General features: G+C 37.0%; 3 protein-coding genes and 1 pseudogene across 26 annotated transcripts; 1 reads left to right on the forward strand and 3 right to left on the reverse strand.

Annotated features, from left to right (window-relative positions):
* Positions 1-81: 81 nt before the first annotated feature.
* Positions 82-1,114, reverse strand: LOC128126836 (E-beta-caryophyllene synthase-like). Its single transcript, XM_052764973.1, has 4 exons — positions 1,068-1,114; positions 839-977; positions 509-757; positions 82-375 (listed from the first exon to the last, which is right to left on the reverse strand). Exons 1-4 carry the CDS (start codon positions 1,112-1,114, stop codon positions 82-84), a joined length of 729 nt encoding a protein of 242 aa, XP_052620933.1.
* A 23,987-nt stretch (positions 1,115-25,101) lies between these two features.
* LOC128126623 (E-beta-caryophyllene synthase-like) lies at positions 25,102-35,794 on the reverse strand (annotated as a pseudogene).
* A 930-nt stretch (positions 35,795-36,724) lies between these two features.
* On the forward strand, positions 36,725-45,842 carry LOC111911441 (uncharacterized). 24 transcript variants are annotated; one of them, XR_008224802.1, is made up of 8 exons: positions 36,725-37,190; positions 39,442-39,719; positions 40,955-41,040; positions 41,746-43,094; positions 43,188-43,280; positions 43,371-43,661; positions 44,438-44,543; positions 44,637-45,842. XR_008224802.1 is itself a non-coding variant. In XM_023907219.3 (3 exons), exons 1-3 carry the CDS (start codon positions 37,058-37,060, stop codon positions 39,814-39,816), a joined length of 384 nt encoding a protein of 127 aa, XP_023762987.1. In that variant the 5' UTR covers positions 36,725-37,057; the 3' UTR covers positions 39,817-42,320. The 24 variants fall into 24 exon arrangements, 1 of the variants encoding a protein (XP_023762987.1); XR_006184343.2 differs by having other exon boundaries at positions 39,442-39,518; positions 39,632-39,719; positions 40,955-43,094; XR_006184346.2 differs by lacking the exon at positions 40,955-41,040 and having other exon boundaries at positions 39,442-39,518; positions 39,632-39,719.
* On the reverse strand, positions 43,213-46,904 carry LOC111911440 (beta-caryophyllene synthase). Its single transcript, XM_023907217.2, has 7 exons — positions 46,789-46,904; positions 46,432-46,705; positions 45,508-45,889; positions 45,203-45,421; positions 44,966-45,104; positions 44,640-44,888; positions 43,213-43,680 (listed from the first exon to the last, which is right to left on the reverse strand). The coding sequence occupies exons 1-7, from the start codon at positions 46,888-46,890 to the stop codon at positions 43,387-43,389; spliced, it is 1,659 nt and encodes a 552-aa protein (XP_023762985.1). The 5' UTR covers positions 46,891-46,904; the 3' UTR covers positions 43,213-43,386.
* Positions 46,905-72,089: the final 25,185 nt, after the last annotated feature.

Raw genomic sequence — 72,089 nt, forward strand, 5'->3', positions numbered from 1 at the left:
TACTATTTTACTCAACCATATTTGAAAATTGAAATAACGGATAAACAATTGTGGAGTGCATCTAGGTCGGAGAACCATAAGTTACATACTCATATCATGAACAAATAGAGATTTGATAATTTCTATCAGTTCTTCTCCCACATTTGTGAAATGGTATTTATTTTCGTATAATACATCTACCACCCGTGCTAAGTTGATTACACGCGTCAGTAGAGGCATTGGAACATCTTTACATATGAGGGCCTCAAGGGATATATCTTTCCATGCATCTTCGACTCGCTTATACAATAAGTCGTGGATATACTCTTCCGTGGCATCATATTGCTTCATGTAACTTTCAACAAGAGATGCGACATGTTTTCTTTCTTGCTCTTGCTGTATTTTTATTAACGAAATTAATTAGTCTGCTAAACTACACAAGTTTAAATAAAAACAACTGGGTATTTTCACTGTTGAATAAGGATGTTAATCTCGTGGTACAACAATGTGAATAAAAATAGAGATGTACCTTGTGAGAGGCAATGTCATTTTTTAGTCTAAAAATTACACATGCAGCTTTGACAATAGGAGGATCCGTGAGAACCCATTTGAACGACTCGTTAGAGACAATATCCCCTATGCCAACAAAAGATGTTGCGGTAAGCATGCTATAGCCACAACTTGTGAATCTATATGACATGTTCTCCTCCATGGTTGGTATGTAACCCTCGTTAACCCATTTTGCTTCTGTCATGTAGCTTTTAATAAACTCTTTCATCTGTAGGCATCAGTTACCTACATCTAACTAAGATTATCTTAACTAAAAAGATTATAAGAAATGACAGATGTTGAAACTTACAAACTCTTTGGAATAGTTGACACGATATACATTCCCCTCATTTGCCATGATTTCTTCCATTTCTTTGTAAACATCTATAAGTCCTTGGTATATTGGTTTCATGTAGTTTGGAAGCACATCTAAGCATCTAGTCGACCACCTATAGTTATTTTACAAATTTCTTGGTTAATTTGGTCAAGTTATTCGGCATAATTAAGCTTATATAAGTTCCTCTTTCGTGTACATATACCTTTGAACTGCTTCAGTAAATATTTCAAGCTCTTCAAAAAGTACCATAAGCATCATAAATATAATCGGAATGCGACTTTGCTTTGTACACTTCACCTCCCTGTCCATGATTTTGAATGGTTCTTCGACGAACAGGAGATTCTTGTTGATTTCTATTTCTTCAAGTGGAATGACGAGGGTTTCGTCGGATAAAACCTTTTTCAAATTGGAAACATGGAACACGGGGTGTACACTGCTGAGCTCGGCAGGTAGCTGTAGTCAGTAAGCCACTGGACCGATTCGGGCAAGGATTTCGAAGGGTCCAATGTATCGTGTGTTCAGCTTTCCCCGTTTTCCAAAACGAATAACCCCTTTCCAGGGAGAGACCTGTAACAACACTCGATCCCCGACTTGAAACTCCAAGGGCTTTCACGGTTTATTAGCGTAGCTCTTCTGTTGGTCTCGTGATGTTTGTAGTCGAGCTCTAATTTGAATTATCTTCTCCGTTGTTTTGTGTATGATTTCCGGTCCCGTTAATGCATCGCTTGATGTCTGTCCTCTTGCTAGCAGGGTGTCACCTACCTCAACCCAACACAACGGTGATCTACATTTACGTACATACAATGCCTCGAAGGGAGCAACTTTGATGCTCGTGTGATAACAGTTGTTGTACAAGAATTCGATTATGTGCAAGTGGGTATCCCACGACTTTCCAAAGTCCATCACAAATGCGCGAAGCATGTCTTCAAGTGTCTGAATGGTTCGTTTGCTTTGATCATCCGTTTGCGTATGATAAGCAGTGCTCATGTCGAGATGTGTTCCCAATGCTTTCTGAAGTGATTGCCAAAAACATGAAGTGAATCTACTATCTCTATCTGAGATGATAGATACTGGCACTCTGTGGAGTCTCACGATTTCCTTGATGTATATCCTCGTCAACCTCTCCATCTTGTAGGATTCTTTTATTGGCAGAAAATGTGCGGATTTCGTCAATCTGTCGACTATTACATATATGGTATCCAATCCATTTGTTGACTTGCATAATTTGGTCACAAAGTCCATAGTAATCCTTTCCCATTTCCACTCGAGAATTACTGGTTGCTGTAATAATCCCGAGGGCTTCTGATATTCCACCTTCACTTTAGCGCAAGTAAGGCACTTGCTAACATAGGTGGCAATCTCTGCCTTCATGTTGGGCTAACAATAATATTGTTTGATATCCAAGTACATTTTATCTGAACCCGGATGGATGGAGTATCGTGTCTTGCGGACTTTATCCATGACCACTTCTCTGAATCCCCCACATTTAGGGATCCAAATGCGGTTCATAAAATAATATGCTTCGTCCTCCTTCACTTCGAAATTCTTTTCCATCCCTCGTAACACTTCGCTTGCTTTGTTTTCCGTCTTCAGAGCATCGAACTGGGCCGCTCTGATTTGGGAGGTCAGGTGGGATTGAATGGTTATGGAGAGAGTCTTTACACGATGATTCGAGTATTCTTTCTGACTCAAGGCATCAGCTACCATGTTAGCCTTTTGTTGGGTGGTACTTGATTTCACACTCATAATCGTTTAGTAGTTCAACCCACCTTCGTTGCCTCATGTTCAACTCTTTTTGATTTAGGATGTGTTGGAGACTGTTGTGGTCCGTGAAAATGGTGCACTTTGTACCATAAAGGTAGTGTCTCCAAATTCTTAAGGCGAAGACCACAGCTCCCAATTCTAGATCATGGGTCGTATAGTTCACCTCATGTCTTTAGTTGTCGAGATGCATAAGCTATCACCTTCCCACGTTGTATGAGTACGCAACCTAAACCCTGATTCGACGAATCGCAGTAAACTATGAAGTCCTCTGTCCCTTCTAGTAGTGATAGCACCGGTGAACTATAGAGTGCTTGCTTTTGAGTTCGGAATGCATCCTCTTGCTTATCTGTCCATTGAAGGGTACACCCTTTTGTGTAAGCATGTTAAGTGGCTTGGCGGTCTTTAAGAAGTTATGGATGAACCTCCTGTAATAGCCTGCGAGACCTAAAAATTGACGAATTTCCGTAGGTGTCGTTGGGATCGCCCATCTTTCAATGGCTTTGACCTTAGAAGGATCCATGTGTATCCCTTCTTGACTAACAAAATGACCCACGAAGTTCAAACTGCGGAGCCAGAACTCACACTTAGAGAGTTTTGCATATAGCTTCCGGTTCGCAAGGTTTTCAGGATTTGTCGGAGATGTTGGCCGCGCTCCTCTTCGTTTCGATAGTAAACTAGAATGCCATCAATGAAAACGCTGACAATGTTGTCGAGGAATGGTCAGCAGATTCGATTCATTAGGTCCATGAATGCGGCAGGGGCATTTGTTAGACCGAAGGGCATTACGACAAATTCATAATGTACATAACGAGTTTGAAAAGTGGTTTTGGGGATATCATCTTCCCGGACCTTGAGTTGATGGTATCCAGATCATAGATCTATCTTGGATTAATAGCTTGCGCCTTGAAGTTGGTCAAATAGATCGTCGATTCGCGGAAGTGGATAGTGGTTTTTGACAGTGAGCTTATTTAGTTCACTATAGTCAATGAATATCCTAAAGGATCTGTCTTTCTTCTTAACAAAAAGAACCAGAGCTCCCCAGGGTGAGAAACTGGGTCGGATGAATCCTTGCATCTCTGCATGAGCCAGTCTGTAGGGCGATTTGGCGATGGGAGTAGCTTCTGGTACAAGATCAATTCGGAGCTCGACTTGTCTTTCTGGGAGTATCCCCAAAAGATCTTCAGGAAAGACATCCGGGAACTCGCAAGCTACTGGAATGTCTCGAATATTGACCTCTTCCTTGGATTTATCCACTATATGAGCCAGGAATGTCAAGTCTTTCTTTTGTAGATACTTCTGTGCCTTAATGCACGAGATAAGACAAAGGTTCATGCTGGGTTTGTCTCCGTATATAATTAGGGTTTCACGATTTGGAAGGTGAAGGCGAACCGCCTTCTCGTGACACATAATTTCCGCATGGTGGGGGCTTAACCAATCCATGCTAACAATCACATCAAAACTCCTAATGGAAACAGGCATTAAGTTTATTTGAAAGGCACGTTGGTCCAAGGTTAAGGTACTGTTGGATAAGGTGTCTAAGTCCATAACTATTTCGGGCTTGTACTTGACCCGACCCGGCATGGTCCATTTGGGTTGCATGGCACCATGAAATTGGATAGACTAAATGAAAGAAATAACACTTGGAGATTATTAATATATTATAAGTTCTAATATATTAATAATATTATTTGATTAGTTGATCAAAGAATTAATTTGGAATTAATTAAGTGATTAAAGGATAACTAATTAAATATATGGGTTGATTATGTAAATCATCTATATCTTATATAGTGGGCTAAGAGGCTCCATGGATAATCAAGTTGGGTTCTACCCATAGGATGCTCCATGGATGCTCCATGGGAGTTACAAACCCATGGGTCATGGAAATGAACATTAGGGTTTACATGGTGTAACCCTAGATGTGCCAACACTATATAAGAGTCCCATTCTCCACAAAATTGGCTACACAAGTGCAACACAAGTTGAACACTAAGAAACTAGAGGGCTTGGCCGATTTTGAGAAGTGTGTGTTATCTCAAGAGTCTTTCCAAAAGCATTTGGTGTTGTGTGAAGCATTTGAGGCATCACACTTGGGGTGCTAAGCTCACAAGGTTTCAAGGAACACAAGCAACAACAAGGTAAGTTATTCTATCTATGATTCAGGTTAAAATTGTTCCCCATGTATGCTAGATAGGAATATAACCTTGGAATTCAACTTTGCATGATAATTAGACAAACATAGATCCAAGGTTATTAGAGTTGCATGTACACTTAGGAAGTGTTAGAATGCTCAAAACCCCTCAGTGGTATCAGAGCCTAGGCTTGTTTGTTTGTTATTTGTGCTTAAAAGTTGAAGAAAGTCGAAAATCTTGCTGTCTGACTGACGGACTCGGCGAGTCTATGGGGAGGACTCGTCGAGTTCATGTGTATCTTCAACCTACTCGGCGAGTAGGTTTATGCACTCGGCGAGTAGGGTCGACAGAGTGCAGAATTTCGAATTAAGTTGCTGGAAATGGATTAGAATCATTACCCTAAAATGTTTTGGTACTTGAAAACTTATTTTAGAAGGTGTAATGTCTTTTCTAACTCATTTACAACAACTAGTTATCAAAATTACAAAGATTAAATGTGATTTTGATTCTTGAAAGTGTTCATATTCATATTCTTGTTCTTATGATGTTTAGATGATCATAGGAATTATTTGTAACCTATGTGGTAGATTAATTCATGATCATAATGTGTTTTAATGGAGTCCATAACTTGTCCTCAAGTTATGGAAAACCAAAAGTCTCTTGGATTAAAAAACCATTAAAAGAACACAAGAGTTAGGAAAAATGAAAAGTCCTCATTTTATTACTCTATTAAACTCATAAGTTACAAGAAATGAAAAGTTTTGAAAGTTTACAAAACTTGCCCTCAAGTTTTGGAACAAGTAAAGTTAAGTTAAAACTTTAATTCCAACCCCTAGAATTTTAAAAGTTAAAATTCAACCCTTATACTTATATTATTATGATTTAATAATTATATATATATATATATATATATATATATATATATGTATAAGAACAAAGTCGTCTTACCGCTAGTACGCCTCATTCACGAAGCCGGTCTATAAGGTGGGTATAAGGTTGTTGCCTATAAAATGGTGACTTAATGGGTGTCTACCCTCACCCACCGCTTGCTTGATCGGTGGAGGGTCGTTAGCCGAACGGGTAAGACAAGGACTTATTAATTCTCATTCAAAGTATGATGAATATTATAAAGTAACTAAATGTTTTATTAAATTCCCAATCTTAGTTACTTTAGGAAAAATGTGAATAAGGTGCTATTCCATGAAATTACACTTTACACTTTGATTAAGTCGTTGGTGGAGCGTGTGTGGTTAACCGGCACACTAACTTGGACTTAACAAGGTAGGTAAAGGGTGACTTAGGGTTTATTATAGTATCGATGGAGCGTGTGTGGTTAACCGGCACATCGATTGAGTGATAAACTTTAAGGGTACCAAGTGATTTGCATGGTTACTTCACACCTCGTTTTGTGATCCTCGGTATCCCAGTCACAAAACTTGGAGGGCACACTCGAGATTGAAACATGCCTTTGAAAAGTTCACTGAATCTCAAAGAATCTAGGAATTTCTAAGAACCATTCAAAAACCTAATACTAAAATATTGCGGTTTTCGTGGTGGAAATTGGTGAATCGTCATTCACCTACCTTTCAAATATGATATAGCTTAGATTACGGCATACCTCTTCTAAGTTATATTATATTGTGATTGGATCCTAGCCTTAATATTACATTTGGGTGTTTTATTAAGGACTCTCTTATATCTAAACTAATCTTGTCCTCTTCCTTCAGATGTCTGGCTCTAATCCTAATGGCTCCTTTACCCTTATGAACTTGTGTGGGAAAGTCACCTTTGATGGATCCAACTTCAATGAGTGGATCAGAAACATCAGGATGATTACCCGCTACGAGGACAAAGAATATGTCCTTGACAAGGAGCTTAAGGAGATTAATGAGTCCACTGCAACTCCTCAGGAGATCGCTGAATTTCGGGCACATGAAAGGGATGCTACGAAAGTGGCTTGCATCATGACGGCCACGATGACAGCGGAACTCCAAAAGTCTTATGAATATTTCTACCCTTATGACATGCACCAAGATTTGATGGAAAGATACCATCAAAGTGCAAGACAAGAGAGGTATGAGATCATCTGCTCCATGATAACAACCATGATGAAGGACGGGGAATCCGTCACGAGCCACATGCAGAAAATGCAAAGGTATGTGGATCGTTTGCTGAAGCTTAATGTGAACTTCCCGGAGGATCTTCCAATAGATATTATTTTGCATTCCTTACCATCGTGCTATGATCAATTCCGCATGACATATCACATGAACAAGGAAGAAGTCACCCTCAGCAAACTTCAGGGACTTCTCAAGACCGCAGAAACAGGTCTTAAGGGGAAGTCGGTTGCAATCACTCCTACTCAAAACCCTACTCCGGTTTTGGCAATCGGGAAGAATCGATGGAGGAAGAGAAAGAGATCTTCGAAGGGTACCAAGGCTCGGACCCTTGATGGCTCTTCTTCAAGTGGAACCAAGAAAGGTTTCATTACTCCTTCTTCTGACCCAAAAGAGGCTGAATGCTTCTATTGCCATGAAAAAGCTCATTGGAAGCGGAACTGCCCAAAATACCAGCAAGATGTAAAGGATGGGAAATTTAAACCCAACCATGCATGTATTTACACTATCATTTCTAATAACTCACCCCATTCTAATTCTTGGGTCCTTGATACCGGGTGTGGTATTCACATTTGTTGTGACTTGCAGGGACTAAGAAGAAGTGAGGATGTGGAGCAAGGAAGGATAAACTTGATCATGGGGAATAGGAAAGCTATACCTGTTACCAAGATTGGAGTTTATACTTTATCGCTAAGTAGTGGGTTTAGTTTAGATCTGAATAAGTGTTGTTATTCGCCAGGAATGGCAAGAAATATTATTTCCTTCCATGCTTTGTACAAACAAGGGTTTATCTTTTCATTTAATAATGAAGTTGGTTCTATTGATGCTTTCTTTAATAATATTCTTTATTTTAAAGCATTACCTTGTGATGGTGTGTATGAAGCTGTATCTGTTGTTGATAACTTAGGAAATAATGTTTTGTGTATTGATTCTACTAATAATAACTTGGATAAAGCATCATTATGGCATTGTCGTCTTGGACATATAAGCAAGAAGCGCATAGGCCAACTCCAAAAGGATGGAGTCTTGGAGTTGTTTGACCTAAAGTCAGATGATAGTTGCGAATCATGCTTACTTGGAAAAATGACAAAGTCACCCTTCACAGGTTCGTGTGAGAGGGGTGAAGGTTTGTTGGACCTTATACACACGGATGTGTGTGGACCATTCAAACATGCCACAAGGGATGCTAATCGTTATTATTTGACTTTTACTGATGATTATAGTAGATATGGATATGTCTACTTGATCAAGCATAAGTCAGAGACTTTCGAGAGGTTTAAGGAATTTAAACAGGAAGTCGAGAATCAATTGGGCAGGAACATTAAGATGCTTCGATCCGATCGTGGTGGTGAGTATCTTAGTTCAGAGTTCCTCGACTATCTAAGGGAATGTGGGATAGTCTCACAATTGACACCTCCCAGGACACCACAGTTGAATGGTGTGGCTGAGAGGCGTAATCGAACCTTGCTAGATATGGTTCGTTCCATGATGAGTCGAGCTACGCTACCAATCTCATTCTGGGGGTATGCCTTAGAGACTGCCGCCCATATTCTTAATCTAGTCCCTACAAAGAAAGTTGCCAAAACTCCTCACGAGATGTGGACTAGTAAAGTACCTAAACTAGACCACATCAAGATTTGGGGTTGCGAGGCTTTCGTGAGACGCGAGACTCATGATAAGCTCGAACCTCGAAGCGAGAGGTGTATTTTCATCGGTTACCCACAGCGATCCTTCGGTTACCTCTTCTACAGACCTAGTGACAATGTGGTCTTTGTAGCAAGAAGAGGTGTCTTTCGAGAAAGAGAATTTATAAGCCAAGGAGACAGTGGGAGGCAAATTGATCTTGAAGAAATTCAAGAATCAAGCGGTGAAGGAACTTCAAACTCTAGCCCTCAACTTGAGGAGGAAACTCCTGTTGAGCCAATTGACAAATCTGTACCTCTGAGACGTTCCACGAGAGTTAGGAGTGCACCTGAGCATTACTATGGATTCCATATTACTGCAGAAGGTGAGACACTTATTAGTGATGAAACACTAGTAAGTCAAGATGACCCTAACAGCTACGAGGAAGCCATGGCAGGCCCCGAGTCTGCTAAATGGAAGGAGGCTATGGATAGCGAGATACAATCCATGTATGACAATCAAGTTTGGAACTTGGTTGAAAATGTACCAGGTCGTAAGACAGTAGGGTGCAAATGGGTCTTCAAGAAGAAGACCGACATGGATGGTAAAGTACACACTTATAAGGCTAGACTGGTTGCAAAGGGCTTCTCTCAAATTCCTGGAGTGGATTATGATGAGACCTTTTCTCCGGTAGCCAAGATTAAGTCTATTCGGGTTCTGTTAGCCATAGCTGCATTTCATGACTATGAAATATGGCAGATGGATGTCAAAACCGCTTTCCTTAATGGAAAGTTGGCTGAAGATGTTTACATGAGTCAGCCAGAGGGTTTTGTCAGCAACGAGTACCCTAATAGAGTGTGTAAGCTTGAGAAATCCATTTATGGATTGAAGCAAGCACCTCGCAGATGGAATCTTCGCTTTGATGAAAAGGTCAAGGAATTTGGCTTTTCTAGGAGTGAAGATGAATCTTGTGTGTATGTCAAGGCTAGTGGGAGTATAGTTAGCTTTTTGGTATTGTATGTGGATGACATACTACTCATAGGAAACGACATTCCAACCCTGCAGGAAGTAAAGTCCTGGCTTGGGAAGTGTTTCGCTATGAAGGACCTTGGTGAAGCTGCCTATATTCTAGGGATAAGAATCTTGAGAGATCGGAGTAAAAGACTAATTGGACTTAGTCAGAGTACCTACTTGGATAAGGTGCTGAAGAGATTCAGCATGCAGGATTCCAAGAAAGGAGAGTTACCCATCCAGAGTAACACCAGATTGAGTAAGACACAAAGCCCTAGCACTGAGGCTGAGATAGCAGAAATGAGTCGAACACCTTATGCTTCGGCCGTAGGATCGATCATGTATGCTATGACGTGTACTCGACCCGATGTAGCTTTTGCCTTGAGCATGGTTAGCAGGTATCAGGCGAACCCTGGAAAGGCACACTGGACTGCGGTAAAGAATATCCTCAAGTACCTACGGAGGACTAAGGACTGGGTTCTTACCCTCGGTGGGAGTGATGACTTGAGAGTTGTAGGGTATAGTGATGCTAGCTTCCAGACTGATAGGGATAATTTCCGCTCTCAGTCGGGCTGGGTCTTTACCCTAAACGGAGGAGCAATTTCTTGGAAGAGTTCCAAGCAAGAGACAGTGGCAGATTCTACTTGTGAATCAGAGTATATTGCAGCTAGTGAAGCAGCAAAGGAGGCGATATGGCTGAAGAACTTCATTGGAGACCTTGGAGTTGTACCAGCTATTAAAGAGCCAATGGAAATTTTCTGTGATAGTGAAAGTGCTGTTGCCTTAGCCAAGGAACCAAGGGATCACGGAAGATCCAGACACATCGACAGAAAATACCATTTCATCAGACATCGGATCGAAGAAGGACTCCTCGTGGCAAAGAGGGTATCATCAGATGAGAATCCGGCAGATCCCCTCACAAAGGGATTGACTCGGGTTAAGCATCTGCAGCATGCTCGGAGCATAGGGCTGAAGGATGATATAAGTTTTAGTAGTTAGATAACCCGGAAATTTGTAAAGTGTAATTGACATTTGATGATGAATAAAAGGTGTTTTATTTATGAGTAAAGTGTTGCTATCTCTTGTCAATCGTTTACTATATTTCTTTTGCATGTTTTGACTTCCAGAATAATTTTGTTTGGTATAACATATTATTCAAATCTCCACAGTCGGTCATATGTTGGAAGTAGGTATGAATCAAGACTGTCATGTTTGGTTGTAGAGGTCTTGGACAAGGCTACAACAATCATGAGTGCTCATAAGTTCTGAGCATTGGACACAACCCACGCTCACTGGAATCACTTCATGGAATTTTGTCTCGAGTGATCGTGAGACGGTAATATCATATAAGTCTTCAAACCTAGAGATATGATTTGTTACTTACAAGTTGGTTATGCATTGACTGTACGAAACCGCATTGGTAACTCGATGTTATAAAATGTACTTTTGTGTGTAATTCAATAAGTGGTAGAACAAACATCTGAGTCGAAGTTTATCTGTTCCTTCTTGGATTAGAAGCTGGTATCTGGGCCCCTCGATGATTTTGTTTTGACCCATGTACCGGGCCCGGTCAGAACTAAGTTGATGTGTTCAATTAAGTTCTATGTCAAACAAATCGGAAATCGGGAAACAAATGTTGGACAATAAGCAAGACATGTTCCATGTATTTGCCTTGCTGATATCTAGAACAGAGGATTATATGATCACTTATCTTAAATGGCGTATCATCATCTTCTCAGTTCCGAGAGACCTTGAAAGAGCTACGATTACCGGTCGGTTCCTGAAGTACTAGAGATATAGTTATTAGACTTATCCAAGTGGGAGACTGTTCGATAAGGTGTCTAAGTCCATAACTATTTCGGGCTTGTACTTGACCCGACCCGGCATGGTCCATTTGGGTTGCATGGCACCATGCAATTGGATAGACTAAATGAGAGAAATAACACTTGGAGATTATTAATATATTATAAGTTCTAATATATTAATAATATTATTTGATTAGTTGATCAAAGAATTAATTTGGAATTAATTAAGTGATCAAAGGATAACTAATTAAATATATGGGTTGATTATGTAAATCATCTATATCTTATATAGTGGGCTAAGAGGCTCCATGGATTATCAAGTTGGGTTCTACCCATAGGATGCTCCATGGGAGTTACAAACCCATGGGTCATGGAAATGAAGAGTCATGACACATTAGGGTTTACATGGTGTAACCCTAGATGTGCCAACACTATATAAGAGTCCCATTCTCCACAAAATTGGCTACACAAGTGCAACACAAGTTGAACACTAAGAAACTAGAGGGCTTGGCCGATTTTGAGAAGTGTGTGTTATCTCAAGAGTCTTTCCAAAAGCATTTGGTGTTGTGTGAAGCATTTGAGGCATCACACTTGGGGTGCTAGGCTCACAAGGTTTCAAGGAACACAAGCAACAACAAGGTAAGTTATTCTATCTATGATTCAAGTTAAAATTGTTCCCCATGTATGCTAGATAGGAATATAACCTTGGAATTCAACTTTGCATGATAATTAGACAAACATAGATCCAAGGTTATTAGGGTTGCATGTACACTTAGGAAGTGTTAGAATGCTCAAAACCCATCAGGTACATCCAATATAGATTTCTCCCTGGTGGATTCTTTTTTTCCATTGGCCATTTCCACCGTAAAGGATTCATTAAGCTTCTGGGGTTGTTGTTTTAACAAGTGTTTAAATCTATTACTCACAAATCTTCCTTCTGCTCTGGTGTCAAATAGGATGCATGCATAAGTGTGGTTTAGGAGAAACGTACCGGTGACAATAATAGGGTCCTGAACCGCTTCTCCCTGACACATGGTCAGCACTCTTCCTATTCCTCCATTCCCAGGGTTGTTGTTGTTGTTGGGGAAGTTTCGACAGAAATGCCCAGTTTTTCCACATCCGTAGCAGGTGTGGCTTGGTCTTGCATTGTTGTCGCTATTGTTGATGTTGTTGTTATTGTTGTTGCGGTTGTTGTTGTTTTTATTCCCTTGTTGCTGCTTCTTGAGAGGATAGGTCCTGCAATATTTTGCTGTGTGACCCTTTTGATTGCAACTGGTTCAATTCATCTCCTTGCACTCGCCATTATGATGAAGACTGCACTTATCGCACTTTGGGAGATTTCCAGAATACTGCCTAGGAGCACTTGGAGCAGCTGAGACTGGAGCATGTGGTGTGGAGGGAACTTGGGTGGTTGCAGCATTAACTGCTATTGTTTGTTGTTTCTTGGACGACTCCAACCCTTGTCGTCCCTTCCTCTTGTTATTCTTTCCCTTCTTGTTGTCACTCTCATTCTTGCCTTCAGTTTCCACTGGCTTCTTGCCCTTCTTCTTGTTGTGGTCGTACAGTTTCTTGGCCAATCTCTTGGCACTGTCGAAGGTTTTCGGATTTGCAGTTATCACATTTCCTTGGATTAGGGAGGTTAGTCCCTAGATGAATCGTTCGATTTTCTTTCCCTCCCAAGTAATCATGCCAGGGCACAACAGAGATAGTTCGCTAAACCTTGATATGTATGCATCAATGTCGGAATTTCGGACGGTGAAATTCCACAATTCCTGTTCCATCTTTTGAATTTCGCCTCGCGAGCAGTACTCGGCCATCAGCATTTCTTTCAACTCTGCCCAGGGCATGGAGTTGGCTACGGGAAGAGTCATGGCTTCTACATGTCCGTTCCACCAGGTGAGAGCTTGATCAACGAACGTGTATGCGGCAAACTTCACCTTCATCTCCTCAGGGCACTCGTATATCTCGAACACCGATTCCACCTTCGCAATCCATCTTTTTAGGCTTATCATTCCCCCGGTGCTATTAAAGGTCCGTGGCTTGGCATTCGTGAAATCTTTGTAGGAGCATGTCGTGGTAGGTCCTTGATTTATTCCATTGTTTGAACTTCCAGCCCCTTGTCCATTGCCTCCTCCATTGTTCCCTTGGTGAATTTGTGTCATGGTTGCAGTGACCGCAGCAGATACAGCTGCCTGGAATGCAGCTGAGTTGACCTCGGGTGGGGTTGGCCCAGGGTTTCTGCGGGTTGGTCGTTGAGGCATCTTTTTGTCATGAAACGGAAAGATGTTAAGTGCCTAAGTTTTGTGGGTTTGTGGACTTATGACTAGGTTTATATCATGTATTTAAGTAGCTTCGCATATCAACATATAATCATAGAATCATAGCACATAACAGATAATAACATTACAACAAAACGCATATATTTTCCACTAATAATATACATACTTTGATACAATGAAAATTTGCTCGGGAGACCATACACATAGGATATAAGTTCGGCAGCATAACGACTCTACGAGTAGTGTAATCACTTAAACATAGAGTCGGTGGTACATAGTATAGATCGTAGTGCTAGCAAGATAAGGCTGGCCCTAACACTCTAAGGATCCTTTGACGACGACAGCAGGGTCAGATACCGAAGTGTTGTGCCAACAACTAGGCCATCTCATTCATTTCTCCAATGACTTCATCCCTTTCCTGTTCAGCATGCACCGCTCTTGCTTCCATGGTGAGTAGCTATTGCCGCAAAGCAGCAATCTCAGCTTCTGGAGAGCGATTCTCCCTAGCGGGATTTCCTGCTGGGGCGGGGTGGTCCTGCTATGCCTCGCTGGCAGGTGACATGGCAGCATTCTCGTTTGAGTCTTGTTCTTCCTCCATGTCGTCATCGATCTCGTCAAACTCGTAGTTAGTGTTCGTGTACTCGTCAGGCCCAACGTCATGTGCTTCTCCCTAATCTCCCTCGGGCTCGTCCTCGATCATTCCGTGGGCCACTAAGACCTGATGAAACTAAATGCCCTGGTGCTCCCCTTCCATAGTGACTGAGAGGAGGTAAACTATTATTACTCCTAAGATGTTTTAATTCTTGAGTTGATGTTCTCTTCTTGGGAAATAAAGGGGTATGTTTTTAGGTTTACCGACCTCCACGATTTCCTTGGGGCATGCGATAGTTGTACCTCGGAGGAAATGTAGTTGATCAGGCTACATTCACCCCTTAATACCACTATGAACAGTCCTGACTTAACAGAGATGCCAGCATCATCTTATTTGATTTTGTATTATGTTATTTTTCCTATATCGTACAAGTAGGGGTGTTTTAACGTTATGTTTTATTTGTTTTGTTTTGTTCATAGTTGTTTTGTCCCTCTTTGATTTATAGTTGCATATCAATGTGTGGTTAGATATGCTAGTTCACTATAAACATTGGTCTGATACCAACGTGTCACACCCCCGAACCGGACAGCGGAAACGTCTGAGGGCTCATGTGACTAAATTTGAATATCATCACAATGAATATACATGAATCATAACATAAACATCACCATGCATCAATATATTACAACTGACATTGTTCACATCAAGTACATAGTTTTAACATTACAATCCATAACATGAAATGTTTGATAGTTTTCAAAAGCACAACACCCTAACATACTTGGTACTACTCCTCACCTTACATGTTACCTGACAATACAACTTATTTGAAAATGGTCAACATATGGAATGTTGGTGAGTTCATAAGCAGGTTTGATATGAAAATGTTTTCTGTAGTTTGTAAGAAAACAACACAGAAAATCCGATATTTTCTGAAAATACCATTGTTTATATAAAAGTGTGAAGATCCGTAAATATATGCATGATGATCTCAAAACATGTATAGTTGAAAAACTTCGTATTTCAAGTACCAGTGAAAAATGTTGAACTTCCTCGGAAACCCGATGCTTTCAAAAATAAAAATATCATATAACTGTTCGAATTGTTATCCCATCTTGTGAATTTGATTTACCTTGATTACTTGATTAGTATTGGATTTATTTATGTGAGTCGTTATAACCATGCATGGTAATGTCTAGTTCGTCTGTCTTGGCACTCTAGTGAACGCTAGAATTGAACTTAAGATTTTGTCACCCTAGACTGGCCGAGTCTAACTGTATCGAACAGCTGAGGTGTGGGGGAGTCACCCCCATATAGATCTATACACAAATGCTCGCTCTCCCTCCAGGAGACTTTGATTATAACTACAGACTACGACCGACACATGTTGGTGCCACCCGTTATTACTCACTAAATCCCAGTTGACTTTGATTACTATTGATTATCGACCCGTATTTGTTTACTTGGATTAACGATAGGCCTAATAAACGAGGAGAAGAGGATTACAAGATCCTACTATTCCCACATATTATTTATGGCTGTTGTTTATACAAAGGACACGCTGGCCCATTTCGAATTTGATTTACTTAGACCTTACTAGCAATGCTAATGGGCCACTAAGGCCTGATAGCATTTAAAAGCTATTGAGGGTCCCTTAAATATGAAATTGTGTCATAAAAGGCCTAATAACATTTATTATTATCCCTTGGGCCCAAAAATCATGTTATGGGTCACAAAGGCCCAACAAGCATGATTGGAACTTTCAAGCCCAAAGATTTGAATGTTTACTTGTTTTAGGTATAGTTTAGTTGTCGGAATATTGAATTGAACCATTGTTAAATTTGCATCGGTACGAGACCGGTTGATCGTTTATAACAATATTTCGAAATTTATGTATATTCATCTTTTCATTTTTTCATAAGTTGTGGTTTGGTAATTTTGATCCAAATATCTTAATAATAAAATAATTGACTCAAAATATTGGTTTGACCCTTTTCAGCCCTTCTTTAATAAAAATGACAATTTTAGTCCCTTAAATAAAATAAAAAAAAAAAGACATTTTAGGCCCTAAAACCATTTTCTTGTCATTTTTTACCAATAGACTCTGTTTAAATGATAACTTTAGCTAAAAATTTACTTTTACAAGTTTCAGCCCTTCCAGAAAAGTGTTTTTCGGTTAAAGCCCAAACTTTTTGCAACTTTTACAATTATGGCCCAAAATCCAAAAAGTTTCCATTTTTTATCCTTTTTTGGAAAATACGTCATTTTAACCCCTGAAATAGTTTTATTTACCCTTTTTACCCCTTATTTTGAGAATTTTATCATTTCACCCCCTTGAAAGTTGAGATTTTCGCAAGTTATGGCTTAATGGGCCAAAAAGTTCAATTTTGGCCCAGTAAGCTACAATTTACACTTCTAGCCTTTAAAAGAGTATGATATTCATAAAAACACTTATTTTTACTGTTTTGACTCTTTTAACCCCTGAGAAAACCATGAGTAGTAATTTTTCAACCCAACTTTTGTTTGTACGACAATTTTTGCCCAAAAATGGGTTTTATGTTGAATATGTATATTTTAATCTTAGAGGGTAATTTTTCTTGACTTGTTTTAGTGTAATACTTCTTAGATCATGTTTATCCTCCTCTTAGAGTCATAGATCTCGAATTTCTATTCTTTTTGTTACACATTTACTACAAAACACATGAAATCACACATAACATACACATAGACATAGATCTACACATTTTACTTGTATTCTCCCCCATAATACATATGAAAACCGAAAATAGAGGGGTATGAACTCACCTTGAGATTTGGATTTGGTTTTGATGAAGATTTGAGAGAAGATTTCGGCCCTAGCAACTTCTCGAGGAAGTTTTTCGAACTTAGATGGCTCTAGGGAGTAAGATCATGAATTTGCATGAGTTAAGATGAGATGTTTGATGAAATATAGAAGTTAAGCCATGGATTCAAGTAAAGACTTACCTAGAATGATGGTTTTGGTGGAATAACCTCCTTGAAAAGCTCTTAATCTCGAAAACTTTGAAGGAAAAGTAAAGAGTGTTCTTTGAGTGTGTTTGGAGAGAATTTGTGAGGTGTGTGTGTGTTTTTACTTTGTGTTTCGCGACCGAAGAAGAAAATAGAGGGGAGAAGAGAGATATAAGGATGTGATGGATGCATGGGAACATGAGATGGTTGCATGGAAGACCAAAATATAATAAGGAGGTGGCTAACCCTCCTTATTTCATTAATTTCCATTTTTTTCCCACTTGGGCCGAGAATTAGAGAAAAGAGAAGAGAGTTTTGGGCCTTTTTGCTTAAATCCATATTGTGGGTCCAGTTAGAGCCCATTTAAATGTTCTAAGCCCAAAATAGTCAAATTGGAAGCTTATTGGCTTATTAGGCCCAATAAGGAAATTCTAGTCCATAATGGACTTAAACCGGGATTTTTAGGGTTTCCAATTCTTTGTTGACTATTTGAACTGCTTGCATAGAGCGTTTGATGGAAAATTTGTTGTTATTGAATAAGCATGATGCGTGCTTTCACTTTTTTGGTTCACAAATGTTATCATTGTTGTTGTTACATGTTATAGAATTCCTAGTTGTGACACATACACTCAATGTTGGCTTGTAACCCTAATTTCCCGGTTCAAACTTTTATTGGACCAGGACTCTCTTATTGGGCCTAGTGAGCTTGTAAACTCTCAATTGAATTCTTTTGGGCTAAGAATCCTCATCTGGGGCCTAAATGGATCCACATTCATTAAACTATATAATTTTTGGGACATAAGACTTTTATGGGCCTTATTGGACCTAAAATGTCTCACTTTGCTTTCATGAGCCTTGATTGGGCCGAAAACCACATAATTAATTTTAATGGGCCGAAAAACCACCTCTTTAAACATTTGGGCCGTAAACGCATAGGTGGATCCACATAGGTCAAAATTTTCTAATGGGCCAAAGCTATATCAAGCCCAAGGTCCATATTTCTCTCATTTTTCTTTCCATTCTCGGTTTTGATAAAAAAAAAACTCATTTAAACAAAACTTTGACACCTCATCTTTATTTAGTGGTAATCTAGGTAAAATATTTCACATGTAACTAAGCATCTACACTCTAAACCATCATGTATTAACCAAAGCAAATTACCTCTCTCTCTTCTCTTTGTAACACTTGGCCATAAGGATCCCCACCATCACCTTCATTTCACTCTCAAACTCATCCAAAAATTCTCTCTAGAACTCTAAAGAAAATTCCATTTCCCTCTCCAAATTCGTGTGTGCTTGTGTGAAAGTCCAAGGACTACTTCATCCAAAATCCATTCATCTTGGTAAGCTACTTCTACTCAAGTGTTTTAACTTCATGTTTACGTTAAACTTAGTACTCATTAACTCTTTAAATCGAGATTTATGAATCTTAAATCTCCTAGAATTCGAAGAACTCATCAAGGAAGTAAGCTAGGCCGAAAAGAACATCATTTCCTCATATCTCTTCATCAAAACCGATCAAACCCCAAAGTGAGTTCATACCCCCTATTTTCGGGTTTTTACTATGTTTTGGGGGAGGATACAAGTTGCTTTGTGTTAGATCTATGTGTTTATGCATGTTTATGTGTGTTTTCTATGTTATATGTTGTGACTATGTGTTGAAACTACATAAATTCAAAAGATCCTCTATAACTTGGTGATATTTGCAAACCAAATCATTACATGCAACTTACTATGAAAATGGAAAGTTTAAAACATGTTATGATACACTAGAAACAATATAAAACCGTTTTAAGGACCATTTTTGACAAATAAACAAAAAGGTGAAGCCTTTAGGGTATTCACAGTTTTACAATGACCAAAGGAGTCATTTTATATAAAAATGGATCTTAAGGATATATATGGTTTTGCAAGGGCCAAAAGTGTTAATTTTCACAAAATGGGCTTAAAATTGGGCCTTCACAGTTTCATGGGATTAAATTTTAAACTTTTGACTTTTGTGGACTAATTTGTCATTTTGAACGAATTTGAACCAAAAAATGTAAATTTTCAGTTAAATGGGCTGAAAATGCAAATTTTATTAAACTTGGTCCAAAAAGCTTAATTTTTATGCATTTGGGCCGAAAATGTCAACTTTCATAAATTTGGGCCGAAAACGATAATTCTAACAAAAGTGGGCCTTTTATGTCATTTTGGTAAACAATTGAGCTTAAATGATCAACGTAATAACAAACGGAACAAATACGTCATTTACACTTTTAATTGGGTCGGAATATACCTTATATGCTTATTGGGCCTTAGTGACCCATTTGCATGTTTAAGTGGGCCTGGAATACACAATACATGTCTATTGGGCCTTTGTGGTCCAATTACATGCTTATTGAGCCTGGAATATACATTACATGTTATTTGGGCATTTGTGGCCCATTTACATGATTGTTGGGCCCTGTAGACTTAGAACATACACGAAAACATTATTCACTACGTTACATGGTGTAATATGATATTCGCGTATATTCAGTGAAGGCTCTTGTGAGACATTCTATTCACACGTACCTATCTAGTGTACTACCGTAAGCCTGTACTTATAACCAGAGTCTCTTGGAGGGAGAGCGAGATTTTGTGTATAGATCTATACGAGGTTGACAACCCACACCTGAGCTGTTTGCTATAGTTATACTAGGCTAGTCTAGGGTGACAAACCTTACCTTAAACAAATTGGCGCCTGAAAAACATCATGACAGGCAAATCAGTCATTATCAAGTATGGTTATAATGACTCACACAGAGATTAAATCCATTGTAAAATTTACGGAATACATATACAATTTTAACTATACGAAAACACAGATATATATACACTGGTATCCGGTTATAGGATTTTTAAGATCACAACACTTTTACAATCAGAAAATATTGGATTTTCTGGGAAAAGCATACAATTATACAATACCTTCTAATTGCAATAGAAAATATAGGATTTTCTGGAATACTCTTTTTACACGTTTTCAAAATAGAAACACACATGCTAAACACAAGATTTGATACAAAACTTTCAAACCATTTTACAGAAAATATCGGATTTTCTCGTGTTTACTAAATGATACAAAACTTTTCACTCAAACATGCTTATGAACTCACCAACATTATATATGTTGATGTTTTCAAAATAACTTGTATTCTCAGGAAATCGTTAAGCAGGTGGACATCAAGAATATGTGGAACTTGTTGCATTTGGTTGCTATTATAAACCTTAGATTTCTAGGACGTAACTTTTGTAAACAATTACAATGATGTAAACTCAATATTGTTGTATTATTGTGCGTCTGATGATGATTCTCGCCTTGTTTCTATTATACTTTGTGTGATGATATTTCAAGATGAAGTCACCCAAACCCCGGACATTTCCGTCGTTTCTCTGGCTTGGGGTGAGACATAAAGGAGTTCTATTGCATGGGATAGGGGCATAGCTCAATAATGGTGGCAACTTTGAGCTTCCTGAGCTCAATTGTTCCTAGATCTGAAGTAATTATTCTATTATGCACTCAAATCCCGAGAGTGACTTAGAAATGTCCCAAAAGCGACAATATGCAAGCCGTAAAGAAGATCTAAGTGATGGACAACCAATGTTTAAGCTTTTTACCTCAAACAAGCTTGAAATGCAACCAAAACTCTGGATCTACTGTCTTCTTCTTGAATCTCCAAGCCTTTCCTTCCTTCTCCAAGCTTCAAATCACTAAAATGGCACAAAAAGCTCAAGAACATTCACAAATTGATTAAGGTTTCAGGAATAGGGTCTGAGGGTGATGGAGGCTGGAGTAGAGGCCATACAAGTTGTTTAAATAGGATGCAAACCCTAAAGTTTAGGGTGTCATTCAGACAGATCTACTCATCGAGTCGGGGCTTCCGACTCGTCGAGTAGACTCTTCCACCCGCGTCCATGATTCGCCCTACTCGACGAGTTTGGGGCCTCAACTCGTTGAGTCCCAGTATAAAAATGCAGAAACTCATATTTAAAGTATGTACCGGGAACCGAGTGTTACACATCTCAAAGCTAATGGGAGAACAAGTGTTATGCTAGTAAGAATATAATTATTGTGATAGTAGGAGCATGATTATTATGTGAAGTGTTGCAAGTTAGCATTACTAGTTACAGGAAACAACGAATACAAATTTGCAAAGTTGCAAAGTTTGAAAAGTTGTTTCGCTATAATAACGGAGAGGTTACTTATACTTTATTTCGAATCTAAAAGTTTATATTCAAGTATTAATCAAACTTAGTCATGGATATATGAATACCATGTTGAAATATTTCAACATTGAAAATTCTATATATGGAAATATTATAGCTAGAGACTGGTCCAGTATCATGTCTTTATGTGAGACATTATGAATCGTATTCCATATGCTTCGAATATAGGATCGATTGCATATGCTATAATATTCGCGTGTTCTAATTTTCCAAATACCTAGGGCATCAAGAGGGAAAAAAGACTAGAATCGGATATGGCAAAAGTTATTAAAAAACCGTCAAGGACGATCTAAGGTTCGCCAAGGATTGGTCACTTATGGGCAGTTGGAAGTATAGTAATGAATGGACTGTATTAACATTATTATGAATAAACAGGATTCTATTAATAATGAGTTGTCATATGGAAAATATGGAAATGTTTCCAAAATGGGAGTTGGATATTAAGAATCTAAGTGAAAGTTAGAAACTTTTATGCAAGAACGATGTTCAAAGGAATGTACTTTGAATTTGAGACTTTGCTTCCTTGGAATTGTTTTGTTATCAATCTCCAGTAGAATGCTTTGTTATATCGTTGGAAAAGTCTATGTGACTTTGGGACCTCAACATTACAAAAGGTACAATGCATGATAGTTTAGAATCTAACACATTCTTATAGTGGTAAGAATTAGGGTTTCTTACACTAGGTAATAGGAATTTGGAATTGTGAAATGAGTTTCATTGAAATTGTCTTCTTTTGATCTATTTCAATGTAAGGAACATAGGTAAACATAATGTGGATGGTTGGAGCATAGGATAATTATTGTTTTAATTCAGGTACAAAGTTGATAAATCGAAACATCATACAATGAATAATGTGTAGTCGATATGGTGATTAAATAAAATGTGTTTTATTTATATTCAAAAGGTTGAGGCCATATTGGATTTTATTATTCTTGTGTTTCATTTTGCATGTTTTGACTTCCCGAATAATAAAATTATTCAAACTATCCACAGTTGATAATACTTTGGAAGTAGGTATTGAAGCTAGACAATCATGAATGGTTATGTAGATTCTCTAAAGCTATTTAGACATAGCACAAGTTTGTTGTAGTATTCATGAGTACTCTTGTAATAAGATTTGAGTATTGGACTAAACCCATGCTCATTTTAATCACTTCATGGATTTTATCACGAGTGATCATGAGACGATAATATCTTATATTCTTGAAACGGAGAGATATGAGTTGCAGTTTACAAGTCGGTTGGATATTGATGATATGTAAACATAGAAGTAACTCGGTGTTATGAAACATATCATTGTGTGTGATTTGATGAGTAAATAGATCAAGCACATGATTCGAAGTTTATCCGTTCCTTTTACCCTAAGAGGGATAAAAGTGATATATGTGGGCACCTCGATGATTTAGTGATGATAACCCTAAGCGCTCGGACAAGCCTGCACTGATTTGATTTGTTCAATTAGTCAGTCGTCATAAATCGGAAATTGGGAAACAACACATGGAAATAGAATATGATTATAATCCATGTCTCATGTCTATATGTTATCTAGAATGGAGGAATATATGATCCCTTATCTAATGGATGCCTTTCTAATAAGATCAAAGTTCAACAACAGTCTTTTAAGAGCTATGATTGCTAATCGGATTTGGAAGTCGTACTTGTAATTATAGTTATTAGACTTATCCAAGTGGGAGACTATTGGATTAGGTGTCTAAGCCCATAACTATAATTGGTCTGTACTTGACCAGAAAGTAGCATGGTACATTTCGGGTTGCCTTCACCAGGACAATCTGATAGGATGGATAAAGGAGAAAGAGGTTATTTGTGATTTATAAATATATTATAAGTATAATATATTAATTGTGCATTCATATTATTTAATTAGTATTGATCAAGAATTAATTTGGAATTAATTTAGTGATCAAAAGAGACTAATTAAATTAACGGTGATTGATTATGTAAATCAGTGATACATATGGTTTGGGCTATTGATCCATGATAGACTAGGTTTATGTGAGAGTCCATGAAGAGTTAGTCCATATGAGTTATTGGATCATAAGCCTAAGTGTAAGAATTAGGGTTTGCTTATGACTCTTGGAATTCTATACTATATATGTATTCCTCTAAAGCCAAAAATCGTGCACTATGTGTTCTTAGAAGCCCTAGATGATTTTTGTGTCTCCAAACCTCTCTCTCAAGTTCCTCCTATTGTTCTTTGTTTGTTGTAAGACACTTGAGGCACAACACTTGGGGTGCTAGGCTCTTGAAAGACCAAGTTCTACAAGCTACAACAAAGAAGTAATCTTCTAACTAGATTTTATGATTCAAATGTCAAATTGTATGCTAGTTTTAGGCTTCATGCTTTGAATAATTTTGTTGCATGTATAACTAGAGAAAACTTAGATCCAAAGCATTAGGGTTGTATGTGCACCATATGGATGTTAGAGTACATAAAACCCAACAGATAAGTAGCCTAGAATATTCATATGTTATCTATATCTGACTCATGGTCCCTATGTATTTAGTAGACATGGTGCTTGAAGTAAAAGGGAAAAAATGCGACATGCGACTGATGCTATGTAGCACTATGTTGAATTTGGGCTGGAAGAAGTATGTTATGCAATGGAACTACATTAATTGCATGAATTGCTATAATATTTTTTAAGTCTTAACAACTCCTGGTTCCAAGCTGTGATTTTTAAAAAACTCGTTAACATAATCAGTACTAGCGAGGTCGAGTTTGGACATCAATTCGAGCATAACATCTTCATTGGTTTTGACTGGATCTGAATATAATTCGATAAATGTTGATGTAATAACGGATTGATTTGTGACTTTATTTTGTTTAACAGTGAGTTCAGATGAAGATGTGAATAATCGAGGGAAACTAGGGTTTTGGAAATGAATGGGGAGTGTATGCGAGTGAGTGATGAGTGAATGTATAGTGCGATTGCGAGAAAGAGGAATGGTAGTTGATGATTGTACCTTGATATGGAGCTTAGAGACTGGTTTGCATCGTTGAAGTAGAAGTCGCTCTCAATTTCGCCACCAGTAGATCTAATATACTCATAATATTCAACAACTGAATAAATCTGAAAAAATCTAAACAACGATGAATCTAGGTCATCCAGCTTCAACACGTGAGTGTACTTCATGTGATTAGCAGGAGAAGGTGGTGTTGGCAGAGGGGAGATCAAAGTGCATTGTCGCTCTTTTTGTGTGTGAATAAGCAAGGAACATAATTATATTTACTTCAGGACAGAAAGATAGAGGAATGGAAGGCAATTGGAAAGACGTGGAGAACAAAAATTCATCATAGTTTCATTTGTTTTGGAATTTATTCTTCAAAAATTGTTTAAATACCCATTAAAGGGGATTGTTTTCCTATTTTTATTATTTCATAAACAAGTTTTAGTTTGTTACTAATTAGTGACTAAAAGTGGTGGTGGCTTATTGGATATTTAATGACTAAAAAGGGAAAGGATCCATGCTTTGCATGGGTGAGGCAAAAATCATAAAGCATACTTTATTTGTGAAAGATGGAAATACATTGACGAGTTCAAATTCAATACATAAACATGGTATGTAATACAATACCAGATAACTTACTATTTTACTCAACCATATTTGAAAATTGAAATAACGGATAAACAATTGTGGAGTGCATCTAGGTCGGAGAACCATAAGTTACATACTCATATCATGAACAAATAGAGATTTGATAATTTCTATCAGTTCTTCTCCCACATTTGTGAAATGGTATTTATTTTCGTATAATACATCTACCACCCGTGCTAAGTTGATTACACGCGTCAGTAGAGGCATTGGAACATCTTTACATATGAGGGCCTCAAGGGATATATCTTTCCATGCATCTTCGACTCGCTTATACAATAAGTCGTGGATATACTCTTCCGTGGCATCATATTGCTTCATGTAACTTTCAACAAGAGATGCGACATGTTTTCTTTCTTGCTCTTGCTGTATTTTATTAACGAAATTAATTAGTCTCCTAAACTACACAAGTTTAAATAAAAACAATTGGGTATTTTCACTGTTGAATAAGGATGTTAATCTCGTGGTACAACAATGTGAATAAAAATAGAGATGTACCTTGTGAGAGGCAATGTCATTTTTTAGTCTAAAAATTACACATGCAGCTTTGACAATAGGAGGATCCGTGAGAACCCATTTGAACGACTCGTTAGAGACAATATCCCCTATGCCAACAAAAGATGCTGCGGTAAGCATGCTATAGCCACAACTTGTGAATCTATATGACATGTTCTCCTCCATGGTTGGTATGTAACCCTCGTTAACCCATTTTGCTTCTGTCATGTAGCTTTTAATAAACTCTTTCATCTGTAGGCATCAGTTACCTACATCTAACTAAGATTATCTTAACTAAAAAGATTATAAGAAATGACAGATGTTGAAACTTACAAACTCTTTGGCATAGTTGACACGATATACATTCCCCTCATTTGCCATGATTTCTTCCATTTCTTTGTAAACATCTATAAGTCCTTCGTATATTGGTTTCATGTAGTTTGGAAGCACATCTAAGCATCTAGTCGACCACCTATAGTTATTTTACAAATTTCTTGGTTAATTTGGTCAAGTTATTCGGCATAATTAAGCTTATATAAGTTCCTCTTTCGTGTACATATACCTTTGAACTGCTTCAGTAAATCTTTCAAGCTCTTCAAAAATACCATAAGCATCATAAGTATCATCAATCATCGTTGACATTGCAAACAATTTTGTTAAGAAAATTCTAGCACATGAATATTGTGGCTCAGGGTATACACCAATTGCAAAAAAGTACAATTCAACCAATCGGTCCCGTGTATAAGGTACCTTGTTCGGGATATCGAAACCTTTCCACCACCTACAATAATATTGATTAATACAAACGGAGAAGACTAAAATATCGATACATTCATATATGAAACTGTTGGATAAGGTGTCTAAGTCCATAACTATTTCGGGCTTGTACTTGACCCGACCCGGCATGGTCCATTTGGGTTGCATGGCACCATGCAATTGGTTAGACTAAATGAGAGAAATAACACTTGGAGATTATTAATATATTATAAGTTCTAATATATTAATAATATTATTTGATTAGTTTGATCAAGAATTAATTTGGAATTAATTAAGTGATCAAAGGATAACTAATTAAATATATGGGTTGATTATGTAAATCATCCATATCTTGTATAGTGGGCTAAGAGGCTCCATGGATTATCAAGTTGGGTTCTACCCATAGGATGCTCCATGGATGCTCCATGGGAGTTACAAACCCATGGGTCATGGAAATGAAGAGTCATGACACATTAGGGTTTACATGGTGTAACCCTAGATGTGTCAACACTATATAAGGATCATATTCTCCACCAAAATCGGCTAAAGAAAAAGAAACTAGAGGGCTTGGTCGATTTTGACAAGTGTGTGTTATCTCAAGAGTCTTTCCAAGAGCATTTGGTGTTGTGTGAAGCATTTGAGGCATCAAACTTGGGGTGCTAGGCTCACAAGGTTTCAAGGAACACAAGCAACAACAAGGTAAGTTATTCTATCTATGATTCAGGTTAAAATTGTTCCCCATGTATGCTAGATAGGAATATAACCTTGGAATTCAACTTTGCATGATAATTAGACAAACATAGATCCAAGGTTATTAGGGTTGCATGTACACTTAGGAAGTGTTAGAATGCTCAAAACCCATCAGTGGTATCAGAGACTAGGCTTGTTTGTTTGTTATTTGTGCTTAAAAGTTGAAGAAAGTCGAAAATCTTGCTGTCTGACTGATGGACTCGGCGAGTCCATAGGGAGTACTCGTCGAGTTCATGTGTATCTTCAACCTACTCGGCGAGTAGGTTTATGCACTCGGCGAGTAGGGTCGACAGAGTGCAGAATTTCGACTTGAGTTGCTGGAAATGGATTAGAATCATTACCCTAAAATGTTTTGGTACTTGAAAACTTATTTTAGAAGGTGTAATGTCTTTTCTAACTCATTTACAACAACTAGTTATCAAAATTACAAAGATTAAATGTGATTTTGGTTCTTGAAAGTGTTCATATTCATATTCTTGTTCTTATGATGTTTAGATGATCATAGGAATTATTTGTAACCTATGTGGTAGATTAATTCATGATCATAATGTGTTTTAATGGAGTCCATAACTTGTCCTCAAGTTATGGAAAACCAAAAGTCTCTTGGATTAAAAACCATTAAAAGAACACAAGAGTTAGGAAAAATGAATAGTCCTCATTTTATTACTCTATTAAACTCATAAGTTACAAGAAATGAAAAGTTTTGAAAGTTTACAAAACTTGCCCTCAAGTTTTGGAACAAGTAAAGTTAAGTTAAAACCTTAGTTCCAACCCCTAGAATTTTAAAAGTTAAAATTCAACCCTTATACTTATATTATTATGATTCAATAATTATATATATATGTATAAGAACAAAGTTGTCTTACCGCTAGTACGCCTCATTCACGAATCCGGTCTATAAGGTGGGTATAAGGTTGTTGCCTATAAAATGGTGACTTAATGGGTGTCCACTCTCACCCACCGCTTGCTTGATCGGTGGAGGGTCGTTAGCCGAACGGGTAAGACAAGGACTTATTAATTCTCATTCAAAGTATGATGAATATTATAAAGTAACTAAATGTTTTATTAAATTCCCAATCTTAGTTACTTTAGGAAAAATGTGAATAAGGTGCTATTCCATGAAATTACACTTTACACTTTGATTAAGTCGTTGGTGGAGCGTGTGTGGTTAACCGGCACACTAACTTGGACTTAACAAGGTAGGTAAAGGGTGACTTAGGGTTTATTATAGTATCGATGGAGCGTGTGTGGTTAACCGGCACATCGATTGAGTGATAAACTTTAAGGGTACCAAGTGATTTGCATGGTTACTTCACACCTCGTTTTGTGATCCTCGGTATCCCAGTCACAAAACTTGGAGGGCACACTCGAGATTGAAACATGCCTTTGAAAAGTTCACTGAATCTCAAAGAATCTAGGAATTTCTAAGAACCATTCAAAAACCTAATACTAAAATATTGCGGTTTTCGTGGTGGAAATTGGTGAATCGTCATTCACCTACCTTTCAAATATGATATAGCTTAGATTACGGCATACCTCTTCTAAGTTATATTATATTGTGATTGGATCCTAGCCTTAATATTACATTTGGGTGTTTTATTAAGGACTCTCTTATATCTAAACTAATCTTGTCCTCTTCCTTCAGATGTCTGGCTCTAATCCTAATGGCTCCTTTACCCTTATGAACTTGTGTGGGAAAGTCACCTTTGATGGATCCAACTTCAATGAGTGGATCAGAAACATCAGGATGATTACCCGCTACGAGGACAAAGAATATGTCCTTGACAAGGAGCTTAAGGAGATTAATGAGTCCACTGCAACTCCTCAGGAGATCGCTGAATTTCGGGCACATGAAAGGGATGCTACGAAAGTGGCTTGCATCATGACGGCCACGATGACAGCGGAACTCCAAAAGTCTTATGAATATTTCTACCCTTATGACATGCACCAAGATTTGATGGAAAGATACCATCAAAGTGCAAGACAAGAGAGGTATGAGATCATCTGCTCCATGATAACAACCATGATGAAGGACGGGGAATCCGTCACGAGCCACATGCAGAAAATGCAAAGGTATGTGGATCGTTTGCTGAAGCTTAATGTGAACTTCCCGGAGGATCTTGCACTAGATATTATTTTGCATTCCTTACCATCGTGCTATGATCAATTCCGCATGACATATCACATGAACAAGGAAGAAGTCACCCTCAGCAAACTTCAGGGACTTCTCAAGACCGCAGAATCAGGTCTTAAGGGGAAGTCGGTTGCTATCACTCCTACTCAAAACGCTACTCCGGTTTTGGCAATTGGGAAGAATCGATGGAGGAAGAGAAAGAGATCTTCGAAGGGTACCAAGGCTCGGACCCTTGATGGCTCTTCTTCAAGTGGAACCAAGAAAGGTTTCATTACTCCTTCTTCTGACAAAAAAGAGGCTGAATGCTTCTATTGCCATGAAAAAGCTCATTGGAAGCGGAACTGCCCAAAATACCAGCAAGATGTGAAGGATGGGAAAGTTAAACCCAACCATGCAGGTATTTACACTATCATTTCTAATAACTCACCCCATTCTAATTCTTGGGTCCTTGATACCGGTTGTGGTATTCACATTTGTTGTGACTTGCAGGGACTAAGAAGAAGTGAGGATGTGGAGCAAGGAAGGATAAACTTGATCATGGGGAATAGGAAAGCTATACCTGTTACCAAGATTGGAGTTTATACTTTATCGCTAAGTAGTGGGTTTAGTTTAGATCTGAATAAGTGTTGTTATTCGCCAGGAATGGCAAGAAATATTATTTCCTTCCATGCTTTGTACAAACAAGGGTTTACCTTTTCATTTAATAATGAAGTTGGTTCTATTGATGCTTTCTTTAATAATATTCTTTATTTTAAAGCATTACCTTGTGATGGTGTGTATGAAGCTGTATCTGTTGTTGATAACTTAGGAAATAATATTTTGTGTATTGATTCTACTAATAATAACTTGGATAAAGCATCATTATGGCATTGTCGTCTTGGACATATAAGCAAGAAGCGCATAGGCCAACTCCAAAAAGATGGAGTCTTGGAGTCGTTTGACCTAAAGTCAGATGATAGTTGCGAATCATGCTTACTTGGAAAAATGACAAAGTCACCCTTCACAGGTTCATGTGAGAGGGTGAAGGTTTGTTGGACCTTATACACACGGATGTGTGTGGACCATTCAAACATGCCACAAGGGATGTTAATCGTTATTATTTGACTTTTACTGATGATTATAGTAGATATGGATATGTCTACTTGATCAAGCATAAGTTAGAGACTTTCGAGAGGTTTAAGGAATTTAAACAGGAAGTCGAGAATCAATTGGGTAGGAACATTAAGATGCTTCGATCCGATCGTGGTGGTGAGTATCTTAGTTCAGAGTTCCTCGACTATCTAAGGGAATGTGGGATAGTCTCACAATTGACACCTCCCAGGACACCACAGTTGAATGGTGTGGCTGAGAGGCGTAATCGAGCCTTGTTAGATATGGTTCGTTCCATGATGAGTCGAGCTACGCTACCAATCTCATTCTGGGGGTATGCCTTAGAGACTGCCGCCCATATTCTTAATCTAGTCCCTACAAAGAAAGTTGCCAAAACTCCTCACGAGATGTGGACTGGTAAAGTACCTAAACTAGACCACATCAAGATTTGGGGTTGCGAGGCTTTCGTGAGACGTGAGACTCATGATAAGCTCGAACCTCGAAGCGAGAGGTGTATTTTCATCGGTTACCCACAGCGATCCTTTGGTTACCTCTTCTACAGACCTAGTGACAATGTGGTCTTTGTAGCAAGAAGAGGAGTCTTTCGAGAAAGAGAGTTTATAAGCCAAGGAGACAGTGGGAGGCAAATTGATCTTGAAGAAATTCAAGAATCAAGCGGTGAAGGAACTTCAAACTCTAGCCCTCAACTTGAGGAGGAAACTCCTGTTAAGCCAATTGACAAATCTGTACCTCTGAGACGTTCCACGAGAGTTAGGAGTGCACCTGAGCATTACTATGGATTCCATATTACTGCAGAAGGTGAGACACTTATTAGTGATGAAACACTAGTAAGTCAAGATGACCCTAACAGCTACGAGGAAGCCATGGCAGGCCCCGAGTCTGCTAAATGGAAGGAGGCTATGGATAGCGAGATACAATCCATGTATGACAATCAGGTTTGGAACTTGGTTGAAAATGTACCAGGTCGTAAGACAGTAGGGTGCAAATGGGTCTTCAAGAAGAAGACCGACATGGATGGTAAAGTACACACTTATAAGGCTAGACTGGTTGCAAAGGGCTTCTCTCAAATTCCTGGAGTGGATTATGATGAGACCTTTTCTCCGGTAGCCAAGATTAAGTCTATTCGGGTTCTGTTAGCCATAGCTGCATTTCATGACTATGAAATATGGCAGATGGATGTCAAAACCGCTTTCCTTAATGGAAAGTTGGCTGAAGATGTTTACATGAGTCAGCCAGAGGGTTTTGTCAGTAACGAGTACCCTAATAGAGTGTGTAAGCTTGAGAAATCCTTTTATGGATTGAAGCAAGCACCTCGCAGATGGAATCTTTGCTTTGATGAAAAGGTCAAGGAATTTGGCTTTTCTAGGAGTGAAGATGAATATTGTGTGTATGTCAAGGCTAGTGGGAGTATAGTTAGCTTTTTGGTACTGTATGTGGATGACATACTACTCATAGGAAACGACATTCCAACCCTGCAGGAAGTTAAGTCCTGGCTTGGGAAGTGTTTCGCTATGAAGGACCTTGGTGAAGCTGCCTATATTCTAGGGATAAGAATCTTGAGAGATCGGAGTAAAAGACTAATTGGACTTAGTCAGAGTACCTACTTGGATAAGGTGCTGAAGAGATTCAGCATGCAGGATTCCAAGAAAGGAGAGTTACCCATCCAGAGTAACACCTGATTGAGTAAGACACAAAGCCCTAGCACTGAGGCTGAGATAGCAGAAATGAGTCGAACACCTTACGCTTCGGCTGTAGGATCGATCATGTATGCTATGACGTGTACTCGACCCGATGTAGCTTTTTCCTTGAGCATGGTTAGCAGGTATCAGGCGAACCCTGGCAAGGCACACTGGACTGCGGTAAAGAATATCCTCAAGTACCTACGAAGGACTAAGGACTGGGTCCTTACCCTCGGTGGGAGTGATGACTTGAGAGTTGTTGGGTATAGTGATGCTAGCTTCCAGACTGATAGGGATAATTTCCGCTCTCAGTCGGGCTGGGTCTTTACCCTAAACGGAGGAGCAATTTCTTGGAAGAGTTCCAAGCAAGAGACAGTGGCAGATTCTACTTGTGAATCAGAGTATATTGCAGCTAGTGAAGCAGCAAAGGAGGCGATATGGCTGAAGAACTTCATTGGAGACCTTGGAGTTGTACCAGCTATTAAAGAGCCAATGGAAATTTTCTGTGATAGTGAAAGTGCTGTTGCCTTAGCCAAGGAACCAAGGGATCACGGGAGATCCAGACACATCGACAGAAAATACCATTTCATCAGACATCGGATCGAAGAAGGACTCCTCGTGGCAAAGAGGGTATCATCGGATGAGAACCCAGCAGATCCCCTCACGAAGGGACTGAGTAGGGTTAAGCATCTCCAGCATGCTCGGAGGATAGGGCTGAAGGATGATATAAGTTTTAGTAGTTAGATAACCCGGAAATTTGTAAAGTGTAATTGACATTTGATGATGAATAAAAGGTGTTTTATTTATGAGTAAAGTGTTGATATCTCTTGTCAATCGTTTACTATATTTCTTTTGCATGTTTTGACTTCCAGAATAATTTTGTTTGGTATAACATATTATTCAAATCTCCACAGTCGGTCATATGTTGGAAGTAGATATGAATCAAGACTGTCATGTTTGGTTGTAGAGGTCTTGGACAAGGCTACAACAATCATGAGTGCTCATAAGTTCTGAGCATTGGACACAACCCACACTCACTGGAATCACTTCATGGAATTTTATCTCGAGTGATCGTGAGACGGTAATATCATATAAGTCTTCAAACCTAGAGATATGATTTGTTACTTACAAGTTGGTTATGCATTGACTGTACGAAACCGCATTGGTAACTCGATGTTATAAAACGTACTTTTGTGTGTAATTCAATAAGTGGTAGAACAAACATATGAGTCGAAGTTTATCTGTTCCTTCTTGGATTAGAAGCTGGTATCTGGGCCCCTCGATGATTTTGTTTTGACCCATGTACCGGGCCCGGTCAGAACTAAGTTGATGTGTTCAATTAAGTTCTATGTCAAACAAATCGGAAATCGGGAAACAAATGCTGGACAATAAGCAAGACAATGTTCCATGTATTTGTCCGGCTGATATCTAGAACAGAGGATTATATGATCACTTATCTTAAATGGCGTATCATCATCTTCTCAGTTCCGAGAGACCTTGAAAGAGCTACGATTGCCGGTCGGTTCCTCCTGAAGTACTAGAGATATAGTTATTAGACTTATCCAAGTGGGAGACTGTTGGATAAGGTGTCTAAGTCCATAACTATTTCGGGCTTGTACTTGACCCGACCCGGCATGGTCCATTTGGGTTGCATGGCACCATGCAATTGGTTAGACTAAATGAGAGAAATAACACTTGGAGATTATTAATATATTATAAGTTCTAATATATTAATAATATTATTTGATTAGTTTGATCAAGAATTAATTTGGAATTAATTAAGTGATCAAAGGATAACTAATTAAATATATGGGTTGATTATGTAAATCATCCATATCTTGTATAGTGGGCTAAGAGGCTCCATGGATTATCAAGTTGGGTTCTACCCATAGGATGCTCCATGGATGCTCCATGGGAGTTACAAACCCATGGGTCATGGAAATGAAGAGTCATGACACATTAGGGTTTACATGGTGTAACCCTAGATGTGTCAACACTATATAAGGATCATATTCTCCACCAAAATCGGCTAGAGAAAAAGAAACTAGAGGGCTTGGCCGATTTTGACAAGTGTGTGTTATCTCAAGAGTCTTTCCAAGAGCATTTGGTGTTGTGTGAAGCATTTGAGGCATCAAACTTGGGGTGCTAGGCTCACAAGGTTTCAAGGAACACAAGCAACAACAAGGTAAGTTATTCTATCTATGATTCAGGTTAAAATTGTTCCCCATGTATGCTAGATAGGAATATAACCTTGGAATTCAACTTTGCATGATAATTAGACAAACATAGATCCAAGGTTATTAGGGTTGCATGTACACTTAGGAAGTGTTAGAATGCTCAAAACCCATCAGAAACTAGAGAAGAAAGAGGTGTATATATACTTGGAAACTTCACTAAGCTCTTTCTTGTGTAGTGATTGAAGTAGATTGAACCCTAACTTTGAAAGTTGAAGTAAAGACTCATTACAAGAAGCTTGTTTTTGGTAGAAAGGAATGTAGTGTAACGCCTCAAGTCTTGGCAACCTTCTCTGTATAGGATGCTTTAGTGTCTCCTGTATGTGTATTGAAAGAGTAGAGTTACACCGAACTGCAGGATCCTTTGCTAGTTTTTCAAGATGAGTTTTTGTGAAAAGAAGAGCTTCGTCTAGTACAACTTCTCCTTTCACCCTCATATATGTTGCCTCATATAACTCAAGCATCTCATGAATGTCATTGGTCAACGATTCCTTAAAAGCTCCATTCTTTTCTTTGTAGTTACTGAAAATATCTGTTTTTTGTTAATATAACAGATTGTTAGGTTCGACTACATATATGATTAATATATTGAGCATATGCATGTTAAACAAATATTTATCAACCCTTTTTTTGTCCGAGATAGTGAAAAGGAATGAGTCCCATATGTAGTCCATTAATCATCTGGCATCACACGTTAATTGATAGGTTGGGCACGGCTTTTGCTAGAAATTATCTTTTCTAGTTAGCAATTTTTATATTCTTATTGGATGAAAACAGCCAAAATCGATCACTACCTATATGAATTGGAGTTAATAAGGACATAGTGATTATCGTCTTTGATCATTTTTCCTTTCAACCTTTCACTTTTAAGCAAACATGATGTTAATTTTGGAGAGTTTGATGAACGTTATTATTATCTAGAGTGTTAAACTAAGTTATCTATGGGGATAAATTGGCTTGTAACGATATATGCTTTGTAATTTGGGCCAATGATTTTATTTACAGCCTTACAGTTATATATGTATTAATTACTTGTTTATAGATAATATGGTTTTTAGAATGCAAACTAACCACATGAAAAAAAAAACTAACCACATGAAACGTAGAACCCTTGTTGTCGCATGAGTCGAAACCAAACAGAAGAGCTACCACCACTCCAGTTATCACCATATTTCACATAGATATGTTGCAAGGCTTGCTTAATCTCTTCGTCGAAATAGTAGGCTATTCCAAGACGTTGGATTGTGTCGATTAGTTTTACAAGTTTCGTATGTTCCATTGGAACATATAAAGTTGCTAGTATATCTTTTCTCACTTCTTCTTTCAGATCACAGACAATTCGATTTATGTCATCTTCCCCAGCTTGCTACATTCCATCATGAATCACCATTAATTAGATTGTAATAAACAAGCACATACACAAAAAATTCCTCAGTTTGCTACATTCCATCATGAATCACTATTAATTAGATTGTAATAAAAAAGCACATACAAAAAAGATTTACGCACCTCTTCATAAATTAGAAACTGGTCCCCCAAACATTGGGATGAAAGTTGGCAGTGGGACGTACAACTTCCTCTTGGTTAAGAGGCATGCTATCATGTGACAATTTATATCTTTGAATTTAGTTTGGTTTGGTAATAACATAAGAGTTCATGGATATTTATAGTGTTAGTAAGTAGATTTTTTGTCACACCATACACTTTAAATTATTTTGTAAAATCTACTTTAATAAATCATAATTCATTATTTCATATGTTATCTTCTCATGTAGTTAGAAATTAGTCATTTTCTAATTATTTTAAATTATTTATTATCCATTTGTCATTTTTTTTCCTTTTTATTCAAATCCCACATAACAAATAGGACCTCATAATAATTAATATATATATATATATATATATATATATATATATATATATATATATATATATATATATATATATATTAAAGATGTTAGAAATTTAGCCACAAAACTTTTGAACATTAGCAGTTTACCTCCTTTTGCTATTGCTAATACTATTTTCGTCACAAATATTTTAGGTCAACATTGGAGTGGATGTGTCGGTGTGGTGTTCCACGTGTCCTCAACCGCCAATATCACCCAATAGCTACGCACCGCCATTTCTTCTGGGGTTAAAATCCATCCACCGATCATCCACCGCATCCTCCTTCATCCGGTTCCTTCCATGTAGTTCCTCCTTTCGAATTCTTTCAACCAAAAATCCTCAATCTCTTTTTCTTATTTTGGTGTTTGCCTTTGATTTTAAAATGACTTTTGAGACTTTTGGCTTTTCCAAAAAGTCAAAAGTTTTAAAAGTTTTTTGGTAATTGAAAAAGATCTTTTAAAATAGTTTTTTGAGAAGAAGAAAAAAAAGACTTTAAAAAAGTCACGTATGTGTAACTTTTGGCAACTTTTGCATTTTTTCTCTTTCCTCCCTCAAAAGTTTAAACAAACACGTTTTAAAACCATCTTTTGGAAAAAGATACGAATCAAAAATTTCTTTTCTAAAAAGAACTTTTTGCTTCAATCCCGTCGTCGGTTTTGATTTTCTCATGTCAATCCCGTCATCGGTTTTAGTCCCTTATACGTCGCCTCTATCATCGGTCGGACTTGACTGGCGCCCTCTTTGAAATATTTTCCATCTTTCCAAAACTCTCTATTACTCCACAATTGACGTTTAGTTGGAAGAATGTCTGCAAGCAGACGAACGAAAGAGAGGGAAAAGTGAAGGCGCATCGGTCGATTTGCAAAGCCGAGATGGTCTCCAACTTCGAGGTCGAACTACGCAAATGAAGGGGAAGCGAAGCCGGCGAAGCGCACCACCGACGGTAGTAGCAGAGGACGAAAACTGCAATGACGACAACAGCAAATGGCGGTGAAAAGGTGTTCGGTGGCTGTTGTGGAGCTAGAAGGGGAAAACAGTGGTGTGGCGGGGTGGGTCTCGGTCTGTGGGATAGAGACGGACTGGCTCCTCCGACGATTGCAGGTAAATAGACGGGGCTGCTTCAGCAGTCCCAGATTCTTTCTTTTCCTTTTTTTATTGTTTGATAGAAAGCACTGGGGTGTTCGGGAGATATCGATGATAGAAATCGTTCCGTTGCTCTTCTTCTTTCCCTTCTTTTGACTGTAAAGGTTTAACCAAACGTTGATCGGCTTGAAGCAGCTTCGAGAACAGGAACTACCGATTTTGTTCTCCTATATTCTAATTATTGTGATTAAGGGATAATCTGTTCCGATTTTACTCGATATAGAGCTACCATTCCAATTCTTTGAAGGAATTGCGTTTATAAACCTAAAATTTTACCTGTGTAATTTCATAAATGAAAATTGAAACCGTTCAGGTACCACTCCTTTGTTATATTTCATTTGTATTCAATTTTATGAGTCTGTTATGATTTCTTTAATTTTTTTCTTTTCGATTTTGGATGAGGGATTTCATTTAAAAAGCCCTATTAAAGAAGTGGATAGATAAGAAGAAGCACCGCCTCTCCTGATATCGATTTATTATTTACTCTTCACACTGGTTTGTTGGTTTCTTTCCCTTTCTTGCTTTTCAGACTTGCTTCTCAATATCCTATTTTAAGGTATGTTTTAACTTACTAACAATATTTTCTTCATAAAAAATGGATAATCTGAGGATAGTTCGGCACTCGTCTCCATGATACAATTCCGGGATTTGACTGTAGCGGTTTCACTAATAAGGACACCGCCCCCCCTAAATCCCAAAAAGTTTTGGCGTGTGTCCTTTTTAGCAAAATCGTCCAAGATATGGAAGTCAAATTCGAGATGACTGTCAGACAGAAAGTAGTCTTTGAGTGTCTGCGGGCACCTCATGCTCAAGATTTTCTGCTAACTATCCCTATTGATGGTCTTGGCCAGCATATGTCTCCTGTGAGTACTGAACTATCCTTCGTTACCGCCTCATAATTCACATATTCCCAATTGACAAGATATGCCCAGTTTGTCGCAAGGCATGTTTGGATACCTTTGGGGAACACGCGGTTCATTGTAGAGAGCTCCCTGGTTTCAAGTATAGACATGATGTGGTTCGGGATGTTCTCTTTGATGCTTGTCGGCGTGCTGGTATATCTGTGAAGAAAGAAGCGCCAGTGAACTTTTTGACGGACCCGCAGGATGGTAGGTCCACACTTAAACCGGCTGACATTTTGGTCTTTGGATAGATAGGAGGGAAGCATGCGTGCGTGGATCTTACTGGTGTATCTCCTCTCGTTGGTTTGAGGAGCGGAGGTTTCGCAGCTGGGCATGCCGCTTTGAAAGCCGTTACGTGCAAAGTGATAAAGCACGACAATGCATGTAGAGAAAATCAACATGTGTTTGTTCCTTTTGCATTCGATACATTTGGTTTTCTCGCACCAGAGGCGGTGGAGCTCCTTAACAGAGTCCAACGGGTCATGCATTCTAATGTCATATCTCCTAGATCCACAAATGTTGTTTTCAAAAGAATAGGTTTTGCCATCCAAAAAGGGCTAGCGGCGCAGCTTGTTGCCCGTTTGCCTTCAATCGATATGTATTGACTTCCAAAATGTTCAAATTTAATGAAAACTACATAATTTGGAACTAGAGATAGGTAAATTCAATATATAAAGAAATGTGTACTGTAGCACATCAACAAACTTCAATTTTGTTTCATAACACTAAGGATATGGATAAAGAAACAATAATTATTGCATTGCACATAAGATAATGTTAATCATCCCCTGAAGGACCGTGAATTTGTTACATAATACTAAGCATATGGGTAAACAAACCTAATAATTGTTTTAATAGTAATCAGAATAATCAATATACAATAATTATTACTCAAATACGCTTGGGATTATTACTCTTAACAGTTATTAAAGCTTCACAACATCATGACATACCCTCTACACTAATGTTGTCGCTGTTACTATCATTGCTCTTTAGGGGTCAAGGATTATAATTAGATTATATGTCGACATGCATTTGCATACCTATAAACTTCTTTTGGATTCTACCTGGGAAACGTTAATCATCCTGATAAATCACATGAAATTATTGTATTATTCAAGTCATTTTTTCTCTGATGATCACAAAAGACCTGTTTGTGTTTTTTGAGCATCTGATACTATGATGAATGCAACTAGGAGTAGTTAAGAGCATAATACATACATTGTCACCTAAAATTGCTTGATGCATTTTTCTTTCATAATATATACTTATGTTTGAGAATTAATATCTCATTTATTTTGTGACAGCAATAGGTAGATCAGCAATGGGTACAGGAAAATATGAGCTCCTGTTAAGTTGTTGCCTTCTTCCGGAGGGCAAATCGGTAAATTATCACCACCTTCTTCTTTTTATCCAAATTCAAAAATGTTTAGGTTAGAGTTTGGAAATGGTATGTTTAGTGGTATAGAGCTCAAGAAAATCATGACTAATGAACAGCTGCACTACAGTCTCCACCGTTGATCCCACCTGAATCGACTGTAACTGTAGCGGTTCCTTTTTGCAGTTGGTTGCCCTTCCGTTTCAGGTATATAAAATTCTCATTTTTAGGGGTTTGCCCACCAACTACTGATGCTAATTTTCCTTTTTGCACATGGCTAATTAAACTGCATATACTGTACTGATGCTATCAGTCAATTCAACTGATTTTATACAACTGATTATATCAGCCAATTCAAATACAATGCAATTTTTTTTTTTTAAATAAAATTGACTGATTCTATCAATAAAAAATAACTTTTTTATCATTAATAGTTTGTGACTGAACTGTCAATTTTGTTGAAAGACCAATTTGCCCCTGTACCCAAATATGCCACAGTACAGTAAAATGGGACAGTGTATACACTTTTTTTTGTTCAAATTAATTTGCACCTGTACCGAAATATGCCACTCAATACCTTTTCACATTTTCCAGTTTGGCAATCGATAATTTTAACAGTATGATCACCACTGTAAATCCCAAAACAAGTGATTTCAATATAAATATAGTTAAAGAAATGCCACAAAAGAGCAAAACAAAGACTACTAACAACATACTGAGTAGAAGCAAGAATTTTCCCATCTGCACTAAATGCTGCTGCAATGGTTGACCTAGGAGAAGGGACCAAAGGACAATTTTATTTGGCTGATAAACATCACAGGGACTCAGCTTCCACCCTGGGAACATAAAAACAAATAACTAATCAACCACTGTGGCTAATCTACTCCTTTTATTCAGAGGCATTATGAATGACATTATAAGAATATAATAGATGTACCATGAAAGAAGTTCACATCCTGAGTTCCTCACTCTTTCACTTTTAGGTTTAACAAATGACTGATGTTTATGGTTAGAAACTTCTCCCCACTGCCTTTTTGGCAAGCATTTTGCTGTTGTAGGAGCTATCTCCCTTCCTGCCAACAGATGAAGCACATTTCTATCACTAAGAAAAATTGTTTGTGAGATGGCTGGTATCAAAGTACATTTATTGCTAATATATAATGGAAAGTTCTGCTAGCCATCAATCACTAACAAATTCATTTGTTTGCTTAAGCATTATAAGACATAACATTATAAGAAACAAAATAATTGAAGATCGCCAACTTCAAAGTTCAATTAAATAACAAAATTATTATCAGGAACTAATCTGAGAAGACATCAAATGTGCAAGCAACCAAAATATGAAGCACAAACGAGCAGAATTTTGGATTTAGTCCGTTACTGCTTATGACAGAGTTAGAGATTAATTGCAATTTTTTTAAAAAGTTGACTGATATTGGCAGTAAAAAAAATGCGTGGAATGAATCTTACAAGTGGAGAATTCAGTTTCGTATGAATTTTTAGCGTTGGAGCAATTGATAGCTGCATGGTATGTCGGTCTTAGTCTTAGATAATGATGTGATATAATTTCATTGTGGAAAGTTGAACTGGATGGGAAGATGGATGGGGCTGTTGAGACCTGCTGTATAATCTCTTTCAATTTAGCAATGTACATTTTTTTTAGCATACTACAACACTTTGATATCTTTTCTTATTAACACATTGTCCTGTGAAAATTCTATCCAATTATTGGATTGTATTTTCAAAATTTTCTTATTATAACATTTACACTGTTTGTAAATGGGCAAATCTCATACAATAGCAGCGTACTTTATTGTGGCTAACAACTTAGGCAATGTACTTTACTTTGACACAAAAACAACACCTTCCGTCCCCCGCAACGCGGGGGGAAACTTTCTAGTTAATATTATTAATATGTTAATTATGTACATAATAACCTCCTTTTTATGAATTCTTATAATTCTTATATTTATGATGTATGCTCATCAAGGAAATCATTTTATTTTATATTGAAATAACTTTTAAATATCATCATTACGTTTCACATCGATACTAGTAATCATTTGGGAAATTGATTATCAATTTCATATTTAATAACATTAAGTTTATACTTAATTATTTTTTTAATCAACTCGTATAATATATGAATTTGCCAACTAAAAAGTAAATTATTCATCATTTACAAATTTTCATATTTAACTTTGTTAAATTAACTTGTGTAATATATACGCAGGGCCGGCCTAATGCATGTGCGGCAGCCCAGGGCATCAATTTTTTGGGGGCATAATTCTAATCCTGGTTAGCGTGAGTATATGTTCAAAATTCATCTCATTCTTTTAATTTTGTGGATCGCGTATCGTAATTTCATAGGGGAGCTTGAGTTGAAGGCGGCAAGCAAAAAAACTAGGAGGAATGGACGCGTATGGTAGAACAGAAGACGAGGAGACATGTCAATTCATTCTTCACGCCCTTAACCAATCGACAATAGGATATTCACTAGAGCGATGCGAATTCCAAGTTGTCTTTTGGCAGTATAAATCGCAAATCAACAGCTCTATCACAACAACTCTCACAATTTTGGTCTGTGGTCTACATTTTTTTTTTCTATAAATCTGGTTATATTTGTTCTTGTCTTCTCTCTACAAATCTGGTTAATGGAGACAGTTTTCGATTGTTGTAAGTTATTTCTTTTTTAGTTATGTGAGCTCTATGGAGTGTAATCAATTTTTTTTATTTCTTTTAAATGGTTTTGCAATTTCTGATTCTGTTATTATTGTTATATTCAATTAGTAACTTATTATAATCAAATGTTTTTTTTTTGTAATTTAATTAGAGTGTAATCAATTTTTCTTTTTAGGAACTAAAGCTTAAAGTTAAATTTATGTAAAAACATCCTTTATAATCACTCAAGTTCTTAGAGTCGGATTCTCAATGTTCGTGAAAGTTTTTTTTTGGGTTTTTGACAGTTTTGCCCATGGGCTCTTTCAAGTCTCAACAACTATTTTGAAGGTCCACATGGTTTTTTTGGCATGATGCATCGGCTTTGTCTTACTGTTGTGTTGCTATTACTGGGATTTTGACGCTTTTATCCTTGCATTTGAAATCATTTATTTTTAGTGTTTTGTTGCTTCTGTGTAGCTTCCCTGGTTTGTAGTCTTGTTGGTAGTAGCCTTGTGTTTGTTCTCTTTTCCATCTTCCTGCACATGGTTTTTACTCAAATGATTTGCTTGTCATTCAATTAGAATCCAACATAGTTAAATCTCTTTGTTTTGTTTTGTTATTTTGATTGTATGATTGTGTCATTCTAGGAGAATTATGTTATTACCCTCCAAATCATTGATTACTATTGATTTTTACCAAATATATCAATGAGATAGTTGAGATGTTGACTTTTGTTTCTTTGAGTACCATTTATTTTTAGTCAATATATGGCTAGAAAGAGAACACAATACCTTATTTTTTGTTTATTCAGTTGTTTTAATGCATTCTTTTTGTAATTGGCAGGTTGTGTAAGAGAATATACTATTTTATTTGTGCAAGATTGAAATACATTGACGAGTTCAAATTCAATACATAAACATGGTACGTAATACAATAACAAATAACTTACTATTTTATTCAACCATATTTGACTAAAAGTGGCGGTGGCTTATTGGATATTTAATGACTAAAAAGGGAAAGGATCAATGCTTTGCATGGGTGAAGCAAAAATCATAAAGCGTACTTAATTTGTGAAAGATGGAAATACATTGACGAGTTCAAAACATGGTACGTAATACAATAACAGATAACTTACTATTTTATTCAACCATATTTGAAAATTGAAATAACGGATAAACAACTGTGGAATGCATCTAGGTCGGAGAACCATAAGTTACATACTCATATCATGAATAAATAGAGATTTGATAATTTCTATCAGTTCTTCTCCCACGTTTGTGAAATGGTTTTTATTTTCGTATAATACATCTATCACCCGTGCTAAGTTGATAACACGCGTCAGTAGAGGCATTGGAACATCTTTACATATGAGGGTCTCAAGGGATATATCTTTCCATGCATCTTCGACTTGCTTATACAGCAAGTCATGGACATACTCCTCGGTGACATCATATTGCTTCATGTAACTTTCAACAAGAGATGCGACATGTATTCTTTCTTGCTCTTGCTGTATTTTTATTAACGAAATTAATTAGCCTAAACTACACCGGATATTTTGGCTGTTGAATAAGGAAGTTAATCTCTATACATGAATAATGTGAATAAAAAAGGGGTAAATTGCACGAATGGTCCCTATGGTTTAGGGTAACTTGTGTTTGGTTCCTAACTTATTTTTCTAATACGCTTAATCAAAATTGTGGTTTTATCAAAATTACATGTTTGATCCCTACCTTTTTTTCTGCACTCGGATCGTCCCTGAGGTTTGATTTTGTTACGTTTTTCGTCCCTATGGTTTGATCAAATTGTGTGTTTGGTCCTTAACTTTATGTATATTAGGGACAAAAAACACAACAAAATTAAACCACATAGACGATCCGAGTGCAAAAAAAAAGTTAAGGACCAAACATGTAATTTTGACCAAACCATAGGGACGATTTCATTAATTTACTCTTTAATTTATTTAAATAAACACACCCCAACCCTATACTCTCTCCTTATCTTACCTATCCTAAAATTTTTCCTTATTTAAATAATTGGCTTTTTAGGTAAGATAACGACCAAACGCGTAACAAAAACAAACAATAGGGACCAAGTGTGTAGCAATAACAAACAGTAGGAACCTTCCGAGTTAAAAAATAAGATAGAGACCAAACGTGCAAATTACCCTAAACCATAAGGACCATTCTTGTAATTTACTCTAAAAATAGAGATGTAAATCGAGTTCAAATGACATGCAAATGTAACTGACTCCTTTTGTGATCCAGATAAAGATAAGATGGGGCATAGATCACAGTTGCAGAAAGATTACTTAACCTCAGGTTAAACAAAATATGAAAATACATATAAAACGAGGAAGTGCTTTGCCTATGGGTATGTATTGTTATCCTATTTCAGTGACAATAGTCTTTCTATTTTTGTGAAAAAGAATTTGCATCCCTAAAATATTCAAATTTAAATATTTAGTACCTTGTGAGAGGCAATGTCATCTTTGAGTCTACAAATTACACATGCAGCTTTGACAATAGGAGGATCCGTGAGAACCCATTTGAACGACTCGTCAGAGACAATATCCCCCATGCCAACAAAAGATGCTGCGGTAAGCATGCTATAACCACCACTTTTGAATCTACTTGACATGTTCTCCTCTATAGTCGGTATGTAACCCTCGTTAACCCACTTTGCTTCGGACATGTAGCTTTTAATAAACTCTTTCATCTGTAGGCATCAACTACTTACATCTGAAATTATCTTAACTAAAAAGATTATAAGAAATGACAGCTGTTGAAACTTACAAGCTCTTTGGCATAGTTGACACGATATGCATTTCCCTCATCTGCCATGATTTCTTCCATTTCTTTGTAAACATCCAAGAGTCCTTGGTATATTGGTTTCATGTAGTTTGGAAGCATATCTAAGCATGTAGTCGACCACCTATAGTTATTTTACAAATTTCTTGGTTAATTTGGTCAAGTTATTCGGCTTAAGGACTTAAATGTGCTTATTTAAGTTCATCTTTCATGTGCATATACCTTTGAACTGTTTCGGTGAATATTTCAAGCTCTTCAAAAATACCATAAGCATCATAAGTATCATCAATCAAGGTTGACATTGCCAACACTTTTGTTAAGAAAATTCTAGCACGTGAATATTGTGGCTCAAAGTATACACCTAATGCCCAAAAGTACAATTCAACCAATCGGTCCCGTGTATAAGGTATCTTGTTCGGTACATCAAAACCTTTCCACCACCTACAATAATAATTATTAATACACATGGAGAAGACTAAAATATCGACACATTGATATATGAAACTAGAGAAGAAAGAGGTGTATACTTGGAAAGTTCACTAAGCTCTTTCTTGTGTAGGGATTGAAGTAGATTGAACCCTAACTTTGAAAGTTGAAGTAAAGACTCATTACAAGAAGCTTGTTTTTGGTAGAAAGGAATGTAGTGTAATGCCTCAAGTCTTGGCAACCTTCTCAATATGGGATGTTTTAGTGTCTCCTGTATGTGTATTGAAAGAGTAGAGTTACACCGAACAGGATCCTTTGCTAGTTTTTCAAGATGAGTTTTTGTGAAAAGAAGAGCTTCGTCTAGTACAACTTCTCCTTTCACTCTCATAAATGTTGCCTCATATAACTCAAGCATCTCATGGATGTCATTGGTCAACGATTCCTTAAAAGCTCCATTCTTTTTTTTGTAGTTATTGAAAATATCTGTTTATGGTTAATGTAAAAGTTTGTTAGGTTCAACTACATATAGGATTAATGTATTGAGGATCTGCATGTTAAACAAATATTTATCAACCCTTTTTTTGTCCCTGATAGTGAATCCCATATGTAGTCTATTAATCATCTGGCATCGCGAATTAATTGATAGGTTGGGCACGATTTTTACTGGAAATTATCTGTTCTAGTTAGCTATTTTTTATATTCTTATTCGATATAAACAGCCAAAATCGATCACTACCTATAGGAATTGGAGTCAATAAGGACATAGTGATTATCGTCTTTGATCATTTTTGCCTTTCCTCCTTTCAATTTTAAGCAAACATGATGTTTATGGAGAGTTTGATGAATGCCATTATTATCTAGATTCTAGAGTCTTGAACGAAATTATCTATGGGGGAAGTTGGCTTGTAAACCCAACGACATATGCTTTTTGTAGTTTGGCCCAATGAATTTAATTACAGCCTTATAGTTATATATGTATTAATTACTTATTTATAGATAATATGGTTTTCAGAATGCAAACTAACCACATGAAACGTAGAACCCTTGTTGTCGCATGAGTCGAAACCAAACAGAAGAGCTACCACCACTCCAGTTATCACCATATTTCACATAGATATGCTGCAAGGCTTGCTTAATCTCTTGGTCGAAATAGTAGGCTATTCCAAGACGTTGGATTGTGTCGATTAGTTTCAAGAGTTTTGTATGTTCCATTGGAACATATAAAGCAGCCAGTATATCTTTTCTCACTTTTCCTTTCAGATCATGGACTATTCGATTTATGTCATCTTTCTCGGCTTGCTACATTCCATCATGAATAACCATTAATTAGATTCTAATAAACAGACACATACAAAAAAAATTGTTTGTAATACATTATGCACCTCTTCATAAATTAGAAAATGGTCTCCCCAAACATTGGGATGAAAGTTGCCGGTTGGACGAACAACTTCCTCTTGCTTTAGAGGCATGCTATCATGTGACATGTTTATATCAATGAATTTAGATTCGTTTGGTAATAACATATAAGAGTTGCTAGATATTTATAGTGTTAGTAAGTAGATTTTTGTCCCACCATACAATTTAAATTAATTTATAAAATATATTTTAATAAATCAAAATTCATTCTATCACACATTATCTTTTCATGTAATTAGATATTTGTTGATTATTTTAAATAATTTAATATCCATTTTTCTTTTTTTTTCTTTTTTTTTTCATTTTTATTCAAATGTCATCTAATAAATAACACATCATAATAATTAATATAATTAATATATTAATTATATACATAATAACCTTCCGTTTGTAAATTCTTATATTTATGATGTTTGCTCATCAATCTTACAGAAAACTGATTTATCATCTCTATTGCTCAATCAAAATAAATCAAGAAAATCATTTTATCCCATTGTATGTTAAATGGAAATAACTTTTGATGTTAATGTAGAATTTTATTAATATCACCATTACCTCTCATATCCATACTAGTAACTATTTCCAAAATTGATTATCAATTTCATATTTAATAACATAAATTTAAAGTAACATAAATTGATTATTTTTTTAATTACATGAATTTCACAACTAAAAATAAATTATTCATCTTTTACAAACTTTTATATTTAATTTTTTTAATGAACCCGTATAATACAAATATCTTACACCTAGTGATTTAAAAAAAAAAAACTTAATACAAATATCTCACACCTAGTGATTTAGAAAAAAACTTAATTTTGTAAGTACCCGATGTAACATACATACATTGTGTTATACATACATTGTTTCTTTTCTTCTAAACTCCATATCCGAGATTTAGGGTTCTGATTTAGGTAGCCATTTTCTAAATTTATGGATATTGGATATTCGGAACATATAGTTTTTTAAATAAATGTTATTTCAAAATTTAATAAATACGAAGAGTTAGGGATTCGGATGTACTGTGTGTACTTTACATATATTATTTCATTTAGTCTTTAAGTTTGTACTTCATATAATTTTTATAAAATATTATTTTAAAGTAATTTAATATATTTGACCTAAAATTTTAATTTATCAAATGAAAAGGACAAAATTCATTGATTCTGCTGTATAGTGTTTAAGTTGAGAGAAATAATATTTTTTTGAAAGTTTAGTATTTTTTTATATTATCGTCCGAAATTTCAGATATTGAATTTTGAACAACCGTACATCCGCTTTACCATTAAGCCAATATGGAATTGTCAATACTATTTAACTTATACACCCCATTAGTAAAAAACAAGAAAAAAATGAATAAGTTTAAACCCAAAACCCCAACCAGGCAAATCGTTCATATATATATATATATATATATATATATATATATATATATATATATATATATATATATATATATATATATATATATATATATATATATATATATATATATATATACATGCATGCACATACACACACACACGGTTATTGACATAAAATTCCTTAAGTCTTTTTTTTTTTATTTTTATTTTTTTTTTTATTTTATGTGGTTTTGTCCTTGCAATAATTTTTGGTGTGTTTATGCCTAATATTTAGGATGTTTTTGTCAAATATGCCATTTAACAGGTTAATGGTCTTGTAGCCGATAACCTTGCCCCTCATAACTTGTAACACCTCTTCACCCCACCCTCATATTCCCCCTTTATGATCCGAATGCATCTTCCCACTGATTGATCGATCGAGCTCTCATGCGAACCAGACCTATCCTTGTTTTTCTCCCTTTTGTATTCGACTTGTACCAATACAAGAGCGCAATATCTCTATATTATTCCCTTTGTTCAATAGCATGTGCTTCTTTTAAAAAATATTAGTCACACTCACCAAGCAATTCATAGCCCCTCTTCTTTGAATGTAGCCATGAGGACAACCTATTTTTTGTTTCTCTTTTTTGTGTTCTGATTGTAGGCACCAAATTGAATCTCAAATGCGAAAATTGCAATAGGGCAAGAAATTGAGAAGTTTCTCATTCGTGAATCTGAATTATAAGTGAATGGTGGTGGATTTAGTCTTCCAATAAATTCTTTTTCTTCCTTTTTTCTAATTTCATAATCTGGGTGTGATTTGGTGGATTCATTGTTGAAGTGAAAATGATGATTGATGGTATTTGGTTGTGAGGAAGGTGAGTAATGGTGATTGGCTGGAGGGACAGGGTGGTATTTTTGTTGTGGTTTTTGATGCAATGAAGATGCATGATGGTTACGAGACCTAACATCTAGGTTCAAAGTGGAATAGTAATTTGTAATAGTGATTGTGGCTAATATTATGTAGGTAATGTCAGGGGCTGATGATGGTGGACATTGGTGTGTGGGGGAAGAATGATGGTTGTATTTGGTGGTTCTAGAAAGGGTGAAGGAGGGTGATTGACGATGATATAAGGTGGAGTGGGAGATGGATAATGGGAGGATAAGGGTGTTACCTGGAAACCTGTGGGTGACCTGCTAAATGGCATATATGAGAAAAACATTGCAAATATTAGGCATAAATACACAAAAAATCATTATAGAGACAAAACCGAACAAAATTTAAAAACTTAAGGACTTTTATGTCAATAACCATATATATATATATATATATATATATATATATATATATATATATATATATATAGGGTTAGGTTATTTTGTTTTTAATAACTACTGTGTGCCAGAATGCACAGATCTGGACCATCAGATGGAATATAATCAAAGGTCATGATCTGAGGGTCTATGATAGTAGAACATGATAACATGTACCATATAATCACACAAATTTCAACATAAGGGCATTTTAGTCAATTAACCTATATTACAAAAGGAAATTTTCAGATTTTTAGGGATGATTAATTTCTTTATTTTTTAAAAATCTGAATATTTTAAATTAATTAAAATTTAAAAATCCGATTTTATTCTGTCAGAATGATAGAATGCCAACCATAAACTAGTAAATATATTTTTCGATTTTATTCTGTCAGAATGGCAGAATGCCTAACATAAACTAGTAAATACATTCTGAAAGAATACACAAATCAATTCTTGAACTAATAATATAACAAATAATTACATTGTATGATCGTGATTAATTGAATAATAACAACATTCTGAAAGAAAAAAAACATCAAAATCTAAGAAAAACATTAATCTATTCTGAAAGAATATTATTTTTAAGCAACACTTTATACATTGTAGCATAGCACATTTTGATATAATACACTCTCGTTCTATATGTTTTCTTCCTTCTCCACATCAATGTTAGCCTCTTCAAACCTAAATCTGCAAAGAAAAGATAATCAGTTTTCAAAAATTAAACAATTCAATGCATTATAATAGAATACAACAATAAATATTCTTACATAATAAACTATTCTTGCAGAATGATTTTGAATATTCTTAAAGAATTTGTAACATATTCTATCAGAAATGATATGATACAGAATGATAACATATTCGACCGGAATGTTTTTTAATTTTCCTATCTAATAATGGTTTTTTACTTTCCCCTATCTTGACAAATAAGAAGATTGAAATCAAATTGTCACAGAATAATAAACATTCTTAGATTTTTGACAGAATACATACTACATGGCCAGATTCTCTTTTAGGCATTTCCACAAACACCTTTTGTGCACACATATATAAATAATAGAGAATCAAAAGCTTAAAGTATAAAAAAACAAATATCCTCATTGTTCTTCTGATGCGAATTTAAGGGAGTGTACAACTCAGCAAAACTTAGCATCCATTAAAATAGGTTGCTTCATCAATTAGGGTTTAAGAAAAAAGGGTTAAAGTATAATCGTTGGTACCTGTATCGGATATCTCACTTGAGTAGATCCAAATGAAAATAACTCAGGCATGGGATTTATGCTTCCGTCTCGGAGCACCGTCTCTACAGCTGATTCACAGATGTGCCGGTTTCCTGTCCACAACAGTCCGACTGCTCTTTCACCGTCCGGCCAGAGGCTTCGAACAGTAAAGACTGAAATAAACCTGAACGTACACAATTAAACAGATAACCAATCAATTCGTATTATATATCAAAATATTAATCAACCAAATCCTCAAACAGTATGACTTGTAAGAAGGTATGAGATAAATAAATAGATTGAAGATGTTGTGATGATATTTACCAGGTCGTTGGTGCTCAGGGACGGAGGAGAGGAAGGACATAAGGCCGGCACAGCCGAAAAATTTGGCAACAAACAAATTGGCGTTGGCTTGAGCTTGAGCACTTTCGATGGCACAGAGGCTTTGTCTGAGAATGCAGCCCTTTCGAAGAATTCTGCAGCCATTTTAACAACACCTTGAGTCTGTTTGTGTGCTAATTGTTGGAAGCGATGCTGAATAGGAATGGGGTTTGGAGTTGTGTTTATATATGTCGAACTAAGGAGAGGATAAGGGTTTCTGGATCTGTGAAGAGAGAACGATGATTTTTAGAAAATTAGGGGGAATCGTTGGTGGTGTTATATGAAGATGCTAACCTAAATTAGTGGGATATTGATTGATTTTGTTTTCTTTTACCATAATTAATTATAGTGTATATTACTCTTATACCCTTTTATTATTTATTAATGATTTAATTATTTCTTGAATTCTCATTGGTGCATTTAGGCACACAATACTTGTTAAAAACATTTGAACCTATATATACACACACACACAAAATTGTAAGTTTGGTCCAAAATATTTTGGAGTTTCCCCAGTGGTCCAAAAGGTTTTATTTGTTGTGATTATTTTCCAACAGATTAACAACCGTTTATAACCTCCATTTTGGTGAGGATAAATCTGTCAATTCATGTATTCTTCTTTAAGATCCAATTAGTTAAATATCGACTGATTAATTGATACCTACCGCCAAATGCTAATTAGATTTCTCTCGATTCCATCTCTTCACACCTTCATCTTTCATTACGAAGATAAAAACCCCTAATCTCAAAATTAAGTTTTTTTTGTTTTGATCGGAGATTCACTTAGTGTATGAAAATACCAATGTGGAATTTAAGGATCTTTTACAAACTGCTCAACGCAAAGGTGACTTAAGGTATTTTTTTCCTATTTTCTTTGTACATTAAATCGTTTATGTGAAATCATGTTTCTGAATTCTTTTGTTGTTTATTTGAAGATGGCCACCCAACATTGTTTACCATCAAGTTATAACATGTGGTGAGTTTTGTAACTTCGCAAAAATAACGGCATAATTTTTTTTTCGTTTTAGATTAGTAAATCATTAGTTCAGATTATTTCCATAAAAAACAAGGTAATTTAGGTGGTGTTTGTTTTTTGTCCATAGATATTCTTATACTCTTCAGTCTGCGCGACGCAGACCTCGCACAGACATTAGCCTACACAGATTGTTTGTTTTTTTGAAGACTGCAGAACTAAAAATGTCCGCGCCTCCTTTTCTTGTCACAAATGTGGACCAGAGTTTTCTAACATCATTAGATATCTTCTAGCAAAAAAACACTTATATCTTTACTTTTTTTTAGTTTTTTTGAATTTATATTTATTCCAACTTTATTATTCATAAACAATTTGAAAAAAAAATTACAATACTTAAAAAAAAAAGTTCGATGACACAAACCTGATATTTTTGACAAATTTATAAATAAAAATTTATTACAATAATGGCGTTCAAGTTGTTTATATAAATATGAAAAACATTAATAATAATATATTCTTATATTTTTGTGCAAAGTTTTATAGAACATTATTTAATACAATATTGTCTGTTTCTTAGAAAAATATTTATGGCACGCTTTTAATTGATTTAATTGAAAAAATCGAAGTTGATTTCCATTAATTTATATATCAAATTCTTTGATTCCTAATTACAATGTTTAGATATAGTTTTGCAATCAAACTTATTGGTTTTTATCATATATATATATATATACACACACACATTAATTTGTACCATTTTTATTTTCACTTTTTTTAAAAAATACATAAAAGTTTATTTAGATTTGTTAATTATTTATAACATAGTCATCAATATATTAAAAATCACTTTGTAGTTTAAAAAACATAAGTTTATTTTGATTTTAGTTTATTTTAGTAGCCTGCAGATATTAAAAAAAACAAACAGTCTTCTTTGTTCAGACTACAGACGTTTTGTCCACCTTTCCTGCTCTAGATGTCTATAAATGTGGTCCATATACTGTAGACATTTTGTCTTAGAAAAAACAAATCACACCTTAGATTTAGCACAACATCATCAAATCAGAGTAAATCACAGAATGTGGAAACTGGTGGTGTGTGCTCTGCAATCATCCCGAACTCTTCCATTTGAAAATCAAAGTACCTGAAACATAAACCGAATACCATAAGCACACAGCTTAGTGAGTTCCCCATAATACAACATAACATACAACCAGAAAGTATCATACGACATACATATAGTTGCCATGGGCTGCCCCATGGTCTTTACCTGGAATGCCATGGGCTCCCCCAAAGTATGATATCCAGGTGCCATGGGCTCCCCTCATGGCCTTTACATGGAATGTGTTGGGCTCCCCCATGGTTTGATATCCAAGTATGATGGGCTACGCCTATGGCCTTTACCTGGAATGTCATGAGCTCCTCCTCATGGTCTGATATGCAAGTGCCATGGGCTACCTCCATGGTCTTCAATGAAAATATCATAGAGACAACTAGCATTCCAAATAACAAGTAATGGGCTGGCATTAGTGCCCTCGACCCATGGATATAGTAAGAAGACTCACCTCGCACTGTTGAATCAAATAGAAAATCTATGGCTGCTGGCTGACAGATCCCCGAACTATCAATGTCAAAACAAAATCTAATCAACAATTGGGTTCCAATTCATAACCATAAATCCATACTTGGGGTAAAAAGACCATTTTACCCCTAACCCAGCTTGGTCCAAGACTAAGGCCCAAACTCCCAATTTGAATGGATCAAATGCCAATTAATTAACCAAGGCCCAATTATGGCTCAATTTTCCAAATTGGGCCCAAATCCCTTACATGGGCCTTACTCTAAAGCCCAACCATTCTTCCTAGTCGAAAACACTTGTACTCAGATGACCCATTAATAACGCAACACCCAAGTCCAAAGGAAAGCCCAAACTTGAAGCCCAAAATGGAAAATCTCATCTGACTGAGTACGCCCCACGTACTTAGTGGGCACACTAAGCATACGCCCAAGAAACCTAGTCCGCCCCACATACGAGGAGGTACACCCCGTGTACTGACCCTGCCCACAACGAACCTAGAAAACTTCTTAATCCCTTAAGCCAAGACTTCCAAAACCTTAGAATAGCTAAATATAAGTGACTTGATCCATAAACTCGAAGGATTTAAACCTTTGCATGGCTTAATTAAGCCCAACACCAAAGATGAACTCCAATGGTCAAAATTACCCCAAAATGTCTTAAAACTTCTTAATACCTTAAGACCTTAGTCCAAACTTCCAGATTTGATTCAAAGGGACTTCTTAAGTCATAAAGTTCCTAACTTTATGACTTAGCATGACTTAATGGAACCCAAATCAAAACCCTAAGTCCTAAGCTTCACCAAAAGACTAAGAAATCATGCATGAAAGGTTTATACTTATCAAGATCCAAACTTTATGGCTCCATAGCCCCAACTGTTGGATAAGGTGTCTAAGTCCATAACTATTTCTGGTATGTACTTGACCCGACCCGGCATGGTCCATTTGGGTTGCATGGCATCATAAAATTGAATAAACTAAATGAGAGAAATAACACTTATGGTTTATTAATATATTATAAGTTCTAATATATTAATAATATTATTTAATTAGTTTTGATCAAGAATTAATTTAGAATTAATTAAGTGATCAAAAGATAACTAATTAGATATACGGGTAGATTATGTAAATCTTCCATATCTTATATAGTGGGCTAAGAGGCTCCATGGATTGTCAAGTTGGGTTTCACCCATAGGATGCTCCATGGAGTTAACCCATGGATCAAGAAATGAAGAGTCATGTTACATTAGGGTTTACCTAATGCAACACACTATATAAACAATGTGTTTCTCCCCAAAATCGGCTACACTAACTAGAAGAAGAGGGCTTGGCCGATTTTGCAAGTGTTAGAGTGTTCTCTCAAGTTTTTTCATTGCATTTGGTGTTGTGTGAAGCATTTGAGGCATCACACTTGAGGTGCTAGGCTTACAAGGTTTTAAGGAACACTTTCAACAACAAGGTATGTAGTTCTATCTTTCATTCAAAGAAAATTTGTTCCCCATGTATGCTAGATAGGAACATAACCTTGGAAATCAACTTTGCATGACAATTAGACAAACATAGATCCAAGGTTATTAGGGTTGCATATACACTTAGGAAGTGTTAGAATGCTCAAAACCCATCAGTGATATCAGAGCCTAGGCTTGTTTGTTGATTATTTGTGCAAACTGCTTAAACAATTCGATTTTCTGCTTTCTGCTCGTATGAACTCGCCATGTCCATAGGGGGACTCGACGAGTCCATGACCAAATGCAAGCTACTCGTCAAGTTTGTTCTTGCACTCGACGAGTAGAGGCTGTAGTTTTCAGAATTTCGACTTTTGTTGCTGGAAATGGACTAGAAACAATACCCTAAATTGTTTTGGTACTTGAAAACATATTTCAAATGGTGTAATGTTTATGCTAATCCATTTAAAATTACAATTATCAAAATTACAAGTTTTTAAGTGTAATTTTTGATTCTTGAAAGTGTTCATATTCATGTTCTTGTTCTTATGTTGTTTAGATGATCATAGGAATTGTTTGTAACCTATGTGGTAGATTAATTCAGGGTAATCTCCGGAAAAGCTCCAATATTTTACCCTAATTTAGTCCCAAACTAAAATTTGTTTATGAAAAAGTCCTAATTACCCGTAAAAATGACGATTTGACCCTATTTTCCTAGTTTACCGGTTTCATTACTTAATCGGTTTAATAAAGTCCCATTATTTTATCATAATTTACGAATAAGTCCCAAATTATGTTAACATAATAGTACTTTAATGAAAATTATGGTAAAATAATGAGACTTTAATGTTTCCAGGTAAGTAATGAAACCGGTAAACCGGGAAAATAGGGCCAAATCGTCATTTTTACCGGTTTTTGGGACTTTTTCATAAACCAATTTTAGTTTGAGACTTTTTCGTAAATTAGGGTAAAATATTGGGACTTTTCCGGAGATTTCCCATTAATTCATGATCATTATGTGTTTTAATGGAGTCCATAATTTGTCCTCAAGTTATGGAAAACCAAAAGTCACTTTGGTAAAAACCATTACAAGAACACATGAGTTATAAAAAATGAAGAGTCTTCATTTTTAATACTCTATTAACTCATAAGTTACAAGAAATGAAAAGTTTTGAAAGTTTACAAAACTTGCCCTCAAGTTTTGGAACAAGTAAAGTCTTGATTAAAACATTAGTTCCAACCCTTAGAATTTTAAAAGTTAAAATTCAACCCTTATACTTTATAATATTATAAGTTAATAATATATATGTATAAGATCAAGTCGTCTTACCGCTAGTACACCTCATTCACGAAGCCGGTCTATAAGGGGGTATAAGGTTGTTGTCTATAAAATGGCAACTTAATGGGTGTCCACTCTCACCCACCGCTTCCTTGATCGGTGGAGGGTCGTTAGCTGAACGAGTAGGACAACAACTTATAAATTCTCATTAAAAGTACGATGAATATATTAAAGTAACTAAATGCTTTTATTAAATTCCCAATCTTAGTTACTTTAGGAAAAATGTGAATAAGGTGCTAATCCATTAAATTACACTTTACACTTTGTTTAAGTCGTTAGTGGAGCGTGTGTGGTTAACCGGCACACTAACTTGAACTTAACAAGGTAGGTAAAGGGTGACTTAATGTTTATCATAGTATCGATGGAGTGTGTGTGGTTAACCGACACATCGATTGATGGGTAATACTTTAAGGGTACCAAGTGATTTGCATAGTTACTTCACACCTCGTTTTGTGATCCTCGGCATCCCAGTCACAAAACTTGGAGGGCACACTCGAGATTGAAACATGCCATTGAAAAGTTCAATGAATCTTAAAGAATCTAGGAATTTCTAAGAACCAATTAAAAACCTAATATCAATATTTCATTTTTCATGGTGGAAATTGGTGAATCGTCATTCACCTACCTTTCAAATATGTTATTACTTAGATTACGACATACCTCTTCTAAGTATAATATATTGTGATTGGGTCCTAGCCTTAATATTACATTTGGGTGTTTTATTAAGGATTATCTCAATATCTAAACTAAACTTTTCTTCTTTTCAGATGTCTGCAAACACTGCTGCTTCTGGCTCTAATCCTAATGGCTCATTTTCTCTAATGAACTTGTATGGGAAAGTCACTTTTGATGGGTCCAACTTTAATGAATGGATCAGAAACATCCGAATGATTACCCGCTACGAGGACAAAGAATATGTTCTCGATAAGGAACTTAAGGAGATTGATGATACAATTGCTACTCCTCAAGAGATCGCTGACTTTAGGGCACATGAAAGGGAGGCCACCAAGGTGGCATGCATCATGATGGTTACTATGACAGTCGATCTCCAAAAGTCCTACGAGGACTTCTACCCTTTTGAAATGCACCAAGATTTGATGGAAAGATACCATCAAAGTGCAAGACAAGAGAGGTATGAAATCATCTCCTCCATGATAACAACCCGAATGAAGGATGGTGAACCCATCACGAGCCACATTCAGAAAATGCAAAGATTTGTGGACCGGTTGCTGAAGCTCAATGTGAACTTCCCCGAGGAGCTTGCAATAGATATCATTTTGCACTCCTTACCGTCATTCTATGATCAATTCCGCATGACATATCACATGAACAAGGAAGAGGTCACTCTCAGCAAACTTCAAGGACTCTTAAAAACCACGGAAAATGGTCTTAAGGGTAAGGCGGTTGTTACTACTCCTACTCTTACCAACTCCACCCCTTTCTTGGCAATCGGGAAAGTACGAGGGAAGAAGAGAAAGAGTTCTTCGAAGGGTACCAAGGCTAGGACCCTTGATGGCTCTTCTTCAAGTGGAACCAAGAAAGGTTTCGTCACTCCTTCTTCTGACCCAAAAGAGGCTGAATGCTTTTATTGCCATGAAATGGCACATTGGAAGCGGAACTGCCCAAAGTACCAGCAAAATGTGAAGGATGGGAAAGTTAAACCCAACCATGCAGGTATTTACACTATCTTATCTAATAACTCACCCCATTCTAACTCATGGGTCCTTGATACCGGTTGTGATATTCATATATGTTCTGATTTGCAGGGACTAAGAAGAAGTGAGAATGTGGAGCAAGGAAGAATAAACTTGATCATGGGAAATAGGAAAGCTTCACCTGTCAACAAGATTGTAGTTTATACTTTATCGCTAAGTAGTGGGTTTAGTTTAGATTTGAATAAATGTTGTTATTCGCCTAAAATGAAAAGAAACATTATTTCCTTTCATGCATTGTATAAACAAGGTTTCACCTTTTTATTTGATAATGAAGTTGGTTTGATTAATGCTTTCTTTAATAATGTTCTTTATTTTAAAGCGTTACCTTGTGATGGTGTGTATGAAACTGTATCTGTGGTTGATAACTTAGGAAATAATTTAATGTGTATTGATTCTGTTAATAATAATAACTTGGATAAAGCATCATTATGGCATTGTCGTCTTGGACATATAAGCAAGAAACGCATAGGCCAACTCCAAAAGGATGGAGTCTTGGAGTCATTTGACCTAAAGTCAAATGACAGTTGCGATTCATGCTTACTTGGAAAAATGACAAAGTCACCCTTCACAGGTTCCTGTGAGAGGGGTGAAGGTTTGTTGGATCTTGTACACACGGATGTGTGTGGACCCTTCAAACATGCCACAAGGGATGCTAATCGTTATTATTTGACTTTTACTGATGATTACAGTAGATATGGATATGTCTACTTAATCAAGCATAAGTCAGAGACTTTCGAAAGGTTTAAGGAATTTAAACAGGAAGTCGAGAATCAATTGGGCAGGAACATTAAGATGCTACGATCCGATCGAGGTGGTGAGTATCTTAGTTCAGAGTTCCTCGACTATCTTAGGGAATGTGGGATTGTCTCCCAATTGACACCTCCCAGAACACCGCAGTTGAATGGTGTGGCTGAGAGGCGTAATCGAACCTTGTTGGATATGGTTCGTTCCATGATGAGTCGAGCTTCGCTACCAATCTCATTCTGGGGGTATGCCTTAGAGACTGTCGTCCATATCCTTAATCTAGTCCCTACAAAGAAAGTTGCCAAAACTCCTCACGAGATGTGGACTGGTAAAGTACCCAAACTAGCCAACATCAATATTTGGGGTTGTGAGGCTTTCGTGAGACGTGAGACTCATGATAAGCTTGAACCCCGAAGTGAGAGGTGTATTTTCATCGGCTACCTACATAAATCCTCTGGTTACCTCTTCTACAGACCCAATGATAATGTGGTCTTTGTAGCAAGAAGAGGAGTCTTTCCTGAGACAGAATTTATAAGCCAAGGAGATAGTGGGAGGAAAATTGTCCTTGAAGAACTTCAAGAGTCAAGCGGTGAAGGAACTTCAAACCCTAGCCCTCAACTTGAGGAGGAAACTCCTGTTGAACCAATTGACGAGTCTGTACCTCTGAGGCGATCCACGAGAGTTAGGAATGCACCTGAGCATTACTATGGGTTCCATATTACTGCGGAAGGTGATACACTTATTAGTGATGAGACACTAGTAGGTCTGGATGAACCTAACAGTTACGCGGAAGCCATGGCAGGCCCCGAGTCTACTAAATGGAAAGAGGCAATGGACAGCGAGATACAATCCATGTATGACAATCAAGTTTGGAACTTGGTTGAGAATGTACTAGGTTGTAAAACTGTAGGGTGCAAATGGATCTTCAAGAAGAAGACCGACATGGATGGTAATGTACACACTTATAAGGCACGACTGGTTGCAAAGGGCTTCTATCAAACTCCAGGATTGGATTATGATGAGACCTTTTCTGCAGTAGCCAAGATTAAGTCTATTAGGGTTATGTTAGCCATAGCTGCATTTCATGACTATGAAATATGGCAAATGGATGTCAAAACCGCTTTCCTTAATGGAAAGTTGACTGAAGATGTTTACATGAGTCAGCCAGAAGGTTTTGTCAGCAATGAGTACCCTAATAGAGTGTGTAAGCTTGAGGAATCCATCTATGGATCGAAACAAGCACCTCGGAGATGGAATCATTGTTTCGATTAGAAAGTCAAAGAGTTTGGCTTTTCTAGGAGTGAAGATGAATCTTGTGTGTATGTCAAGGCTAGTGGGAGTATAGTTAGCTTTTTGGTATTGTATGTGGATGACATACTACTCATAGGAAATGACATCCCAACTCTGCAGGAAGTCAAGTCCTGGCTTAGGAAGTGTTTCTCTATGAAGGACCTAGGAGAAGTTGCCTATATTCTAGGGATAAGGATTTTGAGAAACCGGAGTAAAAGACTAATTAGACTTAGTCAAAGTACCTACTTGGACAAGGTGCTGAAGAGATTCAGTATGCAGAACTCCAAGAAAGGAGAGTTACCTATTCAGAGTAATGCCAGATTGAGTAAAGCTCAGAGCCCAAGTACTGAGGCTGAGATAGCAGAAATAAGTCAAGTACCTTATGCTTCGGCTGTAGGATCGATCATGTATGCTATGACGTGTACTCAACCTGATGTAGCCTTTGCGTTGAGCATGGTTAGCATGTATCAGGGGAACCCTGGCAAGGCATACTGGACTGCGGTAAAGAATATCCTCAAGTACCTACGGAGGACTAAGGATTGGGTCCTTACCCTCGGCGGGAGTGATGACTTGAGAGTTGTAGGGTATAGTGATGCTGGCTTCCAGACTAATAGGGATAATTTCCGCTCTCAGTAGGGCTGGGTCTTTACCCTAAACGGAGGAGCAATCACTTGGAAGAGTTCCAAGCGGGAGATAGTGGCCGATTCCACTTGTGAATCAGAGTATATAGCAGCGAGCGAAGCAGCAAAGGAGGCAATATGGCTGAAGAACTTCATTGGAGACCTTGGAGTTGTACCAGTTATAAAGGAGCCTATGGAAAATTTCTGTGATAGTGAAAGTGTTGTTGCCTTAGCTAAGGAACCAAGGGATCACGGGAGATCCAGACACATCGACAGAAAATATCATTTTATCAGACATCGCATAGAAGAAGGAATCCTCATTGCAAAGAGGGTATCATTAGATGAGAACCCAGCAGATCCCCTCATGAAGGGACTGAGTAGGGCTAAGCATCTTCAGCATGCTCGGAGCATAGGGCTAAAGGATGATATAAGTTTTAGTAGTTAGATAAATTATGAAATTTGTAAAGTGTAATTGACATTTGATGATAAATAATAGTTGGTTGTTTATTTATGAGTAAAGTGTTAATAACTTTTGTCAATCATTTAATATAATTTCTTTTGCATGTTTTGACTTCCAGAATATTATGTTATGTTTCTACAAATTATTCAAATCTCCACAGTCTGTCATATGTTGGAAGTAGATATGAATTAAGACTGTCATGAAGTTGGTTGTAGGTGTCAAGGTTAAGGACAACACTTCATGAGTACTCATAAGTTCTGAGTACTGGAATCAACCCACGCTCACTTGAATCACTTCATGGAATTTATCTCGAGTGATCGTGAGACGGTAATATCACATAAGTATTCAAACCTAGAGATATGATTTGTTTCTTATGAGTTGGTTATGCATTGATTGTACGTAAACACATTGGTAACTCGATGTTATAAAACGTGCTTTTGTGTATAATTCAATGAGTAGTAGAACAAACATATGAGTCGAATTTTATCTATTCCTTCTTCGATTAGAAGCTGATATCTAGGCCCCTCGATGATTTTGTTTTGACCTATGTACTGGGCCCGGTCAGAACTAAATTGATGTGTTCAATTAAGTTCTTTGTCAAACAAATCGGAAATCGGGAAACAAACTGCTGGACAATAAGTAAGACATTGTTCCATGTATTTGTCTGACTGATATCTAGAACAGAGGACTATGTGATCACTTATCTTAAATGGCATATCAATATTTTCTCAGTTCCGAGAAACCTTGAAAGAGCTATGATTGTTGATCGGTTCCTGAAGTATTACCATTATAGTTATTAGACTTATCCAAGTGGGAGACTGTTGGATAAGGTGTCTAAGTCCATAACTATTTCTGGTATGTACTTGACCCGACCCGGCATGGTCCATTTGGGTTGCATGGCATCATGCAATTGAATAAACTAAATGAGAGAAATAACACTTATGGTTTATTAATATATTATAAGTTCTAATATATTAATAATATTATTTAATTAGTTTTGATCAAGAATTAATTTAGAATTAATTAAGTGATCAAAAGATAACTAACTAGATATATGGGTAGATTATGTAAATCTTCCATATCTTATATAGTGGGCTAAGAGGCTCCATCGATTGTCAAGTTGGGTTCCACCCATAGGATGCTCCATGGAGTTAACCCATGGATCAAGAAATGAAGAGTCATGTTACATTAGGGTTTACCTAATGCAACACACTATATAAGCAATGTGTTTCTCCCCAAAATCGACTACACTAACTAGAAGAAGAGGGCTTGGCCGATTTTGCAAGTGTTAGAGTGTTCTATCAAGTTTGTTCATTGCATTTGGTGTTGTATGAAGCATTTGAGGCATCACACTTGAGGTGCTAGACTCACAAGGTTTTAAGGAACACTTTCAACAACAAGGTATGTAGTTCTATCTTTCATTCAAAGAAAAATTGTTCCCCATGAATGCTAGATAGGAACATAACCTTGGAAATCAACTTTGCATGATAATTAGACAAACATAGATCCAAGGTTATTAGGGTTGCATGTACACTTAGGAAGTGTTAGAATGCTCAAAACCCATCACCAACAAGGGCCAAATATGATGCTTAAAGGTTCTGGAGTAACTTTACTCACAAGAACCACCACAAAGGGACCAAAATAATAACAAAGGGCCACCTAGCTAGATCTACAAGAAAGAGTTGTCAAGGTTGAGACTTTATAACTCCAAAAGTTAGATCTAGGTGAACAAAGCCTATATCCAAAAGCTCCAAGTCAAGAAACGACTCTTCAAGAACTTCCTTCTTTCTCCTCAAGCAGCAAAAAGACACATAAATCACTTTGATGCTCAAGAATCACTCAAATAGGGGATATGGGTAGATTTCTAGGGTTTAGAGGGATGGAGGCTGAAGATATCAGGGTAAGGTTATGAGATAAGGAGCTTAAATAGGGTCCAAGACCCGAAAATAGGGTTCTCATCTGACTGGAGTACGCCCCGCGTACTTATGGTATGCACAACGTACTCCGTAGAGTACCCGCGACTATCCAGATCGGTACGCCTAGTGTACTACCCTTTTCACAAGTACACTATGTGTACACCTGTGTATGCCCCGTGTACCCGACTACACCCTAAAACCACCAAACTTTTAAAGGCCATAACTTCTTCGTTATAAGGTCGTTTCCAACGATCCTTATATCCATGGAAAGGTAATGCCAAGTCCTATGCTTCTATCAACTCATATCGGCGTTAAGACATTTCGAACAAAATCTAATTTCCACAAAAGCCCGAACTGACACTTTACTGAAATACCCCTACGTTCCAAAACACAATTCGAACTCTCGAATCACTTCAATTACATCACTTGCACCCAAATGGACCTCGATCTCATTTATTCAAAGGCCCTACGCCTTATGATGATCGATCTTCGGGCCGCAACCTCGAGTTAGGAATCGATTCGGAACAGGGCGTTACAACTCTCCCCAACTTAAGTTATATTTTGTCCTCGAAATCATTCTTTACCATCCCCGACATGCCAACAACTTGAGCCACACGACCACAATCTCGAGTATACCACAACCTTTCTAAGGCAACCAAAACCAACCCTAGAAGAACTCTCCAAACCCAAAGAAGAACTAATCCTTAATCCATTGCAGAAAACCACATCTATCCTTCCGAATCCATAAATCTAAAGTCTCAAGATGGTTTAATTCCCTGACAGACGCTCATACTGAACCGTTGCTGAATCATTTTCATTTATTTCCCAACTGAATAATTAACTCCTAATAACTCGAGGTTCCCACTCGAAAACAGAATCGCAAACCAAATATTGCTGCATAATACTTATACTTAATAGAAGGCTCAGATAATCCTTCGAGTAGAAGACTCGTTCCCATAATGGTTAGATTCAGACGAGAGCTGCGTAACAGGATCAAATCATTTACATTGATATTATTTAATCCAAACCACGAGTGACCTAACATATTCTCCGAATATCAAGCGACTCCACACTTGAGCTCCAAATCAACAATACTGCCTTGTCTTATCTTGATGCCCTTCACAGATAGTACCAACCCAAAACACAATCACAATGGCTTGATCTATCATAAAAACTAAATCCATTCTTACCCTTGAACCCTTTGGTTAATTCCCTTGGCATGTAGATACCCCAATTCTTATCCCACTAAATTAAAAAATTCTACACATAAACACTCACGAACCCGAATCGAGATCTCACCCAAAACCAATGCGATCCTCAACTCATAACCTGATATCCACGGATCTGCACTTGTAATTCTCCCAAGACCATCTGATTTGTAACAAATCCTCACTAGGCCGAGATATAAAGGTTTCCAAACCTTCACTGAGAATACCAGTCTCACAGTTGATTCAACCACCAGGTTCCCAAGAGTCTAAAGAACAAGGCTACCCAGCCTATAAACCCCTATGTGTCATACACTGGCGACCCACTTAATTTTGTACCTCAAGATCTAATACCCTGACCCAATATTCTCCACCAGGTCCCACATGTATTTCCATAATCATACGGGCCTCGCCCCACAGGTCTCACCCAAATAGAGCTATACAAGCTTGACTTCGCCTCGGACCCCACTGGTCCGCAACCTAGAACAGAGAAATATTCCTCAACAATCCTGAATGGTGTGTCCATGGCATGATTTGATTCCCTTTTTACACTCATGACCACCTCCAATGATTGTCTATCTCGAACTGGTGAATGCTACGATCCTATTGCAATCTTACAACACTTCTAACCAACCATTGCCTTACCATACCCTAACCATCATAATCCCATGCATCCTGAGCTGAAAACTGCATCCAACTGCATCTTATCAGATGTTCGGGGCATACTTCGAATTCCAAAGCCCTCAACTTGGACTCAACCACAAGCCTGCTATGCATAATAAAGGAGACGCTAACCAGCGGTTGGAAGTTTCCTGAATTCCCACTTGCACAACCTCAATCTAAATGGTCACTTGGGACATCTATCCTTCTGGTCAGGATATGAAACTTGCCCTAGTTCCAAACCCTTCCTAACTCTCGAAAATCTTGACTGATTCTCCCCCCTTAGATTTGACAAAAATCTTTCATCTCTTAAATATTGATGGATTTCCGAACCCATTCACCTCATATATCATGAACCACCCATAAAATGCGCTAATAAATACTAGCATTCCATTGTTGGCCAAACTCCATGATCGCCGAACTCTTAAAATCCTAAAGAATACTCTTGAAATCTTAACCAATCTGATATTCCAAATCGACTCCCATGATACCATACCAGTTCCTAAGTTCTTATGCTGGCGACTAACACTATAACCCTTGCCCTGAACTAACGAATCTTTATCCCAACCTCCATTCTCAAAGAATAATTGAAATCTAACCGACTACAACCCATGCAAATATAAAACTCCCCTGACACTTCTAATGACTAAACAACTCATGTATCCGACACTACCATCTTCCTGCTACCGCTCCTATCCTAGCAACAATAGTGCTTGAAACCAAAAGTTCTTCCATAGGCGACCACCGATCATACCATAACAGATAATAAAACAACTGAACCTTGACCAAATATCCTCCAAACAATACCCCTGAATTGATCCCGAAGAAACTTGTAACAACAACTAAACGCGCTGAAGCCCACTCAACAAGATATGACACACTACTGATTTATTGAAGACTTTTGACATGTGGAAAGGCATATCACAATCCTTAATCATATAAACCAGAGCATAGCAAAAAATCAACCTGAGATAATGCTTATCTTAACCCAAACAAAATTTCATTTCAATACAAATACTGATAACAACCGGAGAGAAAGAAAAGATAATTTGCCCGTAATATCACTTGGTGTAGCATTGGCCTCCCCATCATGACATTGCAATCATTGACTCCTCTCTATTGGGGCTCCTGCCCTACCCTCAAGACCATCAGAGATTCGAAAAATAGTTGGAGTAGGTGCACTCACCGCTCTTCTCCTCCTCATCAGACAAACGACCCTCTTATGGCCTACTTGGTCGCAGTGAAAACACAACGGGCTTGCCCCCTGAGGACAATCCCTGCTCACATGATGAACCCTGCCACACTTGTAGTAACCCATACCCATTGAAAGGAATGCTCCATCGTTCAGTTTATCGCACGTGCTACACTGAACCCGACCCTTTTGGTCCCCCAACTGCTAATCCAAACTCTTAGGTCTCTTCTTGGGACCCTCCCTTTCCTGCACCTGATCTGGCCCCTTCTTCTCCAGGTGCTCAAAATCAATCTCCTGCTCATAGTAATATAGCTAACTCAGTCACAGACAACACTTTAGCCGACACCACAATATGAACATTCCAAGGTCACGTGATTAATACATATGGACAAACTAATCGAGGGATCCTCCATCAAGACATCATGACACCTCCTGGTCAGGACGTGACCACTGTCTGAAGCAAAATCCTTATGGTTGTATCCTTAGTCCATTAGGTATTACACTCCAACTTTCTAGAAAGCTTTAAGGGGCTCCAAAGGTCTATAAAAATGACAACTTTATGGACATGCATGCTCCATGCATATTGTCTACCCAACCTAGGTCAAAAGGAATGAAAATGACCCAAACTCATGCAAGATTTACAATCCACAACTAGACCTTAGATCCATATGATAAAATGCTCTAGGAACTCTAGAGGATCGTAAAATCATCAACTTTAATCTATCTGTTCACTCAAATCAATACCATAAACCAAAAAGGGACCAAAACAACTTAGATCTAAGAGAAACCCCCATAAAGATAGAAGCTTGAATCCTTATAAATGGTCTAGAAGATGATAACAAAGATGAGAAATTGTTGCATACTAGATCGTTGCACTAATTCTCCTACATCTTTCAATGAGCATTAAAACCACCAAATTGAGCCAAAACCACCAAGACGAATTAGGGTTATGGTTTCTGAGGTTTGAGAAAGATGGAGGCTGAGAAATGAACCCTTAATATGAGTTTAGGGTTCTTAAATACGAAGAAAACCCTAAAGGATTATGGGATTGGGATGTAGCCCTTTTCATGTTCTAACCTGCAATATGTCACATTGTGATTACTCCCCCGGACGCACATTCTTCAACTCAACTTTTCACGTCTTAACCCCCCTTTGATCATGTCGTGACTCATGGTTATTCCCGAACACCATGCCGTTGACTCTTTAATGCCTTATGGTAATCCATTATAGGAAAGGAGTGTTATAATTCCCTCCCACTTAAATTAGATTTCGTCCTCAAAATCTTCCTTTACCAATCATTCTGTAACAGTCCCCTATGAAATCCCCTTGAGGGATCTTCCCATAGCAACTAATTCTTACTCAAGCCATCGCCACACCGAATGCCCAGAATTGCAACTAAAACCAAAAGATTTCCAAAACCAGACACATACACCAATCAGAGCAGAGACTCCCCTAAGGTAAAAATCGCGCACCCTGAAAAAGAATGAAGTTCCGCACATCACAACCAACCGAATCGAGAAGTGCTAGCCCCTTCATCCTTAACTTCAAACTCCATGAAAGAGTATGTCTCTCGGACATATAAGTGCTCCCTCAAAATCTACCATGCTAATGAAAACTCAAAGGTCTGACCCCAAACAAAACCAACCTGACCTTATGCCATCCCACTGACATCAGTTGGTAGGAAACCAATACTAACTGTAGAAACTGACATACTGTCTTACTGACATCAAAGCAAAAAAAGAAGAATCAATAGTTAAACTAGCCCACATATCCACTTGGTCCAAAAAATTACATTAAGACATAAAGATAGCTAAATTGAACTACAACGGTTATCAGCAACAAAAAAAGTGAGATCATCCTGTTCGAAATTCAGATATTATGATTTAGGTCATCAAATACACACTTGAATTCATAAAAAGTTCTAACTAACCAACTACTCCCACTATCACAACCATGAAAATATCAAAAATCAGGTGATAATCAGGCTCCTAGAACAATATAGGTGCATAATTCTATGCCATAACTCCAAAGAGAATTATAACGCATCACTGGCCTCGTAGTATTCCAACCAGCACACCTCTACCTCTTTGCCAATCTAAACAACTATAGGTTATCAACAACCCTAGGATTATCAGTAGTCCCGAGGACTATCAATAGTCCTATAGTTTTTAGCAACATAGAAAATACTTATAATTGCCATCAGCTACCAAGACTTGGGTAGTATAGTATTCACACCAATATAACATAGGTAATATAAGGAGAGAGCTCAAACAAAAACTCATCATAAAACAAACATGAGCCTGTTAAGAAGAATCCAAGTAATTAGCTGCTAATTTACTACCATGAATTTCCCATCAAGTGAACACCCTGCAACTATCTAACTCAACCTGCCAAACACTGAGACAACCGTGACAACACTATACTACTCAAACACCTAACATCACCGCATAATTAAAAAATCAATACAAGGGTCTTTACTATAAAACGGTCGACCCTGATTTACAAAAGTTAAATCCTTGTTGGCTCACGGCATGCCGTGACACCATCTAGCTGTTGAGATGCAAAGCTCACGGCTCCTTACCGTTCCTGACATCATCCATTTACAACCTTGAAGGCTACTGACCCGCATCCAACGGGCCTAAGGACATACTACCATCAACTCACTAAGCAGTAGGAACCTAATCAACCTCCCACTCTGCATTTGGCAAACTACAAAAGCCATATCATTATGAAACATACACTCTTCCACAGTCCAACTGCCACTCACACATCGTTAGACGAAACATAACCACACACAATCAGGAAATAAAATAGACATCTAAACACCTACTCTAACTTGTATACCCAACATGACACATTACCTTAGAGAGAACACAATGATACTCATGCCAAATATGTTCCTTCTCAATCATGACCATACCCAAATGGTGACACACCCGCAAATCAAATAAAGTGATGAGCCTCAATCGTTGTCAGAAATTTTTTCTAACAACTAGAGCAAGATCCCACACCTTGAAAAAGTTGAACAGATCCCAAAAATGAGAAAATAGACCAATAAAATTTACTATCTCATAGGATAACTCCAAAATTATACATAAATACTATCAAAAACCTGGTCAAATCAACACATAAACCAACCCAGCCGACGCGACCAGCTAAATTCGAAATTTGCGTAACCACGATGTTACCTAAAAAACTGAACAACATTTCTCCGAAATCTAATCTTCCAATAAGTAAGGCTAGATGTGATCTCAAACCCACGGGGAACAGTAATTCCATAACCAAAAAATTGAGAAAACACCTACACAAAGACCAAGATACAAACTTTACTAAATTTGACTAAGGATTGACACATCGAATTCACTTTGATTGATACCTTCTGAAACCTTCAAATATGCACAGTGAACTCCGATGTTAATAAATATTTTCTATTCTCATCCCTAGGTAACTAGATCAAATTATGGGCCAACCATGCTTCTTATACCCAATCGACAAATAGAGTTGACTATTGGCTATAAAAAATTCCTTCCTATTTGCTTCATGCTGTTAGGGCAGCACACACACCTAACGACAACTTGTGCTACATCCATGATCTAACCAAAATGTAAATTCTTTGTATCCATGGAGCACATCGACATATCCCTGAGGAACCCAACGTGAACTTTCTAACCATAAACACTTTGATAATAGCCCACTTTCTTATCCTCCATGCAACCATAAAGCTTGAACAAAAAATATAACTTTTAATGAACTACAGATTACCTGACCCATCACGGTGAAATCATAAAAAAAAAAAATCTAACCGACCAATGATCATCCAAAAACGTTTCTTTTTCTGCCTAACTTAGGTTTTGATCCATCATCGACTGACGTCTGCAACACCAAAGCCTCAGACCGGCTTAACCATGATCATAGTCGACTTGAATTTGGAGACCTCTTCCCCAACATCGAAAACTAAACTTAGCGAAATCAATCAGAAACCCTTGGATAGACTAAGAACCTTCTGAGCTAAACTTATGTATATAAAACCTTACACTTGGAGAGTTGATAAAAAACTGCAACCGCCTCTTGGGACTTCAAGAATCCCTTATAGATGCTCAGACATAGCTTCGGCACACCCAACACATCTTCAAAACTCTCCTACCAAAAATAGAAATAACTCGATGTCTCCTTGGTGACACCCGATCTTCTCGAATCTGTGATACATATTGTTGGATAAGGTCTCTAAGTCCATAACTATTTCTAGTATGTACTTGACTCGGTTTGGCATGGTCAATTTGGGCTGCATGGCATCATGCATTTGGATAGACTAAAATGAGAGAAATAACACTTATGGTTTATTAATATATTATAAGTTCTAATATATTAATAATCTTATTTAATTAGTATTGATCAAGAATTAATTTGGAACTAATTAAGTGATCAAAAGGATACTAATTAAATATATGGGTTGATTGTGTAAATCATCCATACTTATATAGTGGGCTAATGCTTCATGGATTATCAAGTTGGGCTAAAACCCATAGGATGCTCCATGGTGTTTGTTGAACCCGTGGGTCATGGAAATGAAAAGTCATGACAATTAGGGTTTACATGGTGTAACCCTAATTGTAACACACTATATAAGGATCCTTATGTTCACCAAAATCGGCACTTAAGTAAGAAAGAAGAGGGCTAGCCAATTTCAAGTAGTGTGGCATTTCTCTCAAGTTTATTCCAAGTGCATTTGGTGCTGTGTGAGACATTTGAGGCATCACACTTGGGGTGCTAGGCTCACAAGGTTTTCAAGGAATCCAAAGTACTACAATGTATGTTTTCTTACTAACTTTTATGTTTAAAAGTTCCCCATGTATGCTAGATAGGATTATGAACCTTGGAAAAATCATTTTGCATGTATCTTAGTCAAACACACATCCAAGGTTTCAAGGGTTACATGTACACCTTAGGAGTGTTAGAATGGTCAAAACCCTTCAGTGGCATCAGAGCCTAGGCTTGTTTATTTGATACTTGATGCAAAATAGCTGAAAAAGTCAAAATTCTTGATGTCTGCACAGGGGACTCGCTGAGTCCATGGGGGGACTCGACAAGTCTAAGCGTATCTTCAACCAACTCAGCGAGTCAGTTCTTGCACTCGACGAGTTGGCCAGACATAGTGCAGATTTTCAATTTTTGCTACTGGAAATGGACTAGAAACATTACCCTAATCTGTTTTGGTGTTATAAACTTGTTTTAGATGGTGTAATGGTTGTTATAATACATTTACAATGGCTAATATCAATTTTCAATGTTTATATGTGTTCATATGCTCTTGAAATTTTGATATGAATATTAATGTTGTTAAAAGTTCTTGATAGATCATTAGAATTACTTGTTTAATGTTTAATTCATGATCATTATGTGTTTTAATAGAATCCATAATTTGTCCTCAAGTTATGGATTACCAAAAGTTTTCTTTTAAAGTCCATTATTAAACACATAGGTTACATAAAATGAAAAGTCACTCATTTTAATGAACAATTTAACTCATAAGTTATGAATTGAAAAGTTTTGTAAAGTTACAAAACTTTCCCTCAAGTTTTGGAACATGTAAAGTCACTTTAAACACTTTAGTTCCAACCCCTAGAATTTTAAAATTTAAATTCAACCCTTATACTTATAATATTATAAGTTATATTTATATATATATATATATATATGTATGTATGTATGTATGTATAAGAACAAAAATCATTTTACAGTTAGTAGGCCTCATTCACGAAGCCGATCTATAGGGGGGTATAAGGTTGTTGCCTATTGATGGGTTTTGGTCATAAGACATCCTATGTGCTCATACAAACCCTAATTCTTGGATCTAGGTTTCTCTATTGTACAT

The sequence above is a fragment of the Lactuca sativa genome, chromosome 6 (assembly GCF_002870075.4).
Source record: "Lactuca sativa cultivar Salinas chromosome 6, Lsat_Salinas_v11, whole genome shotgun sequence".
NCBI lineage: Eukaryota > Viridiplantae > Streptophyta > Magnoliopsida > Asterales > Asteraceae > Lactuca > Lactuca sativa.

What these genes read in the sequence shown, in the direction of transcription:
- LOC128126836 (XM_052764973.1), bottom strand. Translation starts at nt 1,114, where the DNA reads ATGGTACTTTTTGAAGAGCTTGAAATATTTACTGAAGCAGTTCAAAG. An exon ending in TTTACTGAAGCAGTTCAAAG is followed by an intron (nt 978 to 1,067) that starts GTATATGTACAC and finishes AAATAACTATAG; the next exon opens with GTGGTCGACTAGATGCTTAG. An exon ending in ATGACATTGCCTCTCACAAG is followed by an intron (nt 376 to 508) that starts GTACATCTCTAT and finishes ATAAAAATACAG; the next exon opens with CAAGAGCAAGAAAGAAAACA.
- LOC111911441 (XM_023907219.3), top strand. Translation starts at nt 37,058, where the DNA reads ATGACGACAACAGCAAATGGCGGTGAAAAGGTGTTCGGTGGCTGTTGT. An exon ending in GGCTCCTCCGACGATTGCAG is followed by an intron (nt 37,191 to 39,441) that starts GTAAATAGACGG and finishes ATTTTGTGACAG; the next exon opens with CAATAGGTAGATCAGCAATG. An exon ending in TTCTTCCGGAGGGCAAATCG is followed by an intron (nt 39,519 to 39,642) that starts GTAAATTATCAC and finishes GCTGCACTACAG; the next exon opens with TCTCCACCGTTGATCCCACC.
- LOC111911440 (XM_023907217.2), bottom strand. Translation starts at nt 46,890, where the DNA reads ATGTCACATGATAGCATGCCTCTAAAGCAAGAGGAAGTTGTTCGTCCA. An exon ending in GAGCTTAGTGAACTTTCCAA is followed by an intron (nt 45,422 to 45,507) that starts GTATACACCTCT and finishes TTATTATTGTAG; the next exon opens with GTGGTGGAAAGGTTTTGATG. An exon ending in TTCACCGAAACAGTTCAAAG is followed by an intron (nt 45,105 to 45,202) that starts GTATATGCACAT and finishes AAATAACTATAG; the next exon opens with GTGGTCGACTACATGCTTAG.